Source organism: Callithrix jacchus, chromosome 5 (genome assembly GCF_049354715.1).
Source record: "Callithrix jacchus isolate 240 chromosome 5, calJac240_pri, whole genome shotgun sequence".
NCBI classification, from domain to species: domain Eukaryota; kingdom Metazoa; phylum Chordata; class Mammalia; order Primates; family Cebidae; genus Callithrix; species Callithrix jacchus.
The window spans coordinates 165,644,618-165,716,706 of record NC_133506.1 but is presented as its reverse complement, the minus strand read 5'-3'; positions in this window follow the sequence as shown (position 1 = coordinate 165,716,706).

Genomic DNA, 72,089 nt, shown 5'->3' with positions numbered 1-72,089 from the left:
ACACCAACTAAATATTCTCTCTCATGTGAAATACAGAAATTCAAATTATACGCAAATCAAAAAAAATCTAAATAATATCTAGGCGCCCCAATGTTAAAATAAAATGCCTCTAAATATAGTCTGTTAGAGAAAATATACAATGCCCTATTCTACTCTGTTTTGGAGTATATACACGAACTCAGTATGCTCTCTCATGTAAAATACCAAAATTCTAATTTTACGTGAATTGAAAAAAATCTAAATAATATCTAGGCACTTTTCTGATAAAAACAAAATTGCTCTGAATGTAATCTGTCAGAAAAGAGATACAATGCCCTATTCTACATTGTTTTGGAGTATATGCACAAACTCCTTATGCTGTCTCATGTAAAATACAGAAATTCTAATTTTACGTGAATCGAAAAAAATTTTAATATTATCTAGGCGCCCCAACGTTAAAAGAAAATGGCTCTGAATATAGTCTGTTAGAAAAAACATACTATGGCTTATTCAACTTTCTTTTGGAATATATACACCTACTCAGTATGCTCTCTCACGTAAAATAAAGAAATTCTAATTTTACCTTAATCGAAAAATCTAAATATTATCTATGCACTCCAATGTTAAAATCAAAATTGCTCTGAATATAATCTGTCAGAAAAAATAGACAATGCTCTATTCTACTCTGTTTTGGAGTATATACACCAACTCCATATGCTCTCTCATGTAAAATACAGAAATTCTATATTTAAGCGAATCGAAAAAAATCTAAATATTATCTAGGCACCTTAATGTTAAAAGCAAAATTTCTCTGAATATAATCTGTCAGAAAAAATCTACAACACCATATTCTACTCTGTTTTGAAGTATATACACCAACTCAGTATGCTCTCTCATGTAAAATACCGAAATTCTAATTTTACGTGAATCCAAAAATATCTAAATACTATCTAGGCACCCCAATGTTAAAAACAAAATTTCTCTGAATATAATCTGTCAGAAAAAATATAGAATGCCCTATTCTACTCTGTTTTGGAGTATGTACACCAACTCAATATGCTCTCTCAGGTAAAACACAGAAATTTTATATTTAAGTAAATTGAAAAAAATCTAAATATAATCTTGGCACCCCAATATTAAAAGCAAAATTGTTTGAAAATAATGTGTCAGAAAAAATTTACAATTCCTTATTCTACTCTGTTTTCGAGTATATACACCAACTCAGTATGCTCTCTTATGTAAAATACCAAAATTCTAATTTTACGTGAATCGAAAAAAATCTAAATATTATCTAGGAACTTGAATGTTAAAAGCAAAATTGCTCTGAATATAATTAGTCAAAAAAAATATACAATGCTTTTTTCTACTCTGTTTTGGAGTATATTCTCCAACTCAGTATGCTCTCTCATGTAAAATACCGAAATTATAATTTTACATGAATTGAAAAAAATCTAAATATTATTTAGGCACCTGAATGTTAAAAGCAAATTTGCTATGAATATAATCTGTCAGAAAAAAAATACAATACCTTATGCTACTCTGTTTTGGAGTATATACAACAACTCAGTATGCTCTCTGATGTAAAATACCGAAATTCTAAATTAACGTGAATCGAAAAAAATCTAAATAATATCTAGGTGCACCAAAGTTAAAAGAACATGGCTCTGAATATAGTGTGTTACAAAAAATATACAATGCCTTATTCTACTCTATTTTGGAGTATATACAACAACTCAATATGCTCTCTCACGTAAAATATAGAAATTCTAATTTTACGCGAATCGAAAATAATCTAAGTAATATCTAGGCGCCCTAAAGTTAAAAGAAAATGGCTCTGAATATAGTCTGACCAAAAAAAATACAATGCCTTATTCTACTTTGTTTTGGAATATATACACCAACTCCGTATGCTCTCTCTTGTAAAATAGAGAAATTCAAATGTTACCCGAATCGAAAAAATCTAAATATTATCTATGCACTCCAATGTTAAAATCAAAATTGCTCTGAATACAACCTGTCAGAAAAAATATACAATGCCCTATTCTACTCTGTTTTGGAGTATGTACACCAACTCAATATAATCTCTCACGTAAAATACCAAAATAATAATTTTACAAGAATCGATAAAAATCTAAATATTATCTAGGCGCCCCAAAGTTAAAAGAAAATGGCTCTGTATATAGTGTGTTAGAAAAAATATACAATGCCATATTCTACTCTGTTTTGGAGTATATACACCAACTCAGTATGCTCTCTCAGGTAAAATACAGAAATTCTAATTTTTCGTGAACCGAAAAAATCTAAATATACTCTAGGTACCCCAGTGTTAAAAACAAATTGCTCTAAATATAATCTGTCAGAAAAAGTATACAATGTTTTATTCTACTCTGTTTTGGAGTACATACACCAACTCCCTGTGCTCTCTCTTTGAAAATACCGAAATTCAAATTTTACCAGATTCGAAAAATCGAAATATTATCTATCCACTCCAATGTTAAAAACAAAATTGCTTTGAATATAATCTGTCAGAAAACAATATACAATGCTTTTTCCTACTCTGTTTTGGAGTATATACACCAACCCAATATGCTCTCTCATGTAAAATACCGAAATGCTAATTTTACGCGAATCAAAAAAAATCTAAATAATATCTAGGCTCCTTAAAGTTAAAAGAAACTGGCTCTAAATATAGTCTGTTAGAAAAAATATACAATGCCTTATTCTACTCTGTTTTGGAGTATATACACCAACTCAGTATGCTCTCTCATGTAAAATACAGAAATTCTAATTTTACCCGAATCGAATAAATCTAAATGTTTTCTACGCAACCCAATGTTAAAAAAAAATTTCTCTGAATATAATCTGTCAGAAAAAATATACAATGCCCGATTCTACCCTTTACTAGAGTATATACACAAACTCCATGTGCTCTCTCTTGTAAAATAAAGAAATTCTATATTTAAGCGAATCGAAAAAAATCTAAATATAATCTAGGCACCCCAATGTTAAAAGCAAAATTGCTCTGAATATAATCTGTCAGAAAAAATATACATTGCCCTTTTCTATTCTGTTTGAAAGTATATACACCGAATCAATATGCTCTCTTATGTAAAATAACGAAATGCTCATTATACGTGAAACTAAAAATATTTAATATTATTTAGCCACCCCAATGTTAAAAACAAAATTACTCTGAATATAATCTGTCAGAAAAGAAATACAATGCCCTATTCTACTTTTTTTTGGAGTATACAGACCATCTCCATATGCACTCTCCTGTAAAATACAAAAATTGTCTATTTAAGGGAATTGAAAAATATGTAAATATTTTCTAGGCACCCCAAGGTGAAAGACAAAATTGCTCTGAATATAACCTGTCAGAAAAAATATACAATGCCCTATTCTACTCTGTTTTAGAGTATATACACACACTCAATATGCTCTCTCATGTAAAATACCGAAATTCTAATTTTACGCGAATCGAAAAAAATCTAAATAATATCTAGGCACCCCAATGTTAAAAACAAAATTTCTCTGAATATAATCTGTCAGAAAAATTATACAATCCCTTTTCTACTCTGTTTTGGAGTATATACACCAACTTTATATGCTCTCTCATGTGAAATACAGATATTTTAATTTAACGCGAATCGAAAAAAATATAAATAATATTTAGGCACTTCAAGGTAAAAAGAAAATGGCTCTGAATATAGTCTGTTAAAAAAAATATACAATGCCTTAATCTACTCTGTTTTAAAGTATATACACCAACTCAGTATGCTTTCTCATGTAAAGTACCGAAATTCTCTATTTAAGCGAATCAAAAAACATGTAAATATTACCTAGGCACCCCAATGTTTAAAACAAAATTGCTCTGAATATCATCTGTCATAAAAAATATACAATGCCCTATTCTACTCTGTTTTGTAGTATATACACCAACTCAATATGCCCTCTCTTGTAAAATACAGAAACACTATATTTAAACGAATCGAAAACAATCTAAATATTATCTAGGCACCTGAATGTTAAAAGAAAAATTGCTCTGAATATAATCTGTCAGAAATAATATACAATGCCCTTTTCTACTCTGTTTTGGAGTATATACACCAACTCAATATGCTCTCTCATGTAAAATACCGGAATTCTAATTTTACGCGAATCGAAAAAAATCTAAATAATGTCTAGGTGCCCCAACGTTAAGAGAAAATGGCTCTGAATATAGTCAGTTAGAAAAAATTTACAATGCCTTATTCTACTCTGTTTTGTAGTATATACACCAACTAAGTATGCTCTCTCATCTAAAATTCCGACATTCTAATTTGACGTGAATCAAAATAAATTTAAATATTATCTAGGAACCCAACTTTTAAAAGCTAAATTGCTCTGAATATAATCTGTTAAAAAAAATATACAATGCCCTTTTCTACTCTGTTTTGAAGTATATACACCAACACAATATGCTCTGTCATGTAAAATATCGAAATTCTAATTTTACATGAATCGAAAATAATCTAAATAATATCTAGGTGCCCGAAAGTTAAAATAAAATGGCTCCAAATATAGTGTGTTGGAAAAAATATACAAGGCCTTATTCTATTCTTTTTTGGATTATATACACCAACTCAGTATGCTCTCTCATGTGAAATACAGAAATTCTAATTTTACCAGAATTGAAAAAATCTAAAAATCATCTAGGCACTCCAATGTTAAAAACAAAATTGTTCTGAATATAATCTGTCAGAAAAAATATACAATGCCATTTTATACCCTGTTTTTGAGTAGATACACCAACTCAATATGCTCTCTCATGTAAAATACCGAATTTCAAAATTTACGTGAATCAAAGTAATCTAAATATAATGTAGGCACCCCAAAGTATAAAGAAAATGGCTCTGAATATAATCTGTTAGAAAAAATATACAATGCCTTATTCTACTCTGTTTTGGAGTATATGCACCAACTCAGTATGCTCTCTCATGTAAAATACAGAAATTCAAATTTTACCCGAATCGAAAAAATCTAAATATGACCTAGGCAACACAATGGTAAAAACAAAATTGCTATCAATATAATCTGTCAGAAAAAATATACAATGCCCTATTCTATTCTGTTTTTTAGTATATACACCAACCAAATATGCTCTCTCATGTAAAATACAGAAATTCTATATTTAAGTGAATCGAAAAATATCTAAATATGATCTAGGTACCCCAATGTTAAAAGCAAAATTGCTCTGAATATAATCTGTCAGAAAAAATATACAATGCCTTACTCTACTCTGTTTTGGAGTATATACACCAACTCACAATGCTCTCTCATGTAAAATACAGAAACTCTTATTTTACGTGAATCGAAAAAAATCTAAATAATATCTAGGCACCCGAATGTTAAAAGCAAAATTGCTTGGAATATAATCTGTCAGAAAAAATATTCAATGCCCTATTATAATCTGTTTTGAAGTATATACACCAACAGAGTATGTTATCTCATGTAAAATATTGAAATTCTAATTTTACGCAAATCGAAAAAAATCTAAATAATATCTAGGCTCCCCAAAGTTAAAAGAAAATGGCTCTGAATATAGTCTGTTACAATAAATATACAATGCCTTATTCTACTCTGTTTTGGAGTATATATGCCAACTCAGTATGCTCTCTCATGTAAAATACAGAAAGTCTAAATTTCCGTGAATCAAAAAAAATCTAAATATTTTCTACGCACCCCAATATTAAAAACAAAATTGCTCTGAAAATAATCTGTCAGAAAAAATATAAAATGTCCTATTCTACTCTGTTTTGGAGTATATACTCCAACTCGGTAAGCTCTCTCATGTAAAATACCGAAATTTTAATTTTAACCGAATCGAAAAGATCTAAGGATTATCTAGGCACCCCAATGTTACAAACAAAATAGCTCTGAATATAATCAGTCATAAAAAATATGCAATGCCCTAATCTACTCTGTTTTGGAGTATATACACCAACTCCATATGCTCTCTCATGTAAAATACAATAATTCAATATTTAAGCGAATTGAAAATAATCAAAATATTATCTAGGCACCCCAATGTTAAAAAAAATTGCTCTGAATATAATCTGTCATAAAAAATATACAATGCCCTATTCTACACTGTTTTGGAGTATATACACCAACTCCATATGCTCTCTCATGTAAAATACAGAAATTCGATATTTAAGCGAAATGAAAAAAAATCTAAGTATAATCTAGGCACCCCAATGTTAAAAGCAAAATTTCTCTGAATATAATCGGTCTGACAAAATATACAATGCCCTATTCTACTCTGTTTTTGAGTATATACACCAACTCAGTATGCTCTCTCATGTAAAATACCGAAATTCTAATTTTACATGAATCGAAAAAAATCTAAATAATATCTAGGCGCCCCAAAGTTAAAAGAAAATGGCTCTTAATATAGTCTTTTAGAAAAAATATACAATGCCTTATTCTACTCTGTTTTGGAATATATACACCAACTCAGTATGCTCTGTCATGTAAAATACAGAAACTCTAATTTTACCCGAATCGATATAATCTAAATATGATCTAGCCACGCGAATGTTAAAAAAAAGTTGCTCTGAATATCATGTGTCAGAAAAAATATACAATGCCTTATTCTACTATGTTTTGGAGTATATACACCAACTAACTATGCTCTCTCATGTAAAATACCAAAATTCTATATTTAAGCGAATCGAAAAATATCTGAAAAATATCTAGGTGCCCCAAAGTTTAAAGAAAATGGCTCTGAATATTGTCTGTTAGAAGAAATATACAATGCCTTATTCTATTCTGTTTTGCAATATAAACACCAACTCAGTATGCTCTCTCATGTAAAATACAGAAATTCTAATTTTACGTGAATCGAAACAAATCCAAATAATATCTAGGCACGCCAAAGTTAAAAGAAAATGGCTCTGAATATAGTCTGTTAGAAAAAATATACAATGCCTTATTCCACTCTGTTTTGGAGTATATACACCAACTAAGTATGCTCTCTCATGTTAAATACCGAAATTCTAATTTTACGTGAATCAAAAAAATGTCAATAATATCTAGGCACCCCAAAGTTTAAAGAAATTTCCTCTGAATATAGTCTGTTAAAAAAAACATACAATGCCTTATTCTACTCTGTTTTGGAGTATATACACCAACTCAGTGTGCTCTGTCATGTAAAACACCGAAACTCTAATTTTACCCGAATCGAAAAAAATCTAAATATTATCTAAGCACCCCAATGTTAAAAACAAAATAGCTCTGAATAAAATCTGTCTGAGAAAATATACAATGCCCTATTCTACTTTGTTTTGGAGTATATACACCAAGGCCATATGCTCTCTCATGTAAAATACAGAAATTCTATATTTAAGTGAGATAAAAATATCTAAATATAATCTAGGCACCCCAATGTTAAAAACAAAATTGCTGTGAATATAATCTGTCAGAAAACATATACAATACCCTATTCTACTCTGTTTTGTAGTATATACACCAACTCAATATGCTCTCTCATGTGACATAGAGAAATTCTATATTTAAGCGAATTGAAAAAAATGTAATATTATCTAGACACCCCAATGTTAAAAGCAAAATTTCTCTGAATATAATCTGTCAGAAAAAATATACAATGCCCTTTTCCACAATGTTTTGTAGTATATAAACTAACTCCATATGCTCTCTCATGTAAAATACAGAAATTCTATATTTAAGCGAATCGAAAAAAATCTAAATATTATCTAGACAACCCAATGTTAAAAGCAAAACTGCCCTGAATATAATCTGTCAGAAAAAAATATACAATGCTTTATTCTACTCTGTTTTGGAGTATACACACCAACTCAATATGCTCTCTCATGTAAAATAAAGAAATTCAATATTTAAGCAAATCAAAAAAAATCTAAATATATAGGCCCCTTAATAGTAAATGCAAAACTGCTCCGAATATAATCTGTCAGAAAAAATATACAATGACTTATTGTACACTGTTTTGGAGAATATACACCAACTCAGTGTGCTCTCTCATGTAAAATACACTAATTCTAATTTTACCCAAAGCAAAATAATCTGAATGTTATCTAGGCACCCCAGTGTTAAAAACAAAATTGCTCTGAATATAATCTATCAGAAAAAATATACGATGCCTTTTTCTACTCTGTTTTGGAGTATATAAACCAACTCCATTTGCTCTCTCATGTAAAATACAGAAATTCTATATTTAAGCGAATCGAAAAAAATCTAAATATTATATAGGCACCCCAATGTTAAAAGCAAAATTTCTCTGAATATAAACTGTCAGAAAAAATATACAATGTCCTTCACTACTCCGTTTTGGAGTATATATACGAACTCAATATGCTGTCTTATGTAAAATACCGAAATTCTAACTTTACGCGAATTGAAAAAAATCTAAATAATATCTAGGCATCCCAAAGTTAAAAGAAAATGGCTCTGAATATAGTCTGTTAGAAAAAATATACAATGCCTTATTCTACTCTGTTTTGGAGTATATACACCAACTCAGTATGCTTAATCATGTAAAATACAGAAATTAAAATTTGCCCGAATCGAAAAAATTCTAAATACTATCTAGGCACACAATAAAAAACAGAAAATTTCTCTGAATATAATCTGTAAGAAAAAATATACTATACCCTCTTCTACTCTGTTTTGGAGTATATACACTAACTCCATATGCTCTCTCATGTAAAATACCAAAATTCTATATTTAAGCAAATTGAAAAAAATCTAAATATTATCTAGGCACCCTAATGTAAAAGACAAAATTGCTCTGAAATAATCTGTCAGAAAAAATATTCAATGTCCTATTTTAATTTGTTTTGGAGTACATACACCAACTCCACATGCTATCTCATGGAAAACACAGAAATTCTATATTTAAACGAATCGAAAAAAATCAAAATATTATCTAGGCTCCCCAATGTTAAAAGCAAAATTGCTCTGAATATAGCCTTTCAGAAAAAATATACAATTCCCATTTCTACTCTGTTTTGGAGTATATACACCAACTCAATATGCTCTCTCATGTAAAATAATGAAATTCTAATTTTACGTGAATCGAAAAGAATCGAAATAATATCTAGGAGCCCAAAAGTAAAAAGAAAATGGCTCTTAATGTAGTCCGTCAGAAAAAATGTACAATACCATATTCTACTCTGTTTTGGAGTATATACACCAACTCAGTATGCTCTGTAATGTAAAATACCGAAATTCTAAATTTATGTGAATCGAAAAAATATAAATATTATCTAAGCACCCCAATGTTAAAAGCAAAATTGCCCTGAACATAATCTGTCAGATAAAATATACAATGCGCTTTTCTACTCTGTTTTGTAGTATATACACCAACTCAATATGCCCTCTCATGTAAAATACAGAAATTCAAATTTAACGTGAATTGAAAAAAGTCTAAATAATATCAAAGTGCCCCAAAGTTAAAAGAAAATGCCTCCGAATATAGTCTGTTAGATAACATATACAATGCCTTATTCTACTCTGTTTTGGAGTATATATACCAACTCATGATGTTCTCTCAGGTAAAATACAGAAATTCTAATTTTAACCGAATCGAAAAAATCTAAATATTATCTAGGCACCCCAATGTTAACAACAAAATTGCTCTGAATATAATCTGTCAGAAAAAATATACAATGCCCTTTTCTACTCTGTTTTGTCGTATATACACCAACTCAATATGCTCTCTCATGTAAAATACAGAAATTCAAATTTTACTCCAATCAAAAGAATCTAAATATTATCTAGGCACTTAATGTTATAAACAAAATTGCTCAGAATATAATGTGTCAGAAAAAATATACAATGCCCTATTCTACTCAGTTTTGGAGTATATACACCAACTCCATATGCTCTCTCATGTAATATACAGAAATTCTATATTTAAGCGAATCCTAAAAAAATCTAAATATTATCTAGGCAGCCCAATGTTAAAAGCAAAATTGCTCTGAATATAATATGTCAGAAAAAATATACAATGCCCTTTTATATTCTGTTTTGTAGTATATACACCAACTCAATATGCTCCCTCCTGTGAAATACAGAAATGCTAATTTTACCCAATTCGAACAAATCTAAATATTATCTAGGCACCCCAATGTTATAAACAAAATTTCTCTGAATATAACCTATCAGAAAGAATATACAATGCCATATTCTACTCTTTTTTGAAGTATATACACCAACTCAGTATGCTCTCTCATGTAATATAGCAAAATTCTAATTTTACGTGAATTGAACAAAATCTAAATATTATTTATGCACCCCAATGTTATAAGCAAAATTGCTCTGAACATAATCTGTAAGAGAAAATATACAATGCCCTTTTCTACTCTGTTTTGGAGAATATACACCAACTCAATATGCTCTCTGATGTAAAATACCGAAATTCTAATTTTACGCAAATCGAAAAAAATCTAAATAATATCAAGGCCCCTCAAAGTTGAAACAAAATGCCTCTGAACATAGTCTGTTAGAAAAAATATACTATGCCTTATTCTACTTTGTTTTGGCGTATATACACCAACTCAGTATGCTCTCTCAGGTGAAATACAGAAATTCTAATTTTCTTTGAATTGAACAAATCTAAATATTATCTAGGCACACCAATGTTTAAAACAAAATTTCTCTGAGTATAATGTGTCAGAAAAAATATACAATGCCCTATTCTACTCTATGTTGGAGAATATACACCAACTCAGTATGCTCTCTCATGTAAAATACAGAAATTCTAATTTCAACCGAATTAAAAAAATCTAAATATTATCTATGCACCTCAATGTAAAAAACAAAATTGCTCTGAATATAATCTGTGAGACAAAATATACAATGCCCTATTCTACCCTGCATGGAGTATATACACCAACTCAGTATGCTCTCTCATGTAAAATACAGAAATTCTAATTTTACCCGAATCAAAAAAATCAAAATATTATCTAGGCACCCCAATGTTAAAAACAAAATTTCTCTGAATATAATCTGTCAGAAAAAATATACAATGCCTAATTCTACTCTGTTTTGGAGTATATACACCAACTCCATATGCTCTCTCATGTAAAATACAGAAATTCTATATTTAAAAGAATCGAAAATTTTATCTATTATCTAGGCACCTCAATGTTAAAAACAAAATTGTTTGAAAATAATCTGTTAGAGAAAATATATAATGCCCTTTTCTACTCTGTTTTGGAGTATATACACCAACTCTATATGCTCTCTCATGTAATATAGAGAGATTCGAATTTTACCCCAATTGAAAAAATCTAAATATTATCTAGGCACCCCAAGGTTAAAAACAAAATTGCTCTGAATATAATCTGTCAGAGAAAATATACAATGCCCTATTCTACTCTGTTTTGGAGCATATACAACAACTCAGTATGCTCTCTCAGGTAAAATACCGAAATTCTAATTTTACGTGAATTGAAAAAAATCTAAATATTATCTAGGCACCCCAATGTTAAAAGCAAAAATGCTCTGAATATAATCGGTCCGAAAAAACATACAATGCCCTTTTCTACTCTGTTTTGGAGTATATACACCAACTCAATATGGTCTTTCAGGTAAAATACCTAAACTCTAAGTTTACGTTAATCGAAAAAAATCTAAATATTATCTAGGTACGTGAATGTTAAAAGCAAAATTGCTCTGAATATGATCTGTCATAAAAAATATACAATACCCCTTTCTACTCTGTTTTGGAGTATACACGCCAACTCAATATGCTCTCTCATGTAAAATAACGAAATTCTAATTATATGCGAATCAAAAAAATGTAAATAATATCTAGGTTCCCCAAATATAAAAGAAAATGGCTCTGAATATAGTCTGTTAGAAAAAATATACAATGCCTTATTCTACTCTGTTTTGGCGTATATACACCAACTCAGTATGCTCTCTCAGGTGAAATACAGAAATTCTAATTTTCTCCGAATTGAACAAATCTAAATATTATCTAGGCACCCCAATGTTTAAAAAAAAATTGCTCTGAATATAATCTGTCAGATAAAATATACAATGCCCTATTGTACTCTGTTTTCGAGTATATAAACCAACTCAGTACTCTCTCTCATGTAAAATAACGAAATTCTAATTTTATTTGAATCGAAAATAATCTAAATATTATCTAGGCACAACAATGTTAAAAACAAAATTTCTCTGAATATATTCTGTCAGAAAAAACATACAACTCCCTTTTCTACTCTGTTTTGGAGTATATACACAAAATCAATACTCTCTCTCTTGTACAACACCGAAATTCTAATTTTACGCGAATCGAAAATAATATAAATAATATATAGGCACCCCAAAGTTAAAGTAAAATGGCTCTGAATATTGTCTGTTACAAAAAATAAACAATGACTTATTCTACTCTGTTTTGGAGTATATACACCAACTCAGTGTGCTCTCTCATGTTAAATAGAGAAATTCTAATTTTACCCAAATTCAAAAAATCTAAATATTATCTAGGCTCCCCAATGATAAAAACAACATTGCTATGCATATAATCTGTCAGAAAAAATATACAATGCCCTATTCTACTCTGCTTTCGAGTATATAAGCCAACTCCATATGCTCTCTCATGTAATATACGGAAATTCTATATTTAAGCGAATCGAAAAAAATCTAAGTATTATCTAGGCGCCCCAAAGTTAAAAGAAAATGGCTCTGAATATAGTCTGTTTAAAAAAAATAAAATACCTTATTCTACTCAGTTTTGGAATATATACACCAACTCAGTATGCTCTCCCATGTAATATACAGAAATTCTATATTTACTTGAATAGAAAAAAATCTAAATATTATCTAGGCACCCAAATGTTAAAAGCAAAATTGCTCTGAAAATAATCTGTCAGAAAAAAAATACAATGCCCTTTTCTACTCTTTTTTGTAGTATATACACCAACTCCATATGCTCTCTCATGTAATATACCGAAATTCTAATTTTACCCGAATCGAAAAAATCTGAATATTATCTAGACACCCTAATGATAAAAGCAAAATTGCTCTGAATATAATCTATCCGAAAAAATATACAATGCCCAATTCTACTCTGATTTGGAGTATATACACCAACTCAGTATGTTCTCTCATGTAAAATACCGAAATTCTAATTTTATCTGAATCGAAAATAATATAAATATTATCTAGGCACCCCAATGTTAAAAGCACAATTGCTCTGAATACAGTCTGTTAGAAACAATATAGAATGCCTTATTCTACTCTGATTTGGCGTATATACACCAACTCAGTATGCTCTCTCATGTAAAATACCAAAATTCTAAATTTACGTGAATCGAAAAAAATCTAAATATTATATAGGGACCCGAATAATAAAAGAAAAATTGCTCTGAATATAATCTGTAAGGAAAAATGTACAATGCCCTTTTTTACTGTTTTTTTAAGTATATACATCAACTCCATATGCTCTCTGATGTAAAATACCGAAATTCGAATTTTACGCGAATCGAAAAAAATCTAAATAATATCTAGGCGCCCCAAACTTAAAAGAAAATGGCTCTGAATATAGTCTGTTAGATAAAATATAAAATGCCTTATTCTCCTATGTTTTGGAGTATATACACCAACTCAGTATGCTCTGTCATGTAAAATAACAAAATTCTAATTTTTCGTGAATCGAAAAAATCTAAATATTATCTAGACACCCCAATGTTAAAAACAAAATTGCTCTGAATACAGTCTAAGAGAAAAAATATACAATGCCCTATTCTACTCTGTTTTGGAGTATATACACCAACTCCATATGCTGTCTTATGTAAAATACAGAAATACGAAATTTACGTGAATAGAAAAAAAACTAAATATTGTCTAGGCACCCCAATGTTAAAAGCAAAATTGCTCTGAATATAATCTGTCATATAAAATATACAATGCCCTATTCTGCTCTGTTTTGGTGTATATAAACCAACTCAGTTTGCTCTCTCATGTAAAATACCGAAATTCTAACTTTACGTCAATCTAAAATAGTCTAAATATTATCTAGGCACCCCAATGTTAATAGCAAAATTACTCTGAATATAATCTGTCAGAAAAAAATATACAATGCCCATTTCTACTCTTTTTTGGAGTATATACACCAACTCAATATTCTCTTTCTTGTAAAATACAGAAATTCTAATTTTACGCGAATCAAAAAAAATCTCAATAATATCTAGGTGCCCCAAAGTTAAAAGAAAATGGCTCTGAATATAGTCTGTGAGAAAAAACATACAATGTTTTATTCTCCTCTGTTTTGGAGTATATACACCAACTCACTATGCTCTCTCATGTAAAATACAGAAATTCTAATTTTACGTGAATCAAAAAAAATCTAAATATGATCTAGGCACCCCAAAGTTAAAAACAAAATTACTCTGAATTTAATCTGTCATAAAAATATACAACGCCCTATTCTACTGTGTTTTGGAGTATATACACCAACACCATATGCTCTCTCATTTAAAATACAGAAATTCTATATTTAAACGAATCGAAAAAAATCCAAATAGTATCTAGGCGCCACAGTGTTAAAAGCAAAATTGCTCTGAATATGATCTGTCAGAAAAAATATACAATGCCCTTTTCTACTCTGTTTTGTAGTATATTCACCAACTCAATATTCTCTCTTACGTAAAGTACCGAAATTCTAATTTTACGCGATTCTAAAAAAGTCTAAATAATATCTGGGTTCCCCAAAGTTAAAAAAAAGTGGCTCTCAATATAGTCTGTTAGAAAAAATATACAATGCCTTATTCTACTCTGTTTTGGAGTACATACACCAATTCAGTATGCTCTCATGTAAAATACAGAAATTCTAATTTTACCCGAATCGAAAAAATCTAAATATTATCAAGGCACCCCAATGTTAAATACAAAATTTCTCTGAATATAATCTATCTCAAAAAATATACAATGCCCTATTCTACACTGTTGTGGAGTATATACCCCAACTCCATAATCTCACTCATATAAAATACAGAAATTCCATATTTAAGCATATCAAAAAAAATCTAAATAATATCTAGGCACCCGAATGTAAAAAGCAAAATTGCTCTAAAAACAATCTGTCAGAAAAAATATACAATTTTTTTTTCTACTCTGTTTTGCAGTATATACACCAACTCAGTATGCTCTCTCATGGAAAATAACGAAATTCTAATTTTACGCGAATCGAAAAAAATCTAAATAATATCTAGGCACCCCAAAGTTAAAAGAAAATGGCTCTGAATATAGTTTGTTAGAAAAAATATACAATGCCTTATTCTACTCTGTTTTGGAATATATACACCAACTCAGTATGCTCTCTCATGTAAAATACAGAAATTCTAATTTTACGTGAATCAAAAAATCTAAATATTATCTAGGCACCCCAATGTTTGAAACAAAATTGCTCTGAATATAATCTGTCAGAAAAAATATACAATGCCCTTTTTTACTTTGTTTTGTAGTACATACACCAACTCAGTATGCTCTCTCATGTAAAGTACCGAAATTCTAATTTCACGTGAATCAAAAAAAATCTAAGTATTATCTAGGCACCCAAATGTTAAAAGCAAAATTGCTCTGAATATAATCTGTAAGAAAAAATATACGATGCTCTATTCTACTCTGTTTTGGAGTATACACACCAACTCCATATGCTCTCTCATGTAAAATACAGAAATTCTATATTTAAGCATATCGAAAAAAATCTAAATAATATCTAGGCACCCGAATGTTGAAAGCAAAATTGCTCTGAAAATAGTCTGTCAGAAAATATATACAATTATTTTTTCTGCTCTGTTTTGTACTTTATACACCAACTCAATATGCTCTCTCATGGAAAATAGAGAAATTCTAAATTTACGTGAATCGAAACAAATCTAAATAATATCTAGGTGCCCCAACATTATAAGAAAATGTTTCTGAATATAGTCTGTTATAAGAAACATACAATGCATTATTCTATTTTGTTTTGCAGTATATAAACCAACTCAGTATGCTCTCTCATGTAAAATACAGAAATTCTAATTTTACGTGAATCGAAAGTAATCTAAACAATATCTGAGTGCCCCAAAGTTAACAGAAAATCGCTCTGAATATGACCTGTTAGAATAAATATACAATGCTTTATTCTACTCTGTTTTGGAGTATATACACTAACTCAGTATACTTTCTCATTTGAAATACCAAAATTCTAAATTTACATCAATTGAAAAAAATGTAAATATTATCTAGGCACCGGAATATTAGAAGCAAAATTGCTCTGAATATAATATGTCATAAAAAACATACAATGCCCTATTCTACTCTGTTTTGGTGTATATACAACAACTCAGTTTTCTCTCTCATGTAAAATACCTAAATTCTAATTTTACGTCAATCTAAAAAAATCTAAATATTATCTAGGCACCCCAATGTAAATATGAAAATTGCTCTAAATATAATCTGTCAGAAAAAATATACAATGCTCTTTTCTACTCTGTTTTGGAGTATATACACCAACTCAATATGCTCTCTCCTGTAAAATACTGAAATTCTAATTTTACGTGAATCGAAAAAAATCTAAATAATATCTAGGCGCCCCAAAGTTAATAGAAAATGGGTCTGAATAGAGTCTGTTAGAAAAAAACATACAATGCCTTATTCTACTCTGTTTTGGAGTATATACACCAACTAAATATGCTCTCTCATGTAAAATACATAAATTCTAACTTTATGTGAATCAAAAAAAAATATAAATATGATCTAGGCAACCCAATGTTAAAAACAAAATTACTCTGAATATAGTCTATTAGAAAAAATATACAATGCCTTATTCTACTCTGTTTTAAAGTATATCCACCAACTCAGTATGCTCTTTGATGTAAAATACAAAAATTCTAATTTTACCCAAATCAAAAAAATCTAAATATTATCTAGGCACCCTAATGTTTAATACAAAACTTCTCTGAATATAATCTGTCTGAAAAAATATACACTGCCCTATTCTACTCTGTTTTTTAGTATATACCCCAACTCCGTTATCTCTCTCATGTAAAATACAGAAATTCTATGTTTAAGCATATCGAACAAAATCCAAATAATATCTAGGTACCCGAATGTTAAAAGCAAAATTGCTCTGAAAACAATTTGTCAGAAAAAATATACAATTCTTTTTTCTACTCTGTTTTGTAGTATATAGAGCAACTCAATATTCTCTCTCATGTAAAATACAGCAATTCTAATTTTACCCAAATTGAATAACTCTAAATATTATCTAGGCACCCCAATGTTAAAAACAAAATTGCTCTGAATATAATCTGTAAATAAAAATATACAATACCTATTCTACTCTCTTTTGGAGTATATATACCAACTCAGTATGCTCTCTCATGTAAAATACCGAAATTCTAATTTTACGTGAATCGAAAAAAACCTAAACATTATCTAGGAACCCCAATGATAAAAACAAAATTGCTCTGAATATAATCTGTCAGAAAAAATACACAATGCCCTATTCTACTCTGTTTTGTAGTATATACACCAACTTAATATGCTCTCTCATGTAAAATACCGAAATTCTAATTCTACGCATATCGAAATAAATCTAAATAATATCTAGGCGACCCGAAGTTAAAAGAAAATGGCTCTGAATATAGTCTTTTATAAAAAATATACAATGCCTTATTCTACTCTGTTTTTCGGTATATACACCAACTCAGTATGCTCTCTCATGTAAAATACAGATATTCTATATTTAAGCAAATCGAAAGAAATCTAAATAATATCTAGGCGCCCTGAAGTTAAAAGAAAATGGCTCTGAATATAGTCTGTTAGAAAAAATATACAATGACTTATTCTACTCTCTTTTAGAGTATATACAAAAACTCAGTATGCTCTCTCACCTATAATACCGAAATTCTAATTTTACGCGAATCGAAAGAAATATAAATAATATCTAGGCGCCCCAAAGTTAAAAGAAAATAGCTCTGAATGTAGTCTGTTAGAAAAAATATACAATGCCTTATTCTACTCTGTTTTGGAATATATACACCAACTCAGTATGCTCTCTCATGTAAAATACCGAAATTCAAATTTTACCGAAATCAAAAAACTCTAAATATTATCTGAGCACCCCAATGTTAAAAACAGAATTGCTCTGAATATAATCTGTCATAAAAAATATACAATGCCCTATTCTACTCCGTTTTGGAGTATAGACAGCAACTCCATGTGCTCTGTCATGTAAAATACAAAAATTCTATATTTAAGCGAATTGAAAAAAATCTAAATATAATCTAGGCACCCCAATGTTAAAAGCAAAATTTCTGTGAATATAATCTGTCAGAGAAAAAATACAATGCCCTTTTCTACTCTGTTTTGTAGTATATATACCAACTCAATATGCTCTCTCATGTAAAATAATGAAATTCTAAATTTACCCGAATGGAAAAAAATCTAAATAATATTTAGGCGCCCCAAAGTTAAAAGAAAATGGCTCTGAATATAGTCTGTTACAAAAAGTATACAATTCGTTATTCTACTCTATTGTGGAGTATATACACCAACTCAGTATGCTCTCTCATGTAATATACTGAAATTCTAATTTTACGTGAATTGAAAAAATTCTAAATATTATCTAGGCACACGAATGTTAAAAGCAAAATTGCTCTGAATACAATCTGTCAAAAAAAATATACAATGCCCTATTCTACTCTGTTTTGGAGTATAGACACCAACTCCAAATGCTGTCTCATGTAAAATACAGAAATTCTATATTTAAGCGAATCGAAAAAAATCTAAATATAATCTAGGCACCCCATTGTTGAAAGCAAAATTTCTCTGAATATAATCTGTTAGAGAAAAATTACAATGCCCTTATCTACTCTGTTTTGTAGTATATACACCAACTCAATATGCTCTCTCATGTAAAATATCGAAATTCTAATTTTACCCGTATGGAAAAAAGTCTAAATAATATTTAGCAGCCCCAAAGATAAAAGAAAATGGCTCTGAATATAGTCTGTTACAAAAAATATACAATTCCTTATTCTACTCTGTATTGGAGTATATACACCAGCTCAGTATGCTCCCTCATGTAAAATACAGATATTCTATATTTAAGCGAATCGAAAAAAATCTAAATTTTATCTAGGCACCCCAATGTTAAAAGCAAATTGCTCTGAATATAATCTGTCAGAAAAAATATACAATGCCCTTTTTTACTTTGTTTTTTAGTATATACACCAACTCAATATGCTCTCTCATGTAAAATACCAAAATTCAAATTTAACGCGATTCGAAAAAAATGGAAATAATATCTAGGCGCCCGGAAGTTAAAGGAAAATGGCTCCGAATATAGTCTGTTAAAATAAATATACAATGCCTTATTCTACTCGGTTTTAAAGTGTATACACCAACAAATTATGCTCTCTCATGTAAAATACAAAAATTCTAATTTTTCCTCAATCCAAAAAATCTAAGTATTATCTAGGCACCCGAATGTTAAAAGCAAAATTGTTCTTAATATAATGTGTCTGAAAAAATATACAATGCCCTATTCTACTCTGTTTTGGAGCATATACACCAGCACAATATGCTCTCTCTTCTAAAATACAGAAATTCTGTATTACAGCGAATCGAAAAAAATCTAAACATTATCTAGGCACCCCAATGGTAAAAACAATATTGCTCTGAATATAATCTGTCAGAAAAAATATACAATGCCCTATTCTATTCTGCTTTGGAGTATATACAGCAACTCCATATGCTCTCTCATGTAAAATACAGAAATTCTATATTCAAGCTAATCTAAAACAATCTAAATATAGTCTAGGCAACCCAATGTTAAAAACAAAATTCCTCTGAATACAATTTGTCAGAATAAATATACAATGCCCTTTTCTACTCTGTTTTGGGGTATATACACCAACTCCATATGCTTTCTCATGTAAAATACCGATATTCTAATTTTACACGAATCGAAAAAATCAAAATAATATCTAGGTGCCCCAAAGTTAAATGAAAATGGCTCTAAATACAGTCTCTTAGAAAAAATATACAATGCCTCATTCTACTTTGTTTATAAGTATATACACCAACTCAGTATGCTCTCTCATGTAAAATACAGAAATTCTAATTTTACCCGAAAAAAAAATCTAAATATTATCTAGGCACCCCAATGTTAAAAGCAAAATTGTTCTGAATATAATCTGTCAGAAAAATATAAAATTCCCTTTTCTACTCTGTTTTGGAGTATATACACCAACTCAATATGCTCTCTCATGTAAAATACATAATTTCTAATTTTACACGAATAGAAAAAAATCTAAATATTATCTAGGCACCCCAATGTTAAAAACAAAATTGCTCTGAATATAGTCTGTCAGAGAAAATATACAATGCCGTTTTCTACTCTGTTTTGGAGTATATACACCAACACCGTATGCTCTCTCAATTAAAATACAGAAATTCTATATTTAAGCGAATCGAAAAATATCTAAATATTATGTAGGCAACACAATGTTAAAAACAAAATTGATCTTAATATAATCTTCAGAGAAAATGTACAATGCCCTGTCCTACTCTGTTTTGGAGTATATACACGAACTCCTTATGCTCTCTCATTTAAAATACAGAAGTTCTGTATTTAAGCGAATTAAAAAAAATCTAAATATTATCTAGGCACCCCAATGTTAAAAGCAAAATTTCTCTGAATGTAATCTGTCAGAAAAAATATACAATGCCCTTTTCTACTCTGTTTTGGAGTATATAAATCAACTCAGTAGGCTTTCTCATGAAAAATACCGATATTATACTTTTACGTGAATCGAAAAATATCTAAATATTATCTAGGCACCCGAATGTTAGAAGCAAAATTGTTCTGATCATAATCTGTCATAAAAAATATACAATGCCGTTTTCTACTCTGTTTTGGAGTATATACACCAAGTCAATATTCTCTCTCATGTAAAACACTGAAATTCTAATTTTAGGTGAATCGAAATAAATCTAAATAATACCTAGGCACCCCAAAGTTAAAAGAAAGTGGCTCTGAATATAGTCTGTTAGAAAAAATATACAATGCCTTATTCTACTGTGTTTTGGAGTATATACACCAACTCAGTGTGCTCTCTCATGTAAAATACCGAAATGCTAATTTTACGTGAATGGAAAAAAATCTAAATATTATCTAGGCACCCCAATGTTAAAAACAAAATTGCTCTGAATATAATCTGTCAGAAAAAATATACAATGCCCTATTCTACTCTGTTCTGGAGTATATACACCAACTCCATATGCTCTCTCATTTAAAATACCGATATTCTACATTTAAGTGAATCGAAGAAAATCTAAATATTATCTACTCACCCCAGTGTTAAAAGCAAAATTTCTCTGAATATATTCTGAAAGAAAAAATATACAATGCCCTTTTCTACTTTGTTTTAAAGTATATACACCAACTCAGTACTCTCTCCAATGTAAAATACAGAAATTCTAATTTAACCCAAATCGAAAAAATCTAAATATTATCTAGGCAACCCAATATTAAAAAAAAAATTGCTCCGAATATAATCTGTCAGAAAAAATATACAATGTTCTATTCTACTTCGTTTTGGAGAATATACACCAATTCCATATGCTCTCTTATGTATAATACAGATATTCTATATTTAAGTGAATCGAAGAAAATCTAAATATTATCTAGGCACCCCAATGTTAACAGCAAAATTGCTCTGAATATAATTTGTCAAAAAAAATATACAATGCCCTTTTCTACTCTGTTTTTTTGTATATACACCAACTCAATATGCTCTCTCATGTAAAATACAGAAATTCTAATTTTACCAGAATCGAAAAAATCTAAATATTATCTAGGCACCCCAATAATAAAAACAAAATTGCTCTGAATATAATCTGTAAGAAAAAATATACAATGCCCTATTCTCCTCTGTTTTGGAGTATAAACCAACTCAGTATTCTCTCTCATGTAAAATACCGAAATTCTTAATTTACATGAATCGAAAAAAATCTAAATATTATCTAGGCACCCCAATGTTAACAGAAAAATTGCTCTGAATATAGTCTGTCAGAAAAAATATACAATGCCCTTTTCTACTCTGTTGTGGAGTATATACACCAACACCCTACACTCTCTCAATTAAAATACAGAAATTCTATATTTAAGCGAATCGAAAAAAATCTAAATATTACCTTGGCAACACAATGTTAAAAACGTAATTATCTGAATATAATCTGTCAGAGAAAATACACAATGCCCTGTTCTACTCTGTTTTGGAGTATATACACGAACTCCATATGCTCTCTCATGTAAAATACAGAAGTTCTGTATTTAAGCGAATCGAAAAAAATCTAAATATTTTCTAGGCACCCCAATTTTAAAAGCAAAATTTCTATGAATGTAATCTGTTAGAAAAAATATACAAAGCCCTTTTCTACTCTGTTTTTTAGTATATACACCAATTAAATATACTCTCTCACGTAAAATACAGAAATTCTAATTTTACCCGAATCGAAAAAAATCTAAATAATATCTAGGCGCCCCAAGTTTAAAAGAAAATGGCTCTGCATATAGTGTGTTAGAAAAAATAAACAATGCCTGATTCTAATGTGTTTTGGAGTATATACAAAAACTTAGTAGAGTCTCTCATGTAAATACTGAAATTCTAAATTTATGTGAATAGAAAAAAATCTAAATATTATCTAGGCACGTGAATGTTAAAAGCAAAATGGTTTGGAATATAATCTGTCAGAAAAAATATACAATGCCCTTTTCTACTTTGTTTTGGAGTATATACACCAACTCAATATGCTCTGTCATGTAAAATACCTAAACTCTAATTTTACGTGAATCGAAAAAAATCTAAATAACATCTAGGCGCCCCAAAGTTAAAAGAAAATGTCTCTGAATATACTCTGTTAGAAAAAATATAAAATACCTTATTCTACTCTGTGTTGGAGTACATACACCAACTCAGTATGCTCTCTCCTGTAAAATACCGAAATTTTAACTTTACCAGAATCGAAAAAGTCTAAATATTATCTAGACACCCCAATGTTAAGAACAAAATTGCTCTGAATATAATCTGTCAGAAAAAAAATACAATGCCCTATTCTTTTCTGTTTTGGAGTATATACACCAACTCAGTATGCTCTCTCATCTAAAATACAAAATTTCTAATTTTACATGTATCGAAGAAAATCTAAATATTTTCTAGGCACCCGAATGTGAATAGCAAAATTGCTCTGAATATAATCTGTCAGAAAAATATACAATGCCTTTTTTCCCTCTGTTTTGTATTATATACACCAACTCAATATGCTCTCTCTTGTAAAATACAGAAATTCTAATTTTACGTGAATCGAAAAAAATCTAAATAATATCTAGGCGTCCCAAAGTTAAAAGAAAATGGCTCTGAATATAGTCTGTTAGAAAAAAAATACAATGCCTTATTCTACTCTGTTTTGGAGTATATACACCAACTCAGTATGCTCTCGAATGTTAAATACCGAAATAATAAATTTACGTGAATCAAAAATAATCTAGATATTATCTAGGCACCGAAATGTTAAAATCAAAATAGCTCTGAATATACTCTGTTAGAAAAAATATACAATGCCCTTTTGTACTCTGTTTTGTATTATATACACGAACTCAATATGCTCTCTCATATAAAATACAGAAATTCTAATTTTACTGGAATCGAAAAAATCTAAATATTATCTAGGCACCCGAATGTTAAAAACCAAATTGCTCTGAATATAATCTGTCAGATAAAATATAAAATACCCTATTCTACTTTATTTTGGAGTATATACAACAACTCCATTTGCTCTCTCATGTAAAATACAGATATTTATATTTAAGCGAATGGAAAAAATTCTAAATATTATCTAGGAACCCCTATGTTAAAAGCCAACTTGCTCTGAATATAATCTGTCATAAAAAATATACAATGCCCTTTTCTACTCTGTTTTGTAGTATATAAACCAACACAATATGTTCTCTCATGTAAAATATCCAAATTCTATTTTTACGCAAATCGAAAGAATCTAAATAATATCTAGGCACCACAAAGATAAAAAAAAAATTTCTCTGAATATAGTTTGCTAGAGAAAATATAGAATGCCTTATTCTACACTGTTTTGGAGTATATACAACAACACCATATGCTCTCTCATGTAAAATACAGAAATTCTATATTTAAGCGAATCGAAAAAAATCTAAATATTATCTTGGCACCCCAATGTTAAAAAAAATTGCTCTGAACATAATCTGTCAGAATAAAATATACAATGCCCTTTTCTACTCTGTTTTGGTGTATATACACCAACTCAGTATGCTCTCTCATGTAAAACACCGAAATTCTAATTTTACGTGAATCGAAAAAAATCTAAATATTATCTAGGCACCAGAATGTTAAAAACAAAATTTCTCTGAATATAATCTCTCAGACAAAATATACAATGCCCTATTCTACTCTGTTTTGGAGTATATAAACCGACTCCATATGCTCTCTCATGTAAAATACAGAAATTCTATATTGAAGCGTATCGAAAAAAATCTAAATATTATCTAGGTACCCTGATGTTAAAACAATATTGCTCTGAATATAATCTGTCAGAAAAAATATAAAATTCCATACTCTCGTTTGTTTTGGAGTATATACACCAACTCCATATGCTCTCTCACTTAAAATACAGATATTCAATATTTAAGTGAATCGAAAAAAATCTAAATATTATCTAGGCACCCCAATGTTAAAACCAAAATTGGTCTGAATATAGTCTGTCAGAAAAAATATACAATGCCCTTCTCTACTCTGTTTTGGAGTATATACAGCAACTCAATATGCTCTCTCATGTAAAATACCGAAATTCTAACTTTATGCGAATCGAAAAAATTTTAAATAACATCTACGCGCCCCAAAGTGAAAAGAAAATGGCTCTGAATATAGTCTGTTAGAGAAAATATACAATTCCTTATTTTACTCTGTTTGGGATTATATACACCAACTCCGTATGCTCTCTCATGTAAAATACCAAAATTCTAATTTTACCCGAATCGAAAAAATTTAAATATTATTTAGGCTCCCCAATGTTAAAACCAAAATTGCTCTGAATATAATCTGTAAGAAAAAATATACAATGCCCCTTTTCTACTCTTTCTTGGAGTATATACAAAAACTAAATATGCTCTCTCATGTAAAATACTGAAATTTTAATTTTACACGAATCAAAAAAATCTAAATAATATCTGGGCGCCCCGAAGTTACAATAAAATGTCTCTGTACATTGTTAGAAAAAATATACAATGCCTTATTCTACTCTGTTTTGGAGTATATACACCAAGTCAGTGTGCTCTCTCATGTAAAATACAGAAATTCTAATTTTACTGGAATCTAAAAAATATAAATATTATGTAGTCACCCCAATGTTAAAAAGAAAATTGCTCTGAATATAATCTGTCAGAGAAAATATACAATGCTCTTTTCTACTCTTTTTTGGAGTATATACACCAACATCCTATGCTCCCTCATGTAAAATAGAGAAATTCTATATTTAAGCGAATCGAAAAAAATCAAAATATTATCTAGGCACCCCAATGTTAAAAACAAAATTGCTCTGAACATAATCTGTCAGAAAAAATATAAAATGCACATTTCTAGTCTGTTTTACAGTATATACACCAACTCAATACGCTCTCTCATGTAAAATAACAAAATTTTAATTTTACGCGAATCGATAAAAATCTAAATATTATCTAGGCGCCCCAAATTTTAAAGAAAGTGGCTCTGAATGTAGTCTGTTAGAGAAAATATGCAATTCCTTATTCTATTCTGTTTTGGAGTATATACACTAACTCAGTATGCTCTCTCATGTAAAATAACGAAATTCTAATTTTACCCGAATAGAAAAAGTCCAAATATTATCTACGCACCCCAATGTTAAGAACAAAATTGCTCTGAATATAATCTGTCAGCAAAACAATACAATGCCCTATTCTACTCTGTTTTCCAGTATATACACCAACTCCATATGCTCTCTCAAGTATAATACAGAAATTATATATTTAAGCGAATTGAAAAAAATTTAAATATTTTCTAGGCACCCCAATGTTAAAAACAATATTGCTCTGAGTATAATCTGTCAGAAAAAATATACAATGCCCTATTCTACTCTGTTTTGGATTTTATACACCAACTCCATGTGCTCTCTCATGTAAAATAGAGTAATTCTAACTTTAAGTGAATCGAAAAAAATCTAAATATTATCTAGGCACCCCAATGTTAAAAGCAAAGTTGCTCCGAATATAATCTGTCCGAAAATATATACAATGCCCTTTTCTACTCTGTTGTGGAGTATATAAACTAACTCAATATGATCTCTCATATAAAATACCGATATTCTAATTTTATATGAATCTAAATAAATCTAAATAATATCTAGGTGCCAAAAATTTAAAAGAAAATGGCTCTCAATATAGTCTGCTAGAAAAAATATGCAATGCCTTATCCTACTCTGTTTTGGAGCATATACACCAACTCAATATTCTCTGTCATGAAAAATACAGAAATTCTATATTTAAGCGAATCGAAATAATTCTAAATATTATCTAGGCACCCCAATGTTAAAAACAAAATTGCCCTGAATATAATCTGTCAGAAAAATTATACAATGCCCTATTCTACTCTGTTTTGGAGTATATACACCAACTGCATATGCTCTCTCATGTAAAATACAGAAATTCTATATTTAAGCGAATCGAAAACAATCTAAATATTATCTAGGCACCCCAATTTTAAAAGCAAAATTGCTCTGAATATAATCTGTTAGAAAAAATATACAGTGCCCATTTCTACTCTCTTTTAAAGTATATACAGCAACTCAATATGCTCTCTTTTGTAAAATACAGAAATGCTATATTAAAGCGAATCGAAAAAAATATAAATATTATCTAGTCACCCCAATGTTACAAACAAAATATCTCTGAATATAATCTGTCATAAATAATATACAATGCCCGATTCTACTCTGTTTTGGAGTATATACACCAATTCAGTAGACTCTCTCATGTAAAATACAGAAAATGTATATTTAAGGGAATCGAAAAAAATCTATATATTATTTAGGCACCCCAATGTTAAAAGCAAAATTGCTCAGAATATCATCTGTCAGAAAAAATATACAATGCCCTTTTCTACTCTCTTTCAAAGTATATACACCAACTCCATATGCTCTCTCATGTAAAATACAAAAAATCTATATTTAAGCGAATCGAAAAAAATCTATATATTATCTAGGCACTTTAATGTTAAAAGCAAAATTGATCTGGATATAATCTATCAGAAAAAATATACAATGCCGTTTTCTACTCTGTTTTGCAGTATATACACCAACTCATTATGCTCTCTCATGTAAAATACCGAAATTCAAATTTTACCCGAATCGAAATAATCTAAATATTATCAATGCACCCCAATGTTAAAAACAAAATTGCTCTGAATATAATCTGTCAGAAAAAATATACAATGCCCTATTCTACTCTGTTTTGGAGTATATACACCAACTCAGTATGCTCTCTCATGTAGAAAACCGAAATTCTAATTCTCTGAGAATCGAAAAATATCTAAATATTATCTAGACACCGCAATGTTAAAAGAAAAATTGCTCTTAATATAATCTGTCAGAAAAAATATACAATGCCCTTTTCTAATCTGTTTTGGAGTATATACACCAACTCAATATGCTCTCTCACATAAAATGCAGAAATTATAATTTTATGCGTATTGAATAAAATCTAAATAATATCTAGGCGCTTCAAAGTTAAAAGAAAATAGCTCTGAATATAGTCTCTTAGAAAAAATATACAATGCCTTATTCTATTCTGGTGTGGAGTATATACACCAACACAGTATGCTCTTTTATGTAATATACCAAAATTTTAATTCTACGCGAATCGGTAAAAAATCTTAATAATATCTAGGCGCCGCTAAGATAAAAGAAAATGGCTCTGAATATAGTCTGTTAGAAAACATATACAATGCCTTATTCTTCTCTGTTCTGGAGTATTTACACGAACTCAGTGTGCTCTCTCATGTAAAATACCGAAATTCTAATTTGACCCGATTCAAAAAAATCTAAATATTATCTAGGCACCCCAATGTTAAAAAAAAAATTGCTCTGAATATAATCTGTCAGAACAAATATAAAATTTTCTCCTCTACTCTGTTTTGGAGTATATACACCACCTCCATATGCTCTCTCATGAAAAATACAAAAATTCTATATTTAAGCGAATCGAAAAAAATCTAAATAATACCTAGGCAACCCAAAGTTAAAAGAAAATGGTTCTGAATATAGTCTGTTAGAGAAAATATACAATGCCTTATTCTACTCTGTTTTGGAGTATATACACCAACTCAGTATGCTCTCTAATGTAAAATACCGAAATACTAAATTTACAAGAATCGAAGAAAATCTAAATATTATCTAGGCACCCCAATGTTAAAAGCAAAATTGCTCTTAATATAATCTGTCAGAAAAAATATAGAATGCCCTTTTCTACTTTGTTTTGGAGTATATATACCAACCCAATATGCTCTCTCATGTAAAATAATGAAATTCTAATTCTACGCGAATCAGTAAATAATCTTAATAATATCTATGCACCCCAAAGATAAAAGAAAATGGCCCTTAATATAGTCTGTTAAAGAAAATTTACAATGCCTTATTCTACTCTGTTTTAAACTATATACACCAACTCAGTATGCTCTCTCATGTAAAATACAGAAATTCTAATTTGATCCGAATCGAAAAAATCTAAATATTATCTAGGCACCCCAATGTTAAAAGAAAAATTGCTCTAAATATAATTTGTCCGAAAAAATATAAAATGCCCTATTCTACACTGTTTTAGAGTATATACACCAACCCCATATGCTCTCTCATGTATAATACCGAAATTCTAATTTTACGTGATTCAAAAAGAATCTGAATTTCATCTAGGCACCCCAATGTTAAAAACAAAATTTCTCTGAATATAATCTGTCAGAAAAAATATACAATGCTTTATTCTACTCTGTTTTGAAGTATATACACCAACTCCATATGCTCTCTAATGTAAAATACAAAAATTCTATATTTAAGTCAATAGAAAATAATACAAATATTATCTAGGCACCCCAATGTTAAAAGCAAATTTCTGTGAATATAATCTGTCAGAAAAAATATACAATTCCCTTTTCTACTCTGTTCCGGAGTGTATAAACCAGCTCAATATTCTCCTCATGTAAAATACCGAAATTCTAATTTTATGCGAATCGAAAAAATTCTAAATAATATCTAGGTGCCCCGAAGTTAAAAGAAAATGGCTCTGAATATAGTCTGTTAGACAAAATACACAATGCCTTATTCTACTCTGTTTCGGAGTATATACACGAACTCAGTATGCTCTCTCATGTAAAATATAGAAATTCTATATAAAAGCGAATTGAAAAGTATCTAAATATTATCTAGGCACCCCAATGTGAAAAAAAAATTGCTCTGAATATAATCTGTCAGAAAAAATATACAATACCCTTTTCTACTCTGTTCCGGAGTGTATACACCAACTCAATATTCTCCTCATGTAAAATACCAAAATTCTAATTTTACGTGAATGGAAAAAATTCTAAATAATATCTAGGCACCCCGAAGTTAAAAGAAAATGGCTCTGAATATAGTCTGTTAGACAAAATACACAATGCCTTTTTCTACTCTGTTCTGGAGTATATACACCAACTCCATTTGCTCTCCCATATAAAATACAGAAATTCTATATTTAAGCGAATCGAAAAAATTCTCAGTATTATCTAGGCACCCGAATGTTAAAAACAAAATTGCTCTGAACATAATCTGTCAGAAAAAATATGCAATGCCTTATTTTACTTTGTTTTGTTATATATACACCAACTCCATGTGCTCTCTCATGTAAAATACAGAAATTCTATATTTAAGCGAATCGAAAAAAATCGAAATATTATCTAGGCACCCCAATGTTAAAAGCAAAATTTCTCTGAATATAATCTGTCAGAAAAAATATACAATGCTTTTTTCTACTGTGTTTTGGAGTATATACACCAACTCAATATGCTCTCTCATGTAAAATACCGAAATTCAAATTTTACACGAATCGAAAAAGATCTAAATAATATCTAGGCGCACCAAAGGTAAAAGAAAATGGCTCTTAATATAGTGTGTTAGAAAAAATATAAAATATCTTATTCTACTCTGTTTTGGAGTATATACACCAACTAAGTGTGCTCTCTCCTGTAAAATACAGAAATTCTAATTTTACCCGAATCGAAAAAATCTAAATATTATCAAGGCACACCAATGTTAAAAACAAAATAGCTCTGAATATAATCTGTCAGACAAAATATACAATGCCCTATTCTACTCTGTTTTAAAAAATATACACCAACTCAGTATGCTCTCTCATGTAAAATACCAAAATTCTAATTTTACGTGAATCAAAAAAAATCTAAATGTTATCTAGGCACCCCAATGTTAAAAGGAAAATTGCTCTGAATATCATCTGTGAGAAAAAATCTACAATGCCCTTTTCTACTCTGTTTTGGAGAATATACACCAACTCAATATGCTCTCTCATGTAAAATACCGAAATTCTAATTTTACGCAAATCGAAAAAAATCTAAATAATATCTAGGCCCCCCAAAGTTAAAAGAAAATGTCTCTGAATATCGTCTGTTAGAATAAATATAAAACGCCTTATTCTACTCTGTTTTGGAGTATATATACCAACTCAGTATGCTCCCTCATCTAAAATACAGAAATTCTAAATTTCCGTGAATCGAAAAAAATATAAATATTTTCTACGCACCCCAATATTAAAAACAAAATTGCTCTGAAAATAATCTGTCAGAAAAAATATAAAATGTCCTATTCTACTCTGCTTTGGAGTATATACTCCAACTCAGTATGCTCTCTCATGTAAAATACCGAAATTTTAATTTTACCCGAATCGAAAAAATCTCAATATTATCTAGGCACCCCAATGTTACAAACAAAATAGCTCTGAATATAATCAGTCAGAAAAAATATGCAATGCTCTATACTACTCTGTTTTGGAGAATATACACCAACTCAATATGCTCTCTCATGTAAAATACAATAATTCTATATTTAAGTGAATCGAAAAAAATCTAAATATTATCTAGGCACCCCAATGTTAAAAAAAAATTGCTCTGAATATAATCTGTCATAGAAAATATACAATGCCCTATTCTACTCTGTTTTGGAGTATATACACCAACTCCATATGCTCTCTCATGTAAAATACAGAAATTCAATATTTAAGCGAAACGAAAAAAAATCTAAATATTATCTAGGCACCCCAATGTTAAAAGAAAAATTGCTCTGAATATAATCAGTCAGAAAAAAAATACAATGCCATTTTTCTACTGTGTTTTGTAGTATATACACCAACTCCATATACTCTCTCATGTAAAATACTGAAATTCTAATTTTACACGAATCGAAAAAAATCTAAATAATATCTAGGCGCCCCAAAGTTAAAAGAAAATGGCTCTTAATATAGTCTTTTAGAAAAAATATACAATGCCTTATTCTACTCTGTTTTGGAATATATACAGCAACTCAGTATGCTCTCTCGTGTAAAATAAAGAAACTCTAATTTTACCCGAATCGATTAAATCTAAATATGATCTAGGCACGCGAATGTTAAAAAAAAAATTGCTCTGAATATCACGTGTCAGAAAAAATATACAATGCCCTATTCTACTCTGTTTTGGAGTATGTACACCAACTCATTATGCTCTCTCATGTAAAATACCAAAATTCTATATTTAAGTGAATCGAAAAAAATATGAAAAATATCTAGGTGACCCAAAGTTTAAAGAAACTGGCTCTGAATATTGTCTGTTAGAGAAAATATACAATGCGTCATTCTATTCTGTTTTGGAGTATAAACACCAACTCAGTATACTCTCTCTTGTAAAATACCGAAATTCTAATTTTACGTGAATCGAAACAAATCTAAATAATATCTAGGCACCCCAAATTTAAAAGAAAATGGCTCTGAATATAGTGTGTTAGAAAAAATATACAATGCCTTATTCCACTCTGTTTTGGAGTATATACACCAACTAAGTATGCTCTCTCATGTAAAATACCGAAATTCTAATTTTACGTGAATCAAAAAAATGTAAATAATATCTAGGTGCACCAAAGATAAAAGAAAATATCTCTGAATATAGTCTATTAGAAGAAATATACAACGCCTTATTCTACTATGTTTTGGAATATATACACCAACTCAGTATGGTCTCTCATGTTAAATACCGAAATTGTAATTTTACGCGAATCGAGAAGAATCTAAATATTATCTAGGAAACCGAATGTTAAAAGCAAAATTGCTCTAAATATAATCTGTCAGAAAAAATATACAATTCCCTTTTCTACACTGTTTTGGAGTATATACACCAACTCAGTTTGCTCTCTTATGTAAAATACAGAAATTCTAATTTCACCCGAATCGAAAAAAATGTAAATATTATCTAGGCACCCCAATGTTAAAAACAAAATTGCTCTGAATATAATCTGTCAGAAAAAATATACAATGCCTTATTCTAATCTGTTTGGCGTATATACACCAACTCAGTATGCTCTCTCATGTAAAATACTGAAATTCTAATTTTACCAGAATCGAAAAAATCTAAATATTATCAAGACACCCCAATGTTAAAAACAAAATTGCTCTGAATATGATCTGTCAGAAAATATATACAATGCCCTATTCTACTCTGTTTTGGAGTATGTACACCAACTCCATATGCTCTCTAATGTAAAATACAGAAATTCTATATTTAAATGAATCGAAAAAAATCTAACTATTATCTAGGTACCCCAGTGTTAAAAGCAAAATTGCCCTGAATATAATCTGTCAGAAAAAATATACAATGCCCTATTCTACTCTGTTTTGGGGTATATACACCAACTCAGTATGCTCTCTCAGGTAAAATACCAAACTTCTAATTTTACGTGAATCGAGAAAAATCTAAATATAATTTAGGCACCCGGATGTTAAAAACAAAATTGCTCTGAATATATTCTGTCAGAAAAAATATACAATGCCTTATTCTACTTCGTTTTGGCGTATATACACCAACTCAGTATGCTCTCTCACATAAAATAGCGAAATTCTAATTTTACGCAAATCGAAAAAAATCTAAATAATATCTAGAGGCCCCAAAGTTAAAAGAAAATGGCTCTAAATATAGTCTGTTAGAAAAAATATACCATGCCTTATTATACTCTGTTTTGGAGTATATACACCAACTCAGTATGCTCTCTCATGAAAAATACAGACATTCAAATTTTACCCGAAATCAATATATCTAAATATTATCTAGGCTCCCCAATGTTCAAAACAAAATTACTCTGAATATAATCTGTCAGAAAAAATATACAATACCGCTTCTACTCTGTTTTGGAGTATATACACCAACTACATATGCTCTCTCATGTAAAATACAGAAATTAAAATTTTACGCTAATAGAAAACAATCTAAATGATATCTAGGTGCCCCAAAGTTAAAAGAAAATGGCTCTGAATATAGTCTGTTACAAAAAATATACAATGACTTATTCTTTGTTTTCGAGTATATGCACAAACTCAGTATGCTCTCTCATGTAAAATAACAAAATTCTAATTCTAAGTGAATCGAAAAAAATCTAAATATTATCTAGGCACCCGAATGTTAAAAACAAAATTTCTCTGAATTTAATCTGTCAGAAAAAATATACAATGCCCTATTCTACTCTGTTTTGGAGTATATACACCAACTCCATATGCTCACTCATGTAAAATACAGAAATTCTATATTTAAGCAAATCGAAAAATATCTAAATATTATCTAGGCACCCCAGTGTTAAAATAAAAATGGCTCTGAATATAGTCTGTCAGAGAAAATATACAATGCCCTTTTCTACTCTGTTTTGTAGTATATACACCAACTCAATATGCTCTCTCATGTAAAATACAAAAATTCTAATTTTAAGCGAATCTAAAAAAAATCTAAAAAATATCTAGGCGCCCTAAACTTAAAAGACAATGGCTCTGAATATAGTCTGTTAGAAAAAATATACAATGCCTTATTCTACTCTGTTTTGGAGTATATACACCAACTCAGTATGCTCTCTCATGTAAAATACCGAAATTACAATTTTACACGAATCTAAAAGAATCTAAATATTATCTAGGAAACCGAATGTTAAAAGCAAAATTGCTCTAAATATAATCTGTCAGAAAAAATATACAATGCCCTTTTCTACACTGTTTTGGAGTATATACACCAACTCAGTTTGCTCTCATATAAAATACAGAAATTCTGATTTCACCTGAATCGAAAAAAATCTAAATATTATCTAGGCACCCCAATGTTAAAAACAAAATTTCTCTGAATATAATATGTCAGAAAATATATACAATGCCCTATTCTACTCTGTTTTGGAGTATATACACCAATTCCATATGCGATCTAATGTAAAATACAGAAATTATATATTTAAGCGAATCGAATAAAATCTAACTATTATCTACGTACCCCAATGTTATAAGCAAAATTGCCCTGAATATAATCTCTAAGAAATAATATAAAATGCCCTAATCTACTCTGTTATGGAGTATATGCACCAACTGATTATGCTCTCTCAGGTAAAATACAGAAATTCTATATTTAAGTGAATCGAAAAAAATCTAAATATTATCTAGGCACCCCAATGTTAAAATCAAAATTGCTCTGAATGTAATCTGTCTGAAGAAATATACAATGCCATATTCTACTTTGTTTTTCAGTATATACACCAACTCAATATGCTCTCTCATGTATAATACCGAAATTCTAATTTTACGAAAATCGAAAAAAATCTAAATAATATCTAGGCGCACCAACAGTAAAAGAAAATAGCTCGGAATATAGTCTGTTACAAAAATATACAATGCCCTTTTCTACTCTGTTTTGGAGTATATACACCAACTCCATATGCTCTCTTATGAGAAATACAGAAATTCTATATTTAAGCGAATCGAAAAAAATGTAAATATTATCTAGGCACCCTAATGTTAAAAGCAAAATTGCTCTGAATATAATCTGTCAGAAAAAATATACAATGCCCTTTTCTACTCTGTTTTGCAGTATATACACCAACTCAATATGCTCTTATGTAAAATACCGAAATTCAAATTTTACGCGAATCGAAAAAAATCTAAATAATATCAATGTGCCCCAATATAAAAGAAAATGGGTCTGAATATAGTCTGTTATAAAAATATACAATGCCTTATCCTACCCTGTTTTGGAGTATATACACAAACTCAGTATGGTCTCTCATGTAAAATACCGAAATTATAATTTTACGTGAATCGAAAAATATCTAAATAATATCTAGCTACCCCAATGTTAAAAACAAAATTTCTCTGAATATAAACTCTCAGAAAAAATAAACAATGTCCTTTTCTACTCTGTTTTGGAGTATATACACCAACTCATTATGTTCTCTCACATAAAATACAGAAATTCTATATTAAAGCGAATCGAAAAAATCTATTATCTAGGCACCCCAATGTTAAAAGTAAAATTGCTCTGAATATAATCTGTCAGAGGAAATATAAAATGCCCTTTTCTATTCTGTTTTGTAGTATATACACCAACTCAATATGCTCTCTCATGTAAAATACAGAAATTCTAATTTTATGCGACTCGAAAATAATCTAAATAATATCTAGGCGCCCCAAAGTTAAAAGAAAATGGCTCCGAATATAGTCTGTCAGAAAAAATATTCAATGCAACATTCTACTCTGTTTTGGAGTATATACACCAACTCCATATGCTGCCTCAGGTAAAATACAGATATTGTATATTTAGCGAATCGAAAAAAATCTAAATATTATCTAGGCACCCAATGTTAAAAGAAAAATAGATCTGAATATAGTCTCTCAGAAAAAATATACAATGCCCTTTTAGACTCTGTTTTGGAGTATATACACCAACTTAGTATGCTCTTTCACGTAAAATACAGAAATTCTAATTTTACCCGAATCAAAATAATCTAAATAGCATCTAGGCACCCCAGTGTTAAAGCAAAATTGTTCTGAATATAATCTATCAGAAAAACTATACAATGCCCTATTCTACTCTGTTTTGGAGTATATACATCAACTCAGTTTGCTCTCTCATGTAAAATACCGAAATTCTAATTTTACGTGAATCGAAGAAAATCTAAATATTATCTAGGCAACCCAATGTAAAAAGCAACATTCCTCTGAATATAATTTGTCAGAAAAAATATACAATGCCCTATTCTACTCTGTATTGGAGTATATACACCAACTCAGTATGCTCTCTCATGTAAAATACCGAAATTCTAATTTTACATGAAACAAAATAAAATCTAAATATTATCTAGGCAACCTATTATTAAAAGCAAAATTGCGCTGAACATAGTCTTTCAGAAAAAATATACAATGCCCTTTTCTACTCTGTTTTAAAGTATATACACCAACTCAATATGCTCTCTGATATAAAATACCGAAATTCTAATTTTATGTGAATCGAATGAAAATCTAAATATTATCTAGGCACCCCAATGCTAAAAGTAAAATTGCTCTGAATATAATCTGTCAGAAAAAATATACAATGCTCTTTTCTACTCTGTTTTGGAGTATATACACCAAATAAACATTCTCTCTCATGTAAAATACAGAAATTCTATATTTAAGCGAATCGCAATATATATAAATATTATCTAGGCACCCCAATGTTAAAAGCAAAATTGCTCTTAATATAATCTGTCAGAAAAAATATACAATGCACTTTTCTATTCTGTTTTGGAGTATATACACCAACTCAGTATGCTCTCTTATGTGATATAGAGAAATTCTTATTTTACCTGAATCAAACAAATCTATATATTATCTAGGATACCCAGTGTTAAAAACATAATTGTTCTGAATATAATCTGTCACAAAAAATATACAATACCCTATTCTACTTTGTTTTGTAGTACATAAACCAACTCCATATGCTCTCTCATATAAAATACAGAAATTCTATATTTAAGTGAATCGAAAAAAATCTAAATATTATCTAGGCACCCCAATGTAAAAAGCAAAATTGCTCTGAATATAATCTGTCATAAAAAATATACACTGCCCTATTCTACTCTGTTTTGGAGTATATACACCAACTCAATATGCTCTCTCATGTAAAATACCGAAATTCTAATATTACGCGAATCGAAAAAAATCTAAATAATATCTAGGTGCCCCGCAGTTAAATGAAAATATCTCTGAACATAGTCTGTTAGAAAAAATATACAATGCCTTATTCTACTCTGTTTTGGAGTATATACAGCAACTCATTATGCTCTCTCATTGAAAATACAGAAATTCTAATTTTACCCGAATCGAAAAAAATTAATTTTATCTATGCACTCCAATGTTAAAAGCAAAATTTCTCTGAATATAATCTGTCAGAAAAAATATACAATGCCCTATTCTACTCTGTTTTGGAGTTTATACACCAACTCAATATGCTCTCTCATGTAAAATAAAGAAATTCTAATTTTACCCGAATCGAAAAAATCTAAATATTATCTAGGCACTTCAATGTTAAAAACAAAATTGCTCTGAATATAATATGTCAGAAAAAATATACAATGCCCTATTCTACTCTGTTTTGGCATACATAGAGAAAGTCCATATGCTCTCTCCTGTAAAACACAGAAATTCTATATTTAAGCGAATCGAAAAAAATCTAATTATCTAGGCACCCCAATGTTAAAAACAAAATTGCTCTCAGTATAATCTGTCAGAAAAAATTTAAAATACCCTATTCTACTTTGTTATGGAGTATATACACCAACTCCATATGCTCTCTCATGTAAAATACAGAAATAATATACTTAAGCGAATCGAAAAAAAACTAAATATTATCTAGGCACCCCAATGTTAAAAGCAAAATTGCTCTGAATATAATCTGTCATAAAAAATATACAATGCCCTTTTCTACTCTGTTTTGGAGTATATACCCCAACTCAATATGCTCTCTTTTGTAAAATAACGAAATTCTAATTTTACGTGAATGGAAAAATTGTAAATAATATTTAGGCACCCCAAAGTTAAAAGAAAATGGCTCTGAATATAGTCTCTTAGAAGAAATATACAATGCCTTATTCGACTCTATTTTGGAGTATATACATCAACTCACTATGCTCTCTAATGTAAAATAACGAAATTCTAATTTTATGTGAATCGAAAAAAATCTAAATATTTACTAGGCACCCCAATGTTAAAAACAAAATTGCTCTGAATATATTCTATCAAAAAAAATATACAATGCCCTATTCTACTCTGTTTTGGAGTATATACACCACCTCAATTCTCTCTCATGTAGAATACAGAAATTCTATATTTAAGTGAATCGAAAAAATCTATATATTATTTAGGCACCCCAATGTAAAAAGAAAAATTGCTCTGAATATAATCTGTCAGAAAAAATATACAATGCCCTTTTCTACTTTGTTTTGTAGTATATACACCAACTCAGTACGCTCTCTCATGTAAAATAATGAAATTCTAATTTTGCCCGAATCGAAAAAATCTAAATATTATCTCGGCACCCCAGTGTTAAAAACAAAATTGCTCTGAATATAATCTGTCAGAAAAAATATACAATGCCCTATTATACTCTGTTTTGGAGTATATAAACCAACTCAGTATGCTTTCTCATGTAAAATATAGAAATTCTAACTTTACGTAAATCTAAACAAATCTAAATATTATCTAGGTACCCGAATGTTAAAAGTAAAATTGCTCTGAATATAATCTGTCAGAAAAAATATACAATGCCTTATTCTACTCTGCTTTGGAGTATATACACCAACTCAATATGCTCTCTCATATAAAATACCAAAATTCCAATTTTACGCGAATCGAAAAAAATCTAAATAATATCTAGGCGTCCCAAAGTTAAAAGAAAACGGCTCTGAATATAATCTGTTAGAGAAAATATACAATGCCTTATTCTACTTTGTTTTGGAGTATATACACCAACTCAGTATGGTCTCTCATGTAAAATACAAAAATTCGAATTTTACTTGAATCGAAAAAAATCTAAATATTATCTAAGCACTTCAATGTTAAAAAAAATTTTTCTGAATATAATCTCTCAGAAAAAATATACAATGGCCTATTCTACTCTGTTTTGGAAGATATACACCAACTCAATATGCTCTCTCATGTAAAATACAGAAATTCTATATTTAAGCGATTCAAAAAAAATCTATATATTATCTAGGCATTTCAATTTTAAAAGCAAAATTGTTCTAAATATAATCTGTCAGAAAAAATATGCAATGTCCTATTCTACTGTGTTTTGGAGTATATACAATCAACTCAGTATACTCTCTCATGTAAAATACTGAAATTCTAATTTTAAGTAAATCGAAAAAAATCTAAATATTATCTTGGCACCCCAATGTTAATAGCAAAATTTCTCTGAATATAATATGTCAGAGAAAATATACAATGCTTTTTTCTACTCTGTTTTGGAGTATATACACACACTCAATATGCTCTCTTATGTAAATTACCGAAATTCTAAATTTACGCGAATCGAAATAAATCTAAATATTGTCTAGACACCCGAATGTTAAAAGCAAAATTGCTCTTAATATAATCTGTCAGAAAAAATATACAATGGCCTTTTCTACTCTGTTTTGGAGTATATACACCAACTCAATATGCTCTCTAATGTAAAATATCAAAATTCTAATTTTACGTGAATCAAAAGAAATCTAAATAATATCTAGGCACCCAAAGTTAAAAGAAAATGGCTCTGAATATAGGCTGTTAGAGAAAATATTCAATGCGTTATTCTACTCTGTTTTGGAGTATATACAGCAACTCAGTATGCTCTCTCTTGTAAAATACCTAAATTCTAATTTTACATGAATTGACAAAATTCTAAATATTATCTAGGCCACCAAATGGTAAAAACAAAATTGCTCTGAATAAAATCTGTCAGAAAAAATATACAATGCCGTATTCTACTCTGTTTTGGAGTATATACACCAACTCAGTTTGCTCTCTCTTGTAAAATACAGAAAACCTATATTTAAGCGAATCGAAACAAATCTAAATATTATCTAGCACCACATTGTTAAAAGGAAAATTGCTCTGAATATAATCTGTCTATAAAACTATACAATGCCCTTGTTTACTCTGTTTTGTAGTATATACACCAACTCAGTATGCTGTCACATGTAAAATAGAGAAATTCTAATTTTACCCGAATCGAAAAAATCTAAATAAAATCTAGGCACCCCAGTGTTAAAAACAAAATTGCTCTAAAAATAATCTGTCAGAAAAAATACACAACGCCCTATTTTACTCTGTTTTGGAGTATATACATTAACTCAGTATGCTCTCTCATGTAAAATACCGAAATTTTAATTTTACGTGAATTGAAAAAATCTAAATATTATTTAGGCACCCCAATGTTACAAGCAAAATTGCTCCGAATATAATCTGGCAGAAAAAATATACAATGCCTTTTTCTACTTTGTTTTTTAGTATATACACCAACTCAATATTCTCTCTCATGTAAAATACCGAAATTCTATTATTACGCGAATCAAAAAAAATCTAAATAATATCTAGGCACCCCGAAGTTAAAAGAAAATGGCTCTGAATATATTCTGTTATAAAAAATATACAATGACTTATTCTATTGTGTTTTGGAGTATATACACCAATTCAGGATGCTCTCTCATGTAAAATACAGAAATTATAATTTTACCCAAATCGAAAAAATCTAAATATAATCTAGGCACCCCAATGTTAAAAACAAAATAGCTCTGAATATAATCTGTCCGAAATAATATACAATACCCTATTCTACTCTGTTTTGGAGTATATACACCAACTCCATATGCTCTCTCATGTAAAATAATAAAATTCTATATTTAAGCAAATCGAAAAAAATCTAAATATTATCTAGACACCCGAATGTTAAAAACAAAATTGCTCTGAATATAATCTGTCAGAGAAAATATACAATGCCCTATTGTACTCTGTTTTGGCGTATATACACCAACTCAGTATGCTCTCTCATGTAAAATACAGAAATTCCATATTTAAGCAAATCGAAAGAAATCTAAATATTATCTAGGCACCCCAATGGTATAAACAAAACTGCTCTGAATATAATTTGTCAGAAAAAATATAAAATGCCCTTTTCTACTCTGTTTTGTAGTATATACAAAAAACTAAATATGCTCTCACATGTAAAATACTGAAATTCAAATATTACGTGAATTAAAAGAAATGTAAATAATATATAGGCTCCCCAAAGTTAAAAGAAAATGGCGCTGAATATAGTCTGTTAGAAAAAATATACAATGCCTTATTCTACTCTGTTTTGGTGTATATACATTAACTCAGTATGCTGTCTCATGTAAAATAAAGAAATTCTAATTTTACCCGAATCAAAAAAATCTAAATATTATCTAGGCGCCCCAATAATAAAAACAAAATTGCTCTTAATATAATCTGTCAGAAAAAATATACAATTCCCTATTCTACATTGTTTTCGAGTATATACACCAACTCAGTGTGCTCTCTCATGTAAAATACTGAAATTCTAATTTTACGTGAATCAAAAAATCTAAATATTATATAGGGACCGCAATGTTAAAAAAAATTTTCTCTGAATATAATCTGTCAGAAAAAATATACAATGCCGTATTCTACTTTGTTTCGGTGTATATACACCAACTCCATATGCTCTCTCATGTAAAATACAGAAATTCTATATTTAAGCGAATCGAATAAGATCTAAATATTATCTAGGCACGCCAATGTTAAAAGAAAAATTGTTCTGAATACAATCTGTCAGAAAAAATATACAATGCTCTTTTCTACTCTGTTGTGGAGTATATACACCAACTCAATAGGCTCTCTTATGTAAACTATTGATATTCAAATTTTACACGAATCGAAAAAAAACTAAATATTATCTAGGCGCCCCAATGTTAAAAACAAAATTGCTCTGAATATAATCTGTCAGAAAAAATATACAATGTTTTATTCTACTCTGTTTTGGGGTATACACACCAACTCGGTATGCTCTCTCATGTAAAATACAGAAATTCTAATTTTACGTGAATTGAAAGAAATCTAAATATTATCTAGGCACCCCAATGTTAAAAGCAAAATTTCTCTGAATATAATCTGTCAGAAAAAATATATAATGCCCTTTTCTACTCTGTTTTCGAGTATATACACCAGCTCAATATGCTCTTTCATGTAAAATACTGAAATTCCAATTATACACGTATCGAAAAAAATCTAAATAATATCTAGGTGCCCCAAAGATAAAAGAAAATGGCTCTGAATATAGTCTGTTAGAAAAAATATACAATGGCTTATTCTTCTCTGTTTTGGAGTATATACACCAACTCAGTATGCTCTCTCATGTAAAATACTGAAGTTCAAATTTTACGTGAATCGAAGAAAATCTAAATATTATTTAGGCACCCCAATGTTAAAAACAAAATTTCTCTGAATATAATCTGTCAGAAAAAATATACAATGACCTATTCTACTTTGTTTTGGAGTATATACACTAACTCAGTATGCTCTCTCATGTAAAATACCGGAATTCTATATTTAAGCGAATCGAAAAAAATCTAAATATTATCCAGGCACCCCAATGTTAAAAGTAAAACTGCTCTGAATATAATCTGTCAGAAACAATATAAAATGCCCTTTTATACTGTGTTTTGGAGGATATACAACTCAATATGCTCTCTCATGTAAAATACCGAATTTCTATTTTATGAGAATCAAAAATAAACTTAATAATATCTAGACGCCTCAAGGTTAAATGAAAATGGCTCTGAACATAGTCTGTTAGAACAAATATACAATGCCTTATTCTACTCTGTTTTGGAGTATATACCACAACTCAGTATGCTCTCTCATGTAAAATACCGAAATTCTAATTTTACGTGAATCGAAAAAAATCTAAACATTATCCAGGCACCCCAATGTTAAAAGCAAAATTGCTCTGAATATAATTTGTTAGAAAAAATATACTAATGACTTTTTCTACTCTGTTTTGGAGTATATACAGCATTTCAATTTGCTCTCTCATTTAAAATACTGAAATTCTAATTTTACACGTATCGAAAAACATCTTAATAATATTTAGGCACCCCAAATTTAAAAGAAAATGGTTCTGAATGTAGTCTGTTAGAAAAAATATGCAATGCCTTATTCTACTCTGTTTTGGAGTATATACACCAAATAATTATGCTATCTCAAGTAAAATAGCGAAATTCTAATTTTACCCGAATAGAAAATATCTAAATATAATCTAGGCACCCCAACGTAAAAAACAAAATTGCTCTGAATATAATGTGTCAGAAAAAATATAAAACGCCTTATTCTACTTTGATTTGGAGTATATACACCAACTCCACTTGCTCTCTCATGTAAAATACAGAAATCCTATATTTAAGCGAATCGAAAAAAATCAAAATATTATCTAGGAACCCCAATGTTAAAAGCAAAATTGCTCTAAATGCAATCTGGCAGATCAAATATACAATGCCTTTTTCTACTCTTTTTTGTAGTATATACACCAAATCAACATGCTCTCTCATGTAAAATACCGAAATTCTCATTTTACGTGAATCGATAAAATTCCAAATGATATCTAGGCGCCCCAAAGTTAAAAAAGAATGGCTCTGAATATAGTCGGTTATAAAAAATATAGAATGATTTTTCTACTCTGTTTTGAAGTATATACACCAACTCAGTATACTCTCTCATGTAAAATACACAAATTATAAATTTACGTGAATCTAAAAAAATCTAAATAGTATCTAGGAACCCGAACGTTAAAAGCAAAATGGCTTTGATTATAATCTGTTAGAGAAAATATACAATGCCTTATTCTACTTTGTTTTGGAATATATACACAAACTCAGTATGCTCTCTCATGTAAAATACAGAAATACTAATTTTACGTGAATTGAAAATAATCTAAATATTATCTAGGCACCCCAATGTTAAAAACAAAATTTTTCTGAATATAATCTGTCAGAAAAAATATACTATGCCCTACTCTACTCTGTTTTGGAAGATATACACAAACTCAACATGCTCTCTCATGTAAAATACAGAAATTCTATATTTAAGCGAATAGAAAAAAATCTATATATTATCTAGGAACCCCAATTTTAAAAGATAAATTGCTCGGAATATAGTCTGTCAGAAAAAATATACAGTGCCCTTTTCTACTCTGTTTTGTAGTATATACACGCACTCAGTATGCTCTCTCAAGTAAAATAAAGAAATACTAATTTTACCCGAATCAAAAAAATCTAAATATTATCTAGACACCCCAAAATTAAAAACAAAATTGCTCTGAATATAATCTGTAAGAAAAAATATACAATGCCATATTCTGCTCTGTTTTGGAGTATATACACCAAATTAGTATGCTCTCTCATGTAAAATACTGAAGTTCTAATTTTACGTAAATCGAAAATCTAAATATTATCTAGGCACCACCATGTTAATAGCAAAATTGCTCTGAATACAATCTGCCAGAAACAATATAGAATACCCTATTCTACTCTGTTTTGGAGTATATACACCAACTCCATATTCTCTCTCATGTAAAATACAGAAATTCTATATTTAAGTGAATCGAAAATAATCTAAATAATATCTAGGTGTCCCAAAGTTAAAAGAAAATGGCTCTGAATATAGTCTGTTAAAGAAAATATACAATGCCTTATTCTACTCTGTTTTGGAGTATATACACCAACTCAGTACGCTCTCTCATGTAAAATACCAAAATTCTAAATTTACGTGAATCGAAAAAAATCTAAATATTATCTAGGCACCCGAATGTTAAAAGCAAAATTGCTCTGAATATCATCTGTCAGAAAAATTATACAATGCCCTATTTTACTCTGTTTTGGAGAATATACACCAACTCACTATGCTCTCTCATGTAAAATAGCGAAATTCTAATTTTACGTGAATCAGAAAAAATCTAAAAATTATCTAGGCACCCAAATGTTAAAAGCAAAATTTCTCTGAATATAATCTGTCAGGAAAAATATACAACGTCCTTTTCTACTCTGTTTCGGATTATATACACAAACTCAATATGCTCTCTCATGTAAAATACTGAAATTTCAATTTTACGCGTATCAAAAAAAATCTAAATAATATCTAGGCGTCCCAAAGTTAAAAGAAATTTGCTCTGAATATAGTCTGTTAGAAAAAAAATACAATGCCTTATTCTACTCTGTTTTAATGTATATACACCAACTCATTATGCTCTCTCATGTAAAATACTGAAATTCTAATTCTACGTGAATCGAAGAAAATCTAAATATTATTTAGTCACCCCAATGTTAAAAAAATTGCTCTGAATATAATCTGTCAGAAAAAATATACAGTGCCCAATTCTACTCTGTTTTGAAGGATATACACCAACTCCATATTCTCTCTAATGTAAAATACAGAAATTCTATACTTACGTGAGTTGAAAAAAATCTAAATATTATCTAGACACCCCAATGTTAAAAACAAAATTGCTCTGAATATAATCTGTCAGAAAAAATATACAATGACATATTCTACATTGTTTTGGAGTATATACACCAACTCAATATGCTCTCTCATGTAAAATACCGAAATACTATATTTAAGCGAATCGAAAAAATTCTAAATATTATACAGGCACCCCAATGTTAAAAGTATAATTTCTCTGAATATAATCTGTCAGAAAAAATATACAATGCCCTTTTCTACTCTGTTTTGTAGTATATACACCAGCTCAGTATGCTCTCTCTTGTAAAATAAAGAAATTCTAATTTTACCCGAATAGAAAAAATCTAAATATTATATCGGCACCCCAATGTTAAAAGCAAAATTGTTCGGAATATAATCTGTCAGAAAAAATATACAATGCCCTATTCTACTCTGTTTAGGAGTATATACACCAAATCCATATACTCTCTCATATAAAATACAAAAACCTTTATTTAACTGAATCAAAAAAAATCTAAATATTATTTAGGCACCCCAATGTTAAAAGCAAAATTGTTCTGAATATAATCTGTCAGAAATAATATACAATTCCCTTATCTACTTTATTTTGGAGTATATACACCCACACAATATGCTCTCTCATGTAAAATACCGAAATTCTAATTTTACGCGAATCAAAAAATCTAAATAGTATCTAGGCACCAAAAAGTTAAAAGAAAATGGCTCTGAATATAGTCTGTAAGAAAAAATATACAATGCTTTATTCTACTCTGTTTTGGAATATATACACCAACTCAGTATGCTCTCTCATGTAAAATACCGAAATTCTAATTTTACGTGAATTGAAAAAATCTAAATATTATCTTGGCACCCCAATGTTAAAAACAAAATTGCTCTGTGTATAATCTGTCAGAAAAAATATACAATGCCCTATTCTACTCTGTTTTGGAGTATATACAACAACTCAGTATGCTCTCTCATGTAAAATACCGAAATTCTAATTTTACGTGAATCGAAAATATCTAAATATTATCTTGGCACCCAATGTTAATAGCATAATTGCTCTGAATATAATGTGTCAGAAGAAATATACAATGCCCTTTTCTACTCTGTTGTGGAGTATACACACCAACCCAATATGCTCTCTAATGTAAAATCCCGAAATTCTAATTTTACGTGTATCGAAAAACACTTAAATATTATCTAGGCACCACAATGTTAAAAGCAAAATTGTTCTGAATATAATCTGTCAGAAAAAATATACAATGCCCTTTACTACTCTGTTTTGGAGTATATAGAGCAACTCAATAATCTCCCTCATGTAAAATACAGAAATTTTAAATTTACGGAAATCGAAAAAAATATTAATAATATCTATGCACTCCAAAGTGAGAAGAATATGGCTCTGAATATAATTAGTTAGATAAAATGTACAATGCCTTTTTCAACTCTGTTTTGGAGTATATACACCAACTCCATATGCTCTCCCATGTAAAATACCGAAATTCTAATTTTACGTGAATCGAAAAAAATCTATTATCTAGGCAAACGAATGTTAAAAGCAATATTGCTCTGAATATAATCTGTCAGAAAAAATATACCATGCGCTTTTCTACTCTATTTGGGAGTATATACAACAAGTAAATATGCTCTCTCATGTAAAATACCGAAATTCGAATTTTTCACGAATTGAAAAGAATCTTAATAATATCTAGGCCCCCAAAGTTAAAAGAAAATGGCACTGAGTATAGTCTGTTACAAAAATATACTATGCTCTATTCTACTGTGTTTTGGAGTATATACACCAACTCCATATGCTCTCTCATGTAAAATACAGAAATTCTATATTTAGGCAAACAGAAAAAAATCTAAATATTATCTAGGCACCCCAATGTTAAAAGCAAAATTGCTCTGAATATAATATGTCAGAAAAAATATACAATGCCCTATTCTACTCTGTTTTGGAATATAAACACCAACTCAGTATACTTTCTCATGTAAAATACAGAAATTCTAATTTTACATAAATCGAAAAAAATCTAAATATTATCTAGGCACCCCAATGTGAAAAGCAAAATTACTCTGAATATCATCTGTCAGAAAAAATATACAATGCCCTATTCTACTCTGTTTTGGAGTATATACACCAACTCAGTATGCTCTCTCATGTAAAATACCGAAATTCTAATTTTACACGAATCGAATAAAATATAAATAATATCTAGGCGCCCCAAAGTTAAAAGAAAGTGGCTCTGAATATAGTCTGTTAGAAAAAATATACAATGCCTTATTCTACACTGTTTTGGAGTATATACACCAACTCAGTATGCTCTCTCAGGTAAAATACAGAAATTCTAATTTTACCCGAATGGAAAAAATCTAAATATTATTTAGTCAACCCAATGATATTAACAAAATTGCTCTGAATATAATCTGACAGAGAAAATATACAATGCCCTATTCTACTCTGTTTTGGAGTATATACATTGACTCCATATGCTCTCTCATTTAAATACAGAAATTGTATATTTAAACGAATCAAAAAAAATCTAAATATTATCTAGAAACCTTAATGTTAAAAGAAAAATTGCTCTGAATATAATCTGTCAGAAAAAATATACAATGCCTTATTCTACTCTGTTTTGGAGGATATACACTGACTCCGTATGCTCTCTTATGTAAAATACCGAAATTCTAATTTAAAGTGAATCGAAGAAAATCTAAATACAATCTAGGCACCACAATTTTAAAAACAAAATTACTCTGAATATAATCTGTCAGAAAAAATATTCAATGCCCTATTCTACTCTGTTTTTGACTATATACACCAAATCTACTTGCTCTCTCATGTAAAATACAGAAATACTATATTTAAGAGAATAGAAAAAAATCTAAATATTATCTAGGCACCCGAATGTTAAAAGTAAAATTGCTCTGAATATAATCTGTGAGAAAAAATATACAATACCCCACTCTACTCTGTTTTGGAGTATATACACCAACTCATTTTGCTCTCTCATGTAAAATACCGAAATTCAAATTTTACGTGAATCGAAAAAAATCTAAATATTATCTAGACACCCGAATGTTAAAAGCAAAATTGCTCTGAATATAATCTGTCAGAAAAAATATACAAAGCCCTTTTCTACTCGGTTTTAAAGGATATACATCACCTCAATATGCTCTCTCATGTAAAATACCGAAATTCTATTATAACGTGAATCGCAAAAAAGTCTAAATAATATCTAGGTGCACCAAAGTTAAAAGAAAATGGCTCTGAATATAGTCTGTTAAAAAAAATATACAGGAGGGGGACTCAAGATGGCGCTGTGAGAACAACCCAGGATTGGAGCCCGCGTTGAATTCGCAAACGGTGAGTCAGTGCTGCATTTCCAGACTGATCTTTGTTGCCCACAGAACGGGGAAACTCCCAAGTATAAAAAGACACCGGATGCCAGGCAGTAGGTCTGCCTGGCGAAGCCGGCAGCCGGGGCGGCGGCGGCCGGCCCTACCCAGCAATCCCCACAGGGCGCACTTGTCCGGGTGCCTTGTTGAACCGGCAATCTGAGACTTGAGAGGGTTGGACTTGAAACTGAACGAGACTTGCACAGTAGCCCAGCCCAGGGGATTGCAGGGACAGATCGGTTGGGATACCCAGTGGGACGAACAAAACCGCGATTTCAAACTATCCCGGGGAGACGGTCCGAGACGCTCTGTGGGGGAGGGGCGTCCACCACTACGGAGGCAACTTGCCCCAACTGATATACACGCCCACTGCTGAGGCAGCCAGCCGTTGCCGAGGCAACCCGCCCCAACTGAGATACACGCCCACTGCTGATGCAGCCTGCCGTTGCTGAGGCAACACGCTACAACAAAGAGACTCCGCCGCAGGGCGTGGCGGAGACCACAGCAGAGCCGGCAGGAACAGCGCGAATCACACAACAGCAGGGCGGAGCCTCGGCAGCCAAACAGTGGCTAGTCTGCCTTTGAGCTGGGCAGGACACCTGATCGGACACCCAAAAATAAAGCCCAAACCCCTCAACACAGAGCATTTGAGAAAAAAAAAGGGTTGTTTAATGAGCTGTGTTGCAGCAGAATCAAACATAGCAGCCTAACAGCCCTGAATGAACAACAGAGTGCACAGCTCAGCAATTAAACCCCTATAAAGTACAAACTGTCTCCTCAAGCAGCTCCCTGACCCCTCTATATCCAAAAGACTGTCATTAGGCAGGCATCATCCTGGGACAAAGAGAGCAGAAAAAGAAACTGGTAGCATCCCTCGCTGTGCCACAGCTACTAGAGTTGCACCCCAGACAAGCAGGGTCTGGAGCGGACCTCAACAGTCATACAGCGAAGGGGCTAGACTGGTAAAAGGAAAACCAAGCAACAGAAATACTTCATCATCAACATTCTGGGTGTCCACTCAGAGACCCAAATGAAAAGTCAGCAACTACGCAGACGACCAGCGGACAAATCCACAAAGATGGGAAGAAACCAGCGCAAAAAGGAGGAAAACACCCAAAACCAGAACACATCGCCTCCTAGAAAGGACCAAAACTCCTCACCAGCAAGGGAACAAAGCTGGACGGAGAATGACTGACGAAATGACGGAATTAGACTTCAGAAGATGGATAATGAGAAACTTTTGTGAGCTAAAAGATCATGTATTAAATCAATGCAAAGAAACTAAGAACCTTGAAAAAAGATTTGAAAAAAGATTCAAGGAAATGATAACAAGAATGGATACCTTAGAGAGGAATATGAATGAATTAAAGGAGATGAAAAACACAATACGAGAACTTCGCGAAGCAAACGCAAGTTTCAATAGCCGAATTGACCAAGCAGAAGAAAGAATATCTGAAGTCGAAGACCAACTCAATGAAATAAAACGAGAAACCAAGATCAGAGAAAAAAGCGCAAAAAGGAATGAACAAAGTCTCCAAGAAATGTGGGACTATGTGAAAAGACCTAACCTACGTTTGATAGGTGTACCAGAAGGGGACGAAGAGAATGAATCCCAGCTGGAAAATACTCTTCAGGACATCATCCAGGAAAATTTCCCCCACCTAGCAAGACAAGCCAACACTCAATTGCAGGAAATACAGAGAACACCACAAAGATATTCCGCAAGAAGAGCAACCCCAAGGCACATAATCGTCAGATTCAACAGGGTTGAAATAAAGGAGAGAATACTAAGGGCAGCCAGAGAGAAAGGTTGGGTCACCCACAAAGGGAAGCCCATCAGACTCACAGCAGATCTCTCGGCAGAAACACTAAAAGCCAGAAGAGTGTGGGGGCCAATATTCAACATTCTTAAAGAAAAGAACTTTCAATCCAGAATTTCATATCCAGCCAAACTGAGCTTCAGAAGTGAAGGAAGAATAAAATCCTTTGCGAACAAGCAAGTACTCAGAGATTTTCTCACCACCAGGGCTGCTTTACAAGAGCTCCTAAAAGAGGCACTACACATAGAAAGGATCAATCAGTACCAGCCATTCCAAAATCACACTGAATGCTAAAGAGCTTCAACATAATGAAGAATCTACAACAACTAACAGGCAAAACAGCCACTTAGAATCAAAATGGCAGTATCAAATTCACACATAACAATATTAACCCTAAATGTAAATGGACTAAATGCACCAATCAAAAGACACAGACTGGCAAATTGGATAAAAAGCCAAAACCCAGCAGTGTGCTGTATCCAGGAAACCCATCTCACATGCAAGGATACACAAAGGCTCAAAATAAAGGGATGGAGGAAGATTTACCAAGCTAATGGAAAGCAAAAAAAAGCAGGAGTTGCAATTCTCATCTCTGATAAAATAGACTTTAAAGCAACAAAGATCAAAAGAGACAAAGAAGGCCATTACATAATGGTAAAAGGATCGATACAACAAGAAGAGCTAACGATTCTAAACATATATGGACCCAACACAGGAGCACCCAGATACATAAGGCAAGTTCTTAATGACTTACAGAAGGACTTAGACTCCCACACAATAATAGTGGGAGACTTTAACACTCCACTGTCAATACTAGACAGATCAACCAGACAGAAAATCAACAAGGATACCCAGGGCTTGAACTCAGACCTGGAGCAAGCAAACCTGGTGGACATTTACAGAACTCTCCACCCCAAATCCACAGAATACACATTCTTCTCAGCACCACATCACACCTACTCTAAAATTGACCACATAATTGGAAGTAAAGCACTGCTCAACAAATGCAAAACAACTGAAATCATAACAAACAGCCTCTCAGACCATAGTGCAATCAAGTTAGAACTCAGAATTCAGAAACCGACCCAGAACCACACAGCTTCATGGAAACTGAACAACTGGCTCTTGAATGTTGACTGGGTAAACAACGAAATGAAGGCAGAAATAAAGAAGTTCTTCGAAACCAATGAGAACGAAGACACAACATGCCAGAACCTCTGGGACACATTTAAAGCAGTCTCTAGAGGAAAGTATATAGCAATAAGTGCCCATATGAGGAGAATGGAGAGATCCAAAATTGACACCCTATCATCAAAATTGAAAGAGCTAGAGGAGCAAGATCAAAAAAACTCAAAACCCAGCAGAAGACAAGAAATTACTAAGATCAGAGCTGAGCTGAAGGAGATTGAGACACGAAAAACCCTTCAAAAAATCAATAAATCCAAGAGCTGGTTTTTTGAAAAGATCAACAAAATAGACAGACCACTAGCCAGATTGATTAAAAATAAAAGAGAGAACAACCAAATAGATGCAATAAAAAATGATAAAGGGGAAATCACCACAGATTCCACAGAAATTCAAACCATCATCAGAGAATATTACAAACAACTCTATGCACATAAACTAGTAAACCTGGAAGAAATGGATAAATTCCTGGACTCCTGTGTCCTCCCAAGCCTAAACCAGGAGGAAGCTGAAACTATGAATAGACCAATAACAAGGTCTGAAGTTGAGGCAGCAATTAAGAGCCTACCTCACAAAAAAAGCCCAGGTCCAGATGGGTTCACAGCCGAATTCTACCAGACACACAAGGAGGAGCTGGTACCATTCCTTCTAAAACTATTTCAAACAATCCAAAAAGAGGTAATCCTTCCCAAATCATTTTATGAGACCAACATCATCCTGATACCAAAACCCGGCAGAGACCCAACGAGAAAAGAAAACTTCAGGCCAATATCCATGATGAACATAGATGCAAAAATCTTCAATAAAATATTGGCAAGCCGATTGCAACAGCACATCAAAAAACTTATTCATCATGATCAAGTAGGATTCATCCTGGGGATGCAAGGCTGGTTCAACATACGCAAGTCTATCAACGTAATTCACCACATAAACAGAACCAAAAACAAAAACCACATGATTATCTCAATTGACGCAGAGAAGGCATTTGACAAAATTCAACAGCCCTTTATGCTAAAAACCCTCAATAAACTCGGTATCGATGGAACGTATCTCAAAGTAATAAAAGCTATTTATGACAAACCAACAGCCAATATCATACTGAATGGGCAAAAACTGGAAGCATTCCCTTTGAAACCTGGTACTAGACAAGGATGCCCTCTCTCACCACTCATATTCAATATAGTACTGGAAGTTCTAGCCAGAGCAATCAGGCAAGAAAAAGAAATAAAGGATATTCAAATAGGAAAGGTGGAAGCCAAATTGTCTCTATTTGCAGACGACATGATAGTATACCTAGAAGACCCCATCGCCTCAGCCCAAAAACTCCTGAAACTGATAAACAACTTCAGCAAAGTCTCAGGATATAAAATCAATGTGCAAAAATCATAAGCATTCGTCTACACCAATAACAGACTTAAAGAAAGCCAAATCAAGAGCGAACTGCCATTTGCAATTGCTACAAAAAGAATAAAATACCTTGGAATACAACTCACAAGGAACGTAAGGGACCTCTTCAAGGAGAACTACAAACCACTGCTCAACGAAATCAGAGAGGACACAAACAGATGGAGAAACATTCCATGTTCATGGTTAGGAAGAATTAATATTGTGAAAATGGCTATACTGCCCAAAGTAATTTACAGAATCAACGCTGTCCCCATCAAGCTACCATTGACTTTCTTCACAGAACTGGAAAAAACCACCATGAACTTCATATGGAACCAAAAGAGAGCCCGCATAGCCAAGTCAATTCTAAGCAAAAAGAACACAGCGGGGGGCATCACACTACCGGATTTCAAACTATACTACAAGGCTACAGTAATCAAAACAGCATGGTACTGGTACCAAAACAGAGATATAGACCAATGGAACAAAACAGAGGCACCAGAGGCAACACAACATACATACAACTATACAATCTTTGATAAACCTGACAAAAACAAGCAATGGGGCAAGGATTCCATGTTTAACAAATGGTGTTGGGAAAACTGGCTAGCCATGTGCAGAAAGCAGAAACTGGACCCCTTCCTGACACCTTACACTAAAATTAACTCCAGATGGATTAAAGACTTAAACATAAGACCTGGCACCATAAAAACCCTGGAAGGAAATCTAGGCAAAACTATCCAGGACATAGGAGTAGGCAAGGACTTCATGAACAAAACACCAAGAGCATTGGCAACAAAAGCCAAAATAGACAAATGGGACCTAATGAAACTCCACAGCTTCTGCACGGCAAAAGAAACAGTCACTAGAGTGGATCAGCAACCAACAGAATGGGAAAAAATTTTCGCAGTCTACCCATCTGACAAAGGGCTGATATCCAGAATTTACAAACAACTCAAACAGATTTACAGGAAAAAAACAAACAAGCCCATTCAAAAGTGGGCAAAGGATATGAACAGATACTTTACGAAAGAAGACATATATGAGGCCAACAATCATATGAAAAAATGCTCATCGTCACTGGTCATCAGAGAGATGCAAATCAAAACCACATTGAGATACCATCTCACGCCAGTTAGAATGGCGATCATTAAAAAATCTGGAGACAACAGATGCTGGAGAGGATGTGGAGAAAAAGGAACACTTTTACACTGTTGGTGGGAGTGTAAATTAGTTCAACCATTGTGGAAGACAGTGTGGCGATTCCTCAAGGCCTTAGAAATAGAAATTCCATTTGACCCAGCAATCCCATTACTGGGTATATATCCAAAAGACTATAAATCGTTCTACTATAAGGACACATGTACACGAATGTTCATTGCAGCACTGTTTACAATAGCAAAGACCTGGAATCAACCCAAATGCCCATTGATAATAGACTGGATTGGAAAAATGTGGCACATATACACCATGGAATATTATGCAGCAATCAGAAATGATGAGTTCGTGTCGTTTGTAGGGACATGGATGAATCTGGAGAACATCATTCTCAGCAAACTGACACAAGAACAGAAAATGAAACACCGCATATTCTCACTCATAGGTGGGTGATGAAAAATGAGAACACATGGACACAGGGAGGGGAGTACTAAACACTGGGGTCTATTGGGGGGAAAAGGGGAGGGCCAGTGGGAGGGGGAGGTGGGGAGGGATAGCCTGGGAAGAAATGCCAAATGTGGGTGAAGGGGAGAAGAAAAGCAAAGCACACTGCCATGTGTGTACCTACGCAACTGTCTTGGATGCTCTGCTCATGTACCCCAAAACCTATAATCCAATAAAAAATTTAAAAAAAAAAAAAAAGAAATATGTACTTAGAAAAATGAAAGTGTGAACAGATTTTTCAATAACTTGTAGTGGTTGAATCATTTAATTCAGGGCAATATCTGAACACTGTGAAAACAGAACTGTTCTGAATTCTGCTGCATCAGGCTCTTTCAAATGCAGTGCTGAAAACCATCACTTTAAATCTTGGCACATTTAGAATTATTCAGAGTGTAGCCACCTTTAGTTTGGCAAGAAAACAAGGTAAAGGCTTCCTCTGGGAATTTTCTTTTGGAATGTGCTACACTTAGTGTTAAAATATACTGATATCCATAAATAAAATGTTGTAAAAAAAAATAATAATAATAATAATAATATCTAGGTGCCCCAAAGTTAAAAGAAAAGGGCTCTGAATATAGTCTGTTAGAAAAAATATACAATGCCTTATTCTACTGTGTTTTGGAGTATATACACCAACTCAGTATGCTCTCTCATGTAGAATACCAAAATTCTAATTTTACGTGAATCAAAAATATCTAAATATTATCTAGGCACCCGAATTTTAATAGCAAAATTGCTCTGAATATAATCTGTCAGAAAAAATATACAATGCCCTTTTCTACTCTGTTTTGGAGTATATACACCAACTCCATATGCTCTTTAATAGAAAATACATAAATTCTATATTTAAGCGAATCGAAAAAAATCTAAATATTATCTAGGCATTCCTATGTTAAAAGCAGAATTTCTCTGAATATAATCTGTCAGAAAAAATATACAATGCCCTTTTCTACTGTTTTGGAGTATATACACCAACTCAATATGCTCTCTCATGTAAAATACCGAAATTCTAAATTTACGCGAATCGAAAGAAATGTAAATAACATCTAGGCACCCCAAAGTTAAAAGAAAATGGCTCTGAATATAGTCTGTGAGAAAAAATATACAATGCCTTATTCTACTCTGTTTTGGAGTATATACACCAACTCAGTATCCTCTCTCATGTAATATACCGAAATTCTAATTTTATGTGAATCCAAAATAATCTAAATATTATCTAGGCACCCGAATGTTAAAAGCAGAAATTCTCTGGATATAATCTTTCAAAAAAAATATACAATGCCCTGATCTAGTCTATTTTGGTGTGTATACACCAACTCAATATGCTCTGTGATGTAAAATACCTAAATTCTAATTTTACGTGAATCGAAAAGAATCTAAAAAATATCTAGGCGCCCCAAAGTTAAAAGAAAATGACTCTGAATATACTCTGTTAGAGAAAATATACAATGCCTTATTCTATTCTGGTTTGGAGTATATACACCAACTCAGTATGCTCTCTCATGTAAAATAAAGAAATTCTAATTTTACCACATTTAAAAAATCAAAATATAATCTAGGTACCCCAATGTTAAAAACAAAAAACTCTGAATATAATCTGTAAGAGAAAATATACAATGCCCTATTCTACTCTGTTTTGGAGTATATACACCAACCCCATATGCTCTCTAAAGTAAAATACAGAAATTCTATATTTAGCGAATCGAAAAAAACTAAATATAATCTAGGCACCCCAATGTTAAAAACAAAATTACTCTGAATAGAATCTGTCAGAAAAAATATAAAATGCCTTATTCTAATCAATTTTTGCATATATACACCAACTCCATATGCTGTCTTATGTAAAATACAGAAATTCTATATTTAAGCGAATCGAAAAAAATCTAAATATTATCTAGGCACCCCAATGTTGAAAACAATATTGTTTTGGGTATAATCCGTCAGAGAAATATACAATGCCCTTTTCTACTCTGTTTTGGAGTATATACAACAACTCAGTAAGCTCTCTCATGTAAAATAACGAAATTCAAATTTTACCCGAATCGAAAAACCCTAAATAATATATAGGCGCCCAGAGTTCAAAGAAAACGGCTCTAAATATAGTCTGTTAGAGAAAATATACAATGCCCTATTCTACTCTGTTTTGGAGTATATACACCAACTGCATATGCTCTCTAATAGAAAATACGTAAATTCTTTATTTAAGCGAATCGAAAAAAATCTAAATAGTATCTCGGCATCTCTATGTTAAAATCAAAATTTCTCTGAATATAATATGTCAGAAAAAATATATAATGACCTTTTCTACTCTGTTTTGGAGTATATACACCAACTCAATATGATCTCTCCTGTAAAATAACGAAATTCTAATTTTACGCAAATCGAAAAAAATCTAAATAATATCTACGTGCCCCAAAGTTAAAAGAAAATGGCTCTGAATATAGTTTGTAAGAAAAAATATACAATACCTTATTCTACCCTGTTTTACAGTATATACAACAACTCAGTATGCTCCCTCATGTAAAATACCGAAATTCTAAATTTACGCAAATGGAAAAAAATGTAAATAGCATCTAGGCGCCCCAGAGTTAAAAGAAAATGGCACTAAAAATAGTCTGTTAGAAAAAATATACAATGCCTTATTCTACTCTGTTTTGGAGTACATACATCAACTCAATATGCTCTTTCATGTAAAATACGGAAATTCTAATTTTAACAGAATCTAAAAAATCTAAAAATTATCTAGGCACCCCGATGATAAAACAAAAATTGCTCTGAAAATAATCTGTCAGAAAAAATATACAATGCCTTATTCTACTCTGTTTTACAGTATATACACCAACTCAGTATGCTCTCTCATGTAAAATACCGAAATTCTAATTTTACGTGAATCGAAAAAATCTAAATATTATCTAGGCACCCCAATGTCAAAAACAAAATTGCTCTGAAAATAATCTGTCAGAAAAATATACAATGTCCTATTCTACTCTGTTTTGGAGTATATACACCAACTTCATATGCTCTCGCATGTAAAATACAGTAATTCTATATTTAGCGAATCGAAAAAATCTAAATATAATCTAGGCACACCAATGTTAAAAACAAAATTGTTCTGGGTATAATCTGTCAGAGAAAATATACAATGCCCTTTTCTAATCTGTTTTGTAGTATATACACTACCTCAATATGCTATCTCATGTAAAATACCCAAATTCTAATTTTACCTGAATCGAAAAAATCGAAATATTTTCTAGGCACCCAATGTTAAAAACAAACTTGCTCTGAATATAATCTGTCAGAAAAAATATACAATGCCCTATTCTACTCTGTTTTGGAGTACATACACCAACTCCATATGCTCTCTCATGTAAAATACAGAAATTCTATATTTAAGCGAATCGAAAATATCTAAATATTATCTAGGCACTCGAAGGATAAAAGCAAAATTGCTCTGAATATAATCTGTCAGAAATAATATAAAATGCCCTATTCAACTCTGTTTTGGAGTATATACACCAACTCCATATGCTCTCTGATGTAAAATACCGAAATTCTAATTTTACGTGAATGGAAAAAAACCTAAAGAATATATAGGCACCCCAAAGTTAAAAGAAAATGGCTCTGAATATAGCCTGTAAGAAAAAATATACAATGCCTTATTCTACTCTGTTTTGGAGTATATACACCAACTCAGTATGCTCTCTCATGTAAAATACCGAAATTCTAATTTTACCCGAATCGAAAAAATCTAAAAATGATCTAGGCACCCCAATGTTAATAACAAAATTGCTCTGAATATAATCTGTCAGAAATAATATACAATGCCCTATTCTACTCTTTTTTGGTGTGTATAAACCAACTCAGTATGCTCTCTCATGTAAAATAGAGAAATTCTAAATTTACCTGGATCTAAAAAAAATCTAAATATTATCTAGGCACCCCAAAGTTAAAAGCAAAATTTCTCTGAATATAATCTGTCAGAAAAGATACACAATGCCCTATTCTACTCTGTTTTGGAGTATATACACCAACTGCATATTCTCTCTCATGTAAAATACAGAAATTCTATATTTAAGCGAATAGAGGGAAATCTAAATATTATCTAGGAAATCCAATGTTGAAAGCAAAATTGCTCCGAATATAATCTGTCAGAAAAAATATCCAATGCCCTTTTGTACTCTGTTTTGGTGTATATACAATAACTCAATATGCTCTCTCATGTAAAATACCGAAATTCTAATATTACGTGAATGGAAAATAATCTGAATAATATCTACGCGCCCCAAAGTTAAAACAATACGTCTCTGAATATAGTCTGTTAGAAATAATATACAATACCTTATTCTACACTGTTTTACAGTATATACACCAAATCATTATGCTCCCTCATGTAAAATACCGAAATTATAAATTTACGCAAATCGAAAAAACTGTAAATAACATCTAGACGCCCCAAAATGAAAAGAAAATGGCTCTGAATATAGTCAGTTAGAAAAATTATAGCATGCTTTATTCTACTCTATTTTGGAGTATATACAGCAACTCACTATTTTCTCTCATGTAAAAAAACGAAATTCTAACTTACCCGAATCGAAAAAATCTAAATATTATCTAGGCACCCCAATGTTAAAAGGAAAATTACTCTGAATATAATCTGTGAGAAAAAATATACAATACCCTATTCTAGTATGTTTTGCAGTATATACAGCAACTCCATGTGCTCTCTCATGTAAAATAGAGAAATTCTATATTTAAGCGAATCGATAAAAATCTAAATATTACCTAGGCACCCCAATGTAAAAAGCAAAATTTCTCTGAATATAATCTGTCAGAAAAAATATACAATGCCCTTTTCCACTCTGTTATGGACTATATACCAACTCAGTATGCTCTCTCATATAAAATACCAAAATTCTAATTTTACGTGAATCGAAAATAATCTAAATATTATCTAGGCACCCCAATGTAAACAGCAAAATTTCTCTGAATATAATCTGTCAGAAAAAATATACAGTGCCCTAATCTACTCTTTTTTGGAGTATATACACCAACTCCATATGCTCTCTCAGGTAAAATACAGAAATGCTAATTTTCCTTGAATAGAAAAAATGTAAATATTATCTAGGCACCCCAATGTTAAAAACAAAATTGTTCTGAATATAATCTGTCTGACAAAATATACAATGTTCTATTCTACTCTGTTTTGGAGTATATACACCAACTCAATATGCCCTCTCATGTAAAATACTGAAATTCTAAGTTTACCCGAATCGAAAAAATCTAAATATTATGTAGGTAACCCAATGTTAAAAGCAATATTGCTCTGAATATAATCTGACAGAAAAAATATAAAATGCCCTTATCTACTCTTTTTTGCAGTATATACAACACCTCAATATGCTCTCTCACGTAAAATACAAAAATTCGAAATTTACGTGAATCGAAAAATATCTAAATAATATCTAGGCGCCTAAAAGTTAAAAGAAAATGGCTCTGAAGATAGTCTGTTAGAAAAAATATACAATGCCTTATCCTTCTCTGTTTTAAAGTATAAACACCAACTCAGTATGCTCTCTTATGTAAAATACTGAAATTATAATATTACTGGAATCGAAAAAATTTAAATATTATATAGGCACCCGAATGTTAAAAACAAATTGCTCTGAATATAATCTGTCACAAAAAATATACAATGCCCTATTCTACTCTGTTTTGGAGTATATACACCAACTTCATATGCTCTCTCATGTAAAATACAGAAATTCTATATTTAGCGAATTGAAAAAAAATCTAAATATAATCTAGGCACCCCAATGTTAAAAACAAAATTGCTCTTAATATAATCTGTCATAAAAAATATACAATGCCCTATTCTAATGGGTTTTTGCGTATATAAACCAACTCAATATGCTCTCTCATGTAAAATACAGAAATTCTATATTTAAGCAAATCGAAAAAAATCTAAATATTATCTAGGCACCCCAATGTTGAAAACAATATTTTTCTAAGTATAATCTGTTAGAGAAAATATAGAATGCCATTTTCTACTCTGTTTTGTAGTATATACACCAACTCAATATGCTCTTTCATGTAACATAAAAAATTCTAATTTTACCCGATTCGAAAAAATCTAAATATTATCAAGGCACTCCAATGTTAAAAACCAAACTGCTCTGAATATAATCTGTCAGAAAAAATATACAATGACCTATTCTACTCTGTTTTGGAGTATATACACCAACTCCATATGCTCTCTCATATAAAATACAGAAATTCTATATTTAAGCGAATCGAAAAAAATCTCATTATCTAGGCACCCCAATGTTAAAAGCAAAATTGCTCTGAATATAATCTTTCAGAAAAAATATAAAATGCCCTTTTATACTCTGTTTTGGAGTTTATGCAGCAACTCAATGTGCGCTCTCATGTAAAATACCAAAATTCAAATTTTACGCGAATTGAAAAAAATATAAATAATATCTAGGCACCTTAAAGTTAAAAGAAAATGGCTCTGAATATAGTCTGTTAGAAAAAATATGCAATGCCTTATTCTAATCTGTTTTGGAGTATATACACCAACTCAGTTTGCTCTCTCTTGTAACATACCGAAATTCTAATTATACCCGAATAGAAAAAGTCTAAATATTATCTAGGCACCCCAATGTTAAAAACAAAATTGCTCTGAATATAATCTGTCAGAAAATATATACAATGCCCGATTCTACTATGTTTTGAAATATCTACAACACCTCCATATGCTCTCTAATGTAAATCGCAGAAATTCTATATTTAAGCGATTCAAAGAAAAAATAAGTTTAATCTAGGCACCCCAATGTTAAAAACAAAATTGCTCTGAATATGAACTGTCAGAAAAAATATACAATGCCCTATTCTACTCTGTATTGGAGTATATACACCAACTCAATATGCTCTCTCATGTAAAATACAGAATTTCTATATTTAAGCGAATCAAAAAAATTCTAAATATTATCTAGGCACCCCAATGTTAAAGGCAAAATTGCTCTGAATATAATCTGTCAGATAAAATATACAAAGCCCTTTTCTACTCTTTTTTAAAGTATATACACCAACTCAATATGCCCTCTCATGAAAAATAAAGAAATTCAAATTTTTCCCGAATCGAAAAAATCTAAATATTTTCTAGGCAACCCAATGTTAAAAGCAATATTGCTCTGAATATAATCTGACTGAAAAAATGTAAAATGCCCTTTTCTACTCTCGTTTGTAGTATATAAACCACCTCAATATCTAGGCAACACAATGTTAAATGAAAAATTGCTCTGCATATATTCTGTCATAAAAAATATACAATGTCCTCTTCTACTCTGTTTTGGAGTATATACACCAACTCAATATGCTCTCTCAGGTAAAATACCAAAATTCTAAATTTACGCGAATTGAAAAAAGTCTAAATAATATCTAGGCACCCCAAAGTTAAAAGAAAATGGCTCTGAATATAGTCTGTTAGAGAAAATATACAATGCCATATTCTACTCTGTTTTGGAGTATATACACCAACTCAGTATGCTTTCTCATGTAAAATACAGAAATTCTAATTTTACCCGAATCAAAAATTATAATATTATCTAGGTACCCCAATGTTAAAAATAAAATTGCTCTGAATATAATCTGTCAGAAAAAATATACAATGCCCTATTCTACTCTTTTTTGGAGTATATACATCAACTTCATATGCTCTCTCATGTAAAATGCAGAAATTCTATATTTAAGCGAATCAAAAAAATCTAAATATTATCTAGGCACCCAAATGTTAAAAACAAAATTGCTCTGAATATAATCTGTCAGAAAAAATATACAATGTCCTATTCTACTCTTTTTTGGAGTATATACACCAACTCAATATGCTATCTAATAAAAAATACATAAATTCTATATTTAAGCGAATTGAAACAAATCTAAATATTATCTAGGCACCCCAATGTAAAAAGCAAAATTTCTCTGAATATAATCTGTCAGAGAAAATATACAATACCATTTTCGACTCTGTTTTTGAGTATATACACCAACTCAGTATGCTCTCTCATGTAAAATAACAATATTCTAATTTTACATGAATCAAAAAAAATCTAAATATTATCTAGGCACCCGAATGTTAAAAACAATTTGTCTCCGAATATAATCTTTCATAAAAAATATACAATGCCCTAATCTAGTCTGTTTTGGAGTATATACACCAACTAAATATGCTCTCTCATGTAAAATACAGAAATTCTAATTTTACCCGAATCGAAAAAATCTAAATATTATCTAGGCGCACAAAAGTTAAAAGAAAATGGCTCTGAACATAGTCTGTTAGAAAAAATATACAATGCATTACTCTACTCTGTTTTGGAGTATATACACCAACTCAATATTCACTCTCATGTAAAATACAGAAAATGTATATTTGAGAAAATCGACAAAAATCTCAATATTATCTAGGCAACCCAATGTTAAAAGCAAAATTGCTCTCAATATAATCTGTCAGAAAAAATATACAATGCCTTTTTGTACTCTGTTTTGTAGTATATACACCAACTCAATACGCTCTATCATGTAAAATACTGAAATTCTAATCTTACGTGAATCAAAAAAAATCTAAATAGTATCTATGCGCCCCAAAGGTAAAAGAAAATGGCTCTGAATATAGTCTGTTATAAAAAATATACAATTCCTTATTCTACTCTGATTTAGAGTATATACACCAACTCCATATGCTCTCTCAAGTAAAATACAGAAATGCTATATTTAAGCGAATCGAAAAAAATCTAAATATTATCTAGGCAACCCAATGTTAAAAGCAAAATTGATCTGAATATAATCTGTCAGAAGAAATATACAATGCTTCTTTCTACTTTTTTTTGTAGTATATAAACCAACTCAATATGCTCTCTCATGTAAAGTACCGAAATACAAATTTTACGTGAATCGAAATATATCTAAATAATATCTAGGCACACGAAAGTTAAAAGGAAATGGCTCTGAATATAGTCTGTTAGAAAAAATATACAATGGCTTATTCTACTCTGTTTTGTAGTATATACACCAACTCAATACGCTCTTTCATGTAAAATACCAAAATTCTAAATTTAAGCGAATTGAAAAAATCTAAATATTATCTAAGTGCCCCAAAAATAAAAGAAAATGGCTCTGAATGTAGTCTGTTATATAAAATATACAATTCCTTATTCTACTCTGTTTTGGAGTATATACACCAACTTCATATGCTCTCTCAAGTAAAATACAGAAATTCTATATTTAAGCGAATCGAAAAAAATCTAAATATTATCTAGGCAACCCAATGTTAAAAGAAGAATTTCTCTGAATGTAATCTGTCAGAAGAAAAATACAATGCCCTTTACTACTATGTTTTGGAGTATATACATTAACTCCATATGCTCTCTCATGTAAAATACAGAAATTATATATTTAAGCGAATCGAAAAAAATCTAAATATTATCTACGCACCGCAATGTTAAAAGCAAAATTATTCTGAATATAATCTTTCAGAAAAAATATACAATGCCCTATTCTACCCTGTTTTGGAGTATATACACCAACTCCATATGCTCTCTTACGAAAAATACCGAAATTCTGTTTTTAAGCGAATTGAAAAAAATAAATATTATCTAGGCACCCCAATGTTAAAAGCAAAATTGCACTTAATATAATGTGTCAGAGAAAATATTCAATGTAGTTTTCTACTATGTTTTTGAGTATATACACCAACTCAATATGCTCTCTCATGTAAAATACCGAAATTCTAATTTTACGTAAATCGAAAAAAATATAAATATTATCTAGGCACCCGAATGTTAAAAGCAAAATGCTGTGAAAATAATCTGTTAGAGAAAATGTACAACGCCCTTTTATACTCTGTTTTGGAGTATATACACCAACTCAATATGCTCTTTCATGTAAAATACAGAAATTTTAATTTTACGTGAATCGAAAAAAATGTAAATAATATCTATGCGCCCCAAAGTTAAAAGAATATGGCTCTCAATATAGTCTTTTAGAAATAATATACAATGCCTTTTTCTACTCTGTTTGGGAGTATATACGCCAACTCAGTATGCTCTCTCATGTAAAATACAGAAATTCTAATTTTACCCGTATCAAAAAAATCTAAAAATTATCTAGTCACCCCAATGTTAAAAACAACATTTCTCTGAATATAATCTGTCGGAAAAAAATATACAATGGCTTATTCTACTCTGTTTTGGAATATATACACCAACTCAGTATGCTCTCTCATGTAAGATACAGAAATTCAAATTTTACGTGAATCAAAAAAAACCTAAATATTATCTAGGCACCCCAATGTTAAAAGCAAAATTGTTCTGTATATAATCTGTGAGAAAAAATATACAATGACCTTTTCTACTTCGTTTTGGAGTATATACACAAACTCAACATGGTCTTTCATGTAAAATACCGAAATTCTAATTCTACGTGAATCGTAAAAAATCTAAATAATATCTAGGTGCCCCAAAGATAAAAGAAAATGGCGCTGAATATAGTCTGTTAGAAAAGATATACAATGCCTTATTCTACTCTGTTTTGGAGTGTATACAACCACTCAGTATGCTCTCTCATGTTAAATTCCGAAATTCTAATTTTACCCGAACTGAAAAAATCTAAAAATTATCTAGGCACCCCAATGTTAAAGACAAAATTGCTCTGAATATAATTTGTCAGACAAAGTATACAATGCCCTATTCTACCTTGTTTTGGAGTATATACACCAACTCAATATGCTCTCTCATGTGAAATACAGAAATTCTATATTTGAGCGAATCGAATAAAACTCAATATTATCTAGGCACCCCAATGTTAAAAGCAATATTGCTCTGAATATAATCTGTCAGAAAAAATATACAATGCCCTTTTCTACTCTGTTTTGTAGTATATACACCAACTCAATACGCTCTCTCCTGTAAATTACCAAAATTCTAATTTTATGCGAATCCAAAAAAATCTAAATAATATATAGGCGCCCCAAATTTAAAAGAAAATGGCTCTGAAAATAGTCTGTTATAAAAAATATACAATTTCTTATTCTACTCTGTTTTGGAGTAAATACACCAACTCAGTATGCTCTCTCATATAAAATACAGAAATTCTAATTTTACCCGAATCGAAAAATTCTAAATATTATCTAGGCACCCCAATGTTAAAAGCAAAATTGCTCTTAATATAATCTGTCAGAAAAAATATACAATGCCCTTTTCTACTCTGTATTGGTGTATATATACAAACTCAATAAGCTCTCTCATGTAAAATACCCAAATTCAAATTTTACGCGAATCGAAAAAAATCTAAATAATATCTATATGCTCCAAAGTTAAAAGAAAATGCCTCTGAGTATAGTCTGTTAGAAAAAATATACAATGCCTTATTCTACTCTGTTTTGGAGTAAATACACCAACTCAGTATGCTCTCTCATGTAAAATACAGAAATTCTAAGTTTACCAGAATCGAAAAAATTTAAATATTATCTAGGCACCCCAATGTTAAAATCAAAATTGCTCTGAATAGAATCTGTCATAAAAAATATACAATGCCTTATTCTACTCTGTTTTGGAGTATATACACCAAGTCAGTATGCTCTCTCCTGTAAAATACTGAAATTCTAATTTTACGCGAATTGAAAAATATCTAAATATTAGCTAGGCACCCCAATGCTATAAACAAAATTGCTCTGAATATAATCTGTCAGAAAAAATATACAATGCTTTATTCTACTCTGTTTTGGAGTATATACACCAACTCCATATGCTCTCTCATGTAAAATACAAAAATTCTATATTTGACCGAATCGACAAAAATCTAAATAATATCGAGGCACCCCAATGTTAAAAGCAAAATTGCTCTGAATATAATCTGTCAGAAAAAATATACAATGCCCTTTTCTACTCTGTTTTGTATTATATACACTACCTCAATATGCTATCTCATGTAAAATACCAAAATTCTAATTTTACGTGAATCGAGAAAAATCCAAATAATATCTAGGCACCCCAAAGTTAAAATAAAATGCCTATGAATATACTCTGTTAGAAAAAATATACAATGCCTTATTCTACTCTGTTTTGGAGTATATACACCAACTCAGTATGCTCTCTCATATAAAACACCGAAATTCTAAATTTACGTGATTGGAAAAAAATCTAAAAATTATCTAGGCACCCGAATGTTAATAGCAAAATTACTCTGAATATAATCTGTCAGAATAAATATACAATACTTTTTTCTACTCTGTTTTCGAGTATATACACCAACTCAATATGCTCTCTCAGGTAAAATACTGAAATTCTCATTTTACGTGAATCAAAAAAAATCTAAATAATATCTAGGCGCCCACAATTTAAAAGAAAATGAGTCTGAATATAGTCTCTTAGAGAAAATATACAATGCCTTATTGTACTCTGTTTTTGAGTATATACACCAGCTCAGTATGCTCTCTCATGTAAAACACAGAAATTGTAATTTCACCGAATCGAAAAAATCTAAATAATATCTAGGCACCCCAATGTTAAAACAAAATTTCTCTGAATATAATCTGTCAGAAAAAAAATGCAATGCCCTATTCTACTCTGTTTTGGAGTATATACACCAACTCAGTATGCTCTCTCAGGGAAAATACCGAAATTCTAATTTTACGTGAATCGAAATAAAGTTAAATATTATCTAGGAACCGGAATGTTAAAAAGAAAATTCCTCGGAATACAATGTGTTTGAACAAATATACAATGACCTTTTCTACTCTGTTTTAGGGTATATACACCAGCTCAATATGCTCTCTCATGTAAAATAATGAAATTCTAATTTTACTCTAATCAAAAAAAACCTAAATCATAACTAGGCGCCCCAAAGTTAAAAGAAAATGGCTATGAATATATTCTCTTAGAAAAAAAATACAATGCCTTATTCTACTCAGGTTTGGAGTATATACACCAACTCAGTATGCTCTCTCATGTAAAATACCAAAATTGTAATTTTACCCGATTCGAAAAAATTTAAATATTATCTAGGCACCCTAATGTTAAAAACAAACTTGCTCTGAATATAATCTGTCAGAAAAAATATACAATGCCCTATTCTACTCTGTTTTGAAGTACATACAGCAACTCCATATGCTCTCTCATATAAAATACAGAAATTCTATATTCAAGCGAATCGAAAAATATCTAAATATTATCTAGGCACCCGAATGTTAAAAGCAAAATTGCTCTGAATATAATCTGTCAGAAAAAATATATAATGCCCTTTTCTACTGTGTTTTGGAGTATATACACCAACTCCATATGCTCTCTCATGTAAAATACCGAAATTCTAATTTTACGTGAATCGAAAAAACCTAAATAATATCTAGGCGCCCCAAAGTTAAAAGAAAATGGCTCTGAATATAATCTGTTAAAAAAAATATACAATGCCTTATTCTACTCTGTTTTGGAGTATATACACCAACTCAGTATGCTCTCTCATGTAAAATAGCAAGATTCTTATTTTACGCAAATCGAAAAAACCTAAATATTATCTAGGCACCCCAATGTTAAAAAAAATTGCTCTGAATATAATCTGTAAGGAAAAATATACAATGCCCTATTCTACCCTGTTTTGCAGTATATACACCAACTCAGTATGCTCTCTCATGTAAAATTCCGAAATTCTAAATTTACTAGAATCGAATATAATCTAAATATTATATAGGCACCCCTATGTTAACAGCAAAATTGCTCTGAATATAATATGTCAGAAAAAATATACAATGCCCTTTTCTTCTCTGTTTTGGAGTATATATACCAACTCCATATGCTCTCTCATGTAAAATACAGAAATTCTATATTTAAGCGAATTGAAAATAATCTAAATAATATCTAGGCGTCCCAAGGTTATAAGAAAATGGCTCTGAATATAGTATGATAGAAAAAATGTACAATGCCTTATTTTACTATGTTTTGGAGTATATACACCAACTCAGTATGCTCTCTCGTGTAAAATACAGAAAATCTAATTTTACCCGAATAGAAAAAATCTAAATATTATCAAGGCACCCCAATGTTAAAAACAAAATTTCTCTGAATATAAACTCTTATAAAAAATATACAATGCGCTATTCTACTCTGTTTTTGAGTATATACACCAACTCTACATGCTCTCTCATGTAAAATACAGAAATTCTATATTTAAGCGAATCGAAAAAAATCTCAATATTATCTAGCCACACAAATGTTAAAAACAAAATTTCTCTGAATATCATCTGTCAGAAATAATATACAATGCCCTTTTCTACTCTGTTTTGGAGTATATACACCAACTCAGTATGCTCTCTCATGTAAAATACCAAAATTCTAATTTTGCGTGAATCGAAAAAATCTAAATGTTATCAAGGCACCCCAATGTTTAAAGCAAAATTGCTCTGAATATAATCTGACTGACAAAATATACAATGTCCTTGTCTACTCTGTTTTGGAGTGTATAAACCAAATCAATATGCCCTCTCATGTAAAATACCGAAATTCTTATTTTATGCGAATCGAAGAAAATCTAAATAATATCTAGGCACCAAAATGATAAAAACAAAATTGCTCTGAATATAATCTGTCAGAAAAAATATACAATGCCCTATTCTACTCTGTTTTGGTATATAAAACAACTCCATATGCTCTCTCATATAAAATACAGAAATTCTATATTTAAGCGAATCGAAAATAATCAAAATATTATCTAGGCACCCTAATGTCGATAGCAAAATTTCTCTGAATATAATCTGTCAGAAAAAATATACAATGCCCTATTCTACTCTATTTTGTAATATATACACCAACTCCATATACTCTCCTATGGAAAATACAGAAATTCTAATTTTAGCAGAATCGAAAAAATCTAAATATTATCTAGGCACCCCAATGTTAAAAACAAATATGCTCTGAATATAATCAGGCAGAAGAAATATACAATGCCCTATTCTACTCGGTATTGGAGTATATACACCCACTCTATATGCTCTCTCATGTAACATACCGAAATTCTAATTTTACGTGAATCGAAAATAATCTGAATAATATCAAGGCGCCCCAAAGTTAAAAGAAAATGGGTCTGAATATAGTCTGTTAGGAAAAATATACAATGCCTTATTCTACTCTGCTTTGGAGTATATACACCAATTCAATATGCTCTCTCATGTAAAATACAAAAATTCTATATTTAAGCGAATCGAAAAAAATCTAAATATTATCTAGGCACCCCAATGTTAAAAGCAAAATTGCTCTGAATATAGTCTTTCAGAAAAAATATACAATGCCATTTTCTACTCTGTTTTGTAGTATATACATCAACTCAATATGCTCTCTCATGTAAAATACACACATTCGAGTTTTACCCGAATCGAAAAAATCTAAATATAATCTAGGCACCCCTATGTGAAAAACAAAATTGCGTTGAATATAATCTGTCAGAAAAAATAAAGTATGCCCTATTCTACTCTGTTTTGGAGTATATACACCAACTCCATATGCTCTCTCATGTAAAATACAGAAATTCTATATTTAAGCGAATCGAAAGAAATCTAAATATTATCAAGGCACCTTAATGTTAAAAGCAAAATTGCTCTGAATATAATCTGTCAGAAAAAATATACAATACCCTATTCTACTTTCTTTTGGAGTATATACACAAACTACACACGGTCTCTAATGTAAAATACAGAAATTCTCTATTTAAGCAAATCGAAAAAAATCTAAATATTATCTAGCCACCCCAATATTCAAAGCAAAATTTCTCTGAATATAATCTGTCAGAAAAAATATACAATGCTCTTTTCTACTCTGTTTTGGAGTATATACACCAAATCCATATGCTCTCTCATGTAAAATATACAAATTATATATTTAAGAGAATCGAAAAAAATCTAAATATTATCTAGGCACCCCAATGTTAAAAACAAAATTGCTCTGAATATAATCTGTCAGAGAAAATATGCAATGCCCTATTCTACTCTGTTTTGGGGTACATACACCAACTCAATATGTTCTCTCATGTAAAATATAGACATTCTATATTTAAGCGAATCGAAAAAAATCTACATATTATCTAGGCACCCCAATGTTAAAAACAAAGTTGCTCTGAATATAATCTCTCAAAAAAATATACAATGCCTTATTCTACTTTTTTTTGGAGTATATACATCAACTCCAGTTGCTCTCTCCTGTAAAATGCAGAAAATCTATATTTAAGCGAATCGAAAAAATTGTATATATTATCTAGGCACCCCAATGTTAAAAAAAAAATTACTCTGAGTATAATCTCTCAGAAAAAATATCCAATGCCCTATTCTACTCTGTTTTGGAGTATATACACGGACTCCATATGCTCTCTCATATAAAATAGAGAAATTCTATATTTAAGCGAATCGAAAAAAATCTAAATATTATCTATGCATTCCAATGTTAAAAGTAAAATTGCTCTGAATATAAACTGTCAGAAAAAATATACAATGCCCTTTTCTACTCTGTTTTTTAGTATATACACCAAATCAATATGCCCTCTCATATAAAATACCGAAATTCTAATTTTACACGAATCGAGTAAAATCTAAATATTATCTAGACACCCCTATGTTAAAAGCAAAATTGCTCTGAATATAATCTGCCTGACAAAATGTACAATGTTTTTGTTTACTCTGTCTTAAAGTGTATAAACCAACTCCATATGCTCTCTGATGTAAAATACTGAAATTCTTATTTTGGCGAATCGAAAAAAATCTAAATAATATATAGGCAACACAATGATAAAAACAAAATTGCTCTGAATATAATCTGTCAGAAAAAAATATACAATTCCCTATTCTACTCTGTTTTGGGGTATATAAAATAACTCCATATGCTCTCTCATGTAAAACACAGAAATTCTAATTTTACCTGAATCGA